The sequence below is a fragment of the Trachypithecus francoisi genome, unplaced genomic scaffold, assembly GCF_009764315.1.
Source record: "Trachypithecus francoisi isolate TF-2019V2 unplaced genomic scaffold, Tfra_2.0 Lachesis_group6, whole genome shotgun sequence".
In the NCBI taxonomy this organism is placed as follows: Eukaryota; Metazoa; Chordata; class Mammalia; order Primates; family Cercopithecidae; genus Trachypithecus; species Trachypithecus francoisi.
Window position 1 is genome coordinate 107,500,284 of NW_022681471.1, and position 72,089 is coordinate 107,572,372.

Consider the following 72,089-nt stretch of genomic DNA (forward strand, 5'->3'; position numbering starts at 1 on the left):
AGTTACTCGGGAGGCTGAGGCAGGAGAATCACTTGGGCCCAGGAGGCGGAGATTGCAGTGAGCCAAGATCACACCATTGCACTCCAGCCTGGGTGACAAGAGTGAGACTTTGTCTCAAATAAATAAATAAATAAAAATACATACATAAATAAATAAAATAAAAACTAAACAAACCTTATCAGCTTTATAGCAATAAATGTTTGGTTAACCACCCCCAAGTAACAATCACATTTAAATGGAAAGTTGATGGATTTTGAAGTGTTTTTACAGGGCACAGGGAATATCTATTAAGGTTATAAGAACCAATTATACTGACTATCACAACAAGACACAGTCATACATGTTTCTGTGATTCTTGCTGCCAAATTAATTTTAAATCTGAGATATTTTAACATACACACATTATTCATTAAACATTTTATTGGCACTGAAATGAAAGGCAACCTTATGTTGGAAATGTCACTTGTATGGGGTTCAATACTATTTTTTTCAAAAGGGCACTGAAAGCTAATTAACTAATCAAGCATAGTTCCTTAAGTAGTAATCCAGTACATCTTATCCTACTCAGTATTTCACTTTGATCTAATAGCAGTATTGCCCCGCAATACCTGGAAAGTATGGCACTCAACTGGAACAATTGCTGGACTTCTTGTTCTAGAAAGTGAAATAAGCTTATTATATTATTGAAACATGCTATGACTTTTCACAATTTTAATTACATATGGGGAAAAGATAGGCAATCAGGTTAAATTTAATGGTACTTAAGGCTTCAAAATGTTTCCTGACATTTTGCTTGTTGTCTCTATTATGGCAAATTTTACTGCTCGCTTACCCGACATCCACCCAACTTCCTAATGTTCCTTGATGGCAAAGCACAACTTACATACAGAGGCTGATAGCTTCAGACACTCACTTTCTTGTTGTCTCTTGCAGTGTGAAGTGACCATGTAATTCAACTCTAACCAATAAGGAGTAAAGAGATGTCTCCTGAGGATAATTGCCTACCTCCTAAATGAAAATAGAGACATGAGACACAGTATGCATTCTCTTTGGCTACTCTGGTCATCTCCTTTCACATAAGAATGTGATGTTTGGAGCTGAAGCAGCAATTTTTTGACCCTACGGAACAAACCTGTACACGAAGAGCCATTATATGGAATACGATGGGTCAGAAGAATGAAAACAGCTAGAGTTTTTGATAACACTGCTCAGCCAAATCTCAACCCTGACACCACTTATCCCTAGACTGCTAGTCATATGAGCTAATTAAATGTGTTTTGTGGGTATTTGGGTATTTTGTTAGCTGAAGCTGAAAGCAAATTAAATAACCTACCTACACTGATCATTTTCTAGGCATTCATCTAGCAATTCAGCAAATATTTATTAACAATCTACTATGTGCCAGGCACTATTTTCATAAACAAGATAAGCACAGTTGTCACTTTTATGGAGCTTACAGTCTCACTGAATTACTTAATAAAATAAATTATTTAATATTGCCAACTCACATTTATACTTTAGCCTAACTTTGTCTTCTCATTACCTTTGGGAGTCACCTCAAGCATTTTTAACCCTATCTCCCCCCAGTGTTTCATATGTAGTCGTTTTGTATGTATGTAATAGTATTTTGTATGAGTACCTCAAATTGAAGTACTCACACTTTTTTTTCATTTTAACCCTATCTCCCCAAGTTTGTATGATTTGTTGAGCACAAATATTGATTTGTGCTCCACAGATGTTTTATGAACTAGTGGATTCTTTTGCCTAGGAGATGCAGTTCTGTATCATTTACCTATTGCTCTAATAATTTTGCATAACAAGTTACTCCTGCTTGTTGCAAGTTTCTTTTTGTCTGTATTATGATTAAAGTGATTAATTGATTAAAACAATAATCACTTATTATTGCTCATGTGTCCATGGGTGGGCTGAGGGTTTCTTCTGGTTTTGATTGGGCTCTTTCATGCACCTGTGGTCAGCTGCAGATTGGGTAGGCGGCTCCAATGATCTTAGGTGGGATGCCACATGTGTTTGGGGATCATCTGGCTCTTGGCTGCTATAGAATTGCACAGATGAGATGACTAGACTCTCATATCCTTCCAGCAGGTTAGCTCAGGCGTATTCTCATGGTAGTGGCAGGCGCTAAGAATAAAAAAAGTCAGAAGACACAAGTACTTTTGCAAAACTATGTGTCAAATTTCCTAATGACCCATTGGCTAGAGCAAGTCACATGACCAAACCCAGAGTAACTGTGGGAATAGGATTGCCAGATGAAAACACAGGACACCGGTTAAATGTAAATTTCAGACAAACAACTAGTAATTATTTTAGTGTAAATATGTCTGGCAACCTTACGTGGGAGGGCACTACTGAAGGTCATGGATACAAAGAGAGCGAAAAATTGAGGCAATTAATCTACTGACTACAGGCTCTTTATAATTTGAGTCTCATTCTCTGTTCCTTCTCATTTTGCCTGTATTCTATCCATAACAAAACTCTTGAATTTCTTGAAATATGTCATATTCTTTCATGTTTCGTTGTCTTTTCATGATGCTGTTTTCTCAACATGGAAGATGTTTCTTCCACACTGTAACCCAGCTAAACCCTAACCATTTTCAAGGCCTACCTCAGGATTTTAGTACCTCCAGATGGGATGAGTGGTACTAGTCTGTGCTCCCACACTCCCTAGGGCATAACCCTCCTCTGGCATGCAATTTACTAATAAATGTGCATATAACACATTATATACCAGGCACTGTTCTAGTGCTTCATTATTATTAATTATCTGTTTTGTTTTTGTTTCTGTTTTTGTTTTTTTAGAGTCTTGCTCTGTCATCCAGGCTGGAGTGCAGTGGCTCGATCTTGGTTCACTGCAACCTCTGCCTTTTTTTAAGGCATTCTCATGCCTCAGTGCCTGAGTAAGTGGGACTACAGGCATGTGCCACCATGCCTGGCTAATTTTTGTATTTTTTTTAGTATAGACGAGGTTTTACCATATTGGCCATGCTGGTCTTGAACTCCTGACTCCAAGTGATCTGCCCACCTCAGCCTTCCAAAGTGGTGGCATTACAGGCATGAGCCACCGTGCCTGGCCCATTATTATTAATTATCTTAATCCTCCTAGCAACAGTGTGATATATATTCTATCTTATTATTATCACATTGCTTTATAACCCCTGGCATTTTTGCTGACCTTCTCTATTCTACTGGAGGGCATGGATTCTGTCAGTTATGTCTGTGCCTAGCACAGTGCCAGACACACATAAGTATTCAATAAGTGTTTGCTGAATGAATACATTTGCTTGTCAGCCATGTAAACAATCATTCACAGTTAAAGTAGCTTTAGATGGGATTGGGGTAAAAAACCAAGGGAGGGTTAGCATATGGGTTTCTGAGGGAAAAGGGAGGACAGAGTAGAATCCATGCCAGGAATCCTTTTGTGAAAAAAATGGCAGCTTGAGTCCTCTGGCTGCCCAAAGGGCCACAAAAAGGATGAGGGAGCAGCAAACAAAAACGATACTAGAAACACAAGCTTTGCTTACTTAACAGTTGTGTTCCGCATCATCTCTGGGTACAAGGCTGAGGAATACAAGGCTAGGGAGTTATATTTTCTAGGTTGCCAGGGAATCCAAAGACCTTCAGTCTGTAACAAACAACGAATTATTATGTTGAGGGAACTAGACGCCACTTCCACCCTTTGGTAGAATAGCAGTTAATTTGCCAAAAAGCTGCATGCCTTCCCTCTCATTAAAGACTTCTGGCAAAGACCACCTCCCTTAACCGACTGTTTCAAAGTTTGTTCTTACTAAAGACTAACTTAAATTTCTGATAAATGTTTGAGCTAATTTCTTTAAATACCCTTTGAAGAGGCAAAGCACCTGGTTAAAATGTTCATTAAATCCTCAGTATTCACAGGGAATGTTTTCTTAAACTGTTACAATAGGGAAGACTCCTAACTACTCATCCTGTAAATTAATAGTAGCTAACATTTATTTTTAGTTAAGCACTGCATTTTACATGGAAAAAATCTCATTTAAACCTCACATGGCAATGTGAATTATGCAGTATAATTAACCTTATTTTTAGATTAAAACAACCGAGTCTCAGAAAAGATAAGCAACTTGTCAAGTGAATGCATGAGTACTTCTCTCTCTAATTCTTGCCACCTCCACCCTTGATAAAAACAGAATCATTAATTAGAGCTAAAGCTGGAACTGGCTCTGATATTTGATTATTTAAAATGATGATTTTTGAGTCCTAAATCTAAAGATTCTTTTCTAAAATTTTTAATTAACTTTTATTTTAAGTTCAGGGGTACAAGTGCAGGTTTGTTACATAGGTAAACTTGTGTCATGGGGTTTATTGTATAGATTATTTCATCACACAGGTATTAAGCCTGGTACCCATTATTCGTTTTCCTTGATCTTTTCTCTCCACCCACCCTCTACTCTCCAAAAGGCTCCAGTGTGTATTGTTTACCTCTATGTGTTTATGTAGTCTCAGCATTTAGCTCCCACTTGTAAGTAAGAACATGCAGTATATGCTTTTTGTTAGTTTGCTAAGGATAATGGCCTCCAGCTCCATCCATGTCCCTGCAAAGGATATGATCTCATTCCTTTTTATGGATGCATAGTATTCAAGGATTCCTGGCATGGATCCTACCCTGTCCTCCCTTTCTCATTTAGGTTGATTCCATGTCTTTGCTATTATGAATAGTGATGCAATGAACATATGTGTGCATGTGTCTTTATAATAGAATGATTTATACTCCTTGGGTATATGCCCAGTAATGGGATTGCTGGGTCAAATGGTTTTTCTGTCTTTAGGTCTTTGAGGAATTGCCACACTGTCTTCCACAATGGCTGAACTAATTTACACTCCTACCAACAGTGTATAAGCATTCCTTTTTCTCCACAACCTCACCAGCATCTGTTATTATTTTACTTTTTAATAATAGCCATTCTAACTGGTGTGAGATGGTATCTCATTGTGGTTTTGATTTGCATTTCTCTAATGATCAGCAATGTTGAGCTTTTTTCATATGCTTGTTGGCAACATGCATGTCTTTTAGAAAGTGTCTGTTCATGTCCTTTGCCCACTTTGTAATGAGGTTGTTTGTTTTTCTCTTGCAAATTAAGTTCCTTATAGATGCTGGACATTAGACTTCTGTTGGATGCATAGTTTGCAAAAATGTTCTCCCATTCTGTAGGTTGTCTGTTTACTCTGTCGATAGTTCTTTTGCTGTGCAGAAGCTCTTTAGTTATTAGACCCCATTTGTCAATTTTTGCTTTTGTTGCAATTGCTTTTGGCATTTTTGGCATGAAAGTTTTGCCTGTGCCTATGTGCTGAATGGTATTGCCTAGGTTGTCTTCCAGGGTTTTTATAGTTTTGGGTTTTATACTTTTGGGTTTTAATTTATCTTGAGTCCATTTTTGTATATGGTGTAAGGAAGGAGTCTAGTTTCAATGTTCTGTATATGGCTAGCCAGTTATCCTAGCACCATTTATTGAATTGGGAATCCTCTCCCCATTGTTTATTTTTCTCAGGTTTGTCGAAAATCTGATAGTTGTAGGTGTGTGGTCTTATTTCTGGGTTCTCTATTCTGTTCCATTGGTCTATGTACCTGTTTTTGTACCAGTACCATGCTGTTTTGTTTACTGTAGTCCTGTAGTATAGTTTGAAGTCAGGTAGCATGATGCCTCCAGTTTTGTTCTTTTTGCTTAGAAAGCCAGAGATTCTTTGGTGTAATAACATTTCTTTCCATAAAGACTGGAGATGAATTAGCCTACTATTTTTTTTAACAGCCTCTTTAGATATGGTCTATCCAGGAATTAACTAAACTTAAATATTTGCATTGTCCATGAGTATGATTTAGAGATAAATTAAGAATGCTTATGTTTGGAAATGCAAATTCAAACCATGAGATACCACTTTGCACCCACTTGGATAGTTATAATAAAAAAGATAGATAATAACAAGTGGTGATGAGAATGTGAAAAAATAACCTTAAATACCTTGCTGGAGGAAATGTAAAAGAGTTTGGTGGTTCCTCAAACAGGTAAACCTAGAGTTACCGTATGACGTAGTAATTCCACTCCTAGGTATATACTGATGAGAATTGAAAACACGTATCTACATAAAACCTGGTATACAAAAAGTTCATTACAGCATTGTTCATAATAACCAAAAGGTGAAAAAAACTGAAATGTTCATCAGCTGATGAGTGGACAAACAAAATCTGGCATATTCATACAGTAGAATATTATTCAGCTATAAAAAAGGAATGAAGTAGTGATACATGTTACAATACATGGGTGAACTTTGAAAGCATTATGTTAAGTAAAAGAAGCCTGCCACAAAATACTGCATATACGATTCCATTTATATGAAATATCCAGAATAGATAAATCTACATAGATGGAAAGTAGATTAGTGCTTGCCTAGGGCCAAAGACATGGGGAGAATGGGAGGTGACTACTGCTCAAGGGTATGGAGTTTCTTTTTGGAGTGATGAAAATTTTCAGCAATTGATTGTGGTAATGGATGCACAGCTCTGGGAGTATGCTAAAAAGTATTGAATTGTACACTATGAATGGGTGAATTTATGGTATGTGAATTATGTCTCAAAAAAGAGTGCTTATCCACCTTTGCTCTCAATAAAACTTATTACTGTTAGGCAACCTGACAGGTTACCATGGCAACAATACAAGAGTTTAGTTGTATCTTGTTTTCTTTAGCACATCTCACCTCAGTCAGTTGTTGGATATGAGACAATAATAAAAATAATCCTCATCAGAGAGCGGAAGGTTTCATGTTCCTCCTGTATTACAGAATCATCACCCTTTTCCGTTGTAACACAGAGGGCTCCTCTGGCCATCACACTGGATTGCCATTAAGAATTCATACGAAGAGGAAGAAGTTGGAACATTTTCTCTCTTTTGTCTTCCAGGTCATAAGACAGTCTCACATCTTAGATTTTTAGGCTTAGAAACTTAAAGTGTTTTTCCTTGACCCAATGACAACAAAATGGAAGTAATGCCAAGAACTGATTTTAAGAAGGAAATTTTATCTTTAGGTAATTAGATTACAGAACTGGCCTTGCAACTCCCTCACCCTTTGACATGTAGCCCAGACATTTCCCAAGAATGGGAAACTATTCTTAATTTTCTATCTTATCAGCTCAGTGACATCTTTTTTTAATACCAAGTCCTCTTCTTTTTATTTTTTTAGGATATAAGCATTCTGAATGTAAAAAAGATATGGGAATACGTTTATGCTCACACTTGTATGTAACCCAACTTCATGAAGTCTCTAAAGAGAAAATGCATCAGCCAAAGGGTGATTCTCAATTACACTTTACATTATAGCTGGATAATTGAGTGGCCTATCTCCAGCTCAACAGCTGACATAGTAGGAAGCACAATTTGAAATGAACAGTGGGAATAGTTACCCAGTTCCAGGTGGGCAGAATGGAAAACATAAGAAGAAAGAAAATATTCATTGCATTTTGAATGTGTGTACAATATTTCAGTTTTTTTCCAGAGGACTGAATCAGAAATCAGGGAGGTGGGCAATTGTCTGGTAAGATATGGGTGATAACAGGTACCCTGGGTGGTGGCACTCCATTGAGCATTAGTGCCTTTTGAGGCCAAAATAATAGCTCTTTATTGACAAAACATACCCAGAACTATCATTGTTTTTTCAGAATCTGGATTAAGCCTCACTAAATGACCATAGGGAATATTGATAATTTTTTTGGCCATGATTTTCTGTGTATTGATCATTCCTTCTCTGTCCTGGGATACTTGGATGCTAATTTGAGAAAAGCTTAATTGGAGAAATATTTGGAAGGTAAAATTCATCAGGATTGTTGATCGTTTAGGTACAAATTGAGAGAGAAGGTGAAGAGTCACAAAGATTGCTGAAGTTTTAGCTAAGAGACTGCCATGTGCAAATAAGTCGAACTTAATTACAGCAACATTGGTTCACCAGAAGGTATACTAATACCAGTGGGTGGAGCTTATGTGGGAAAGGGAAGAAATGTACTATTTTTAGAATGTTGTTTCTGTGCAGGTGTCTGAGTTGATACTTTACATGCCAATTCCCAATTAATATAACAAAGACACTTCTTTGGAGCACAATTGTTTGAAAATAAAATATGTTGCCCTGAAAAGGAGAAAATGTCTCACCCATGAAAGGGTTCAAGGAAAGGCTAACTGTTCGATGACCCTTGGGGGTGAGGAAGAACAATGCTTCTTCAAATTTAAAGTGCTGGGAATCCCTTGGGGATCTTGTTGAAATGCACATGTTGATGTAGCAGGTCTAGGGCAGGACCGTGAGTCTGCATTTTTTTTTTTTTTTTTGCACGCCCAGGCTGGAGTGCAGTGGCCGGATCTCCGCTCACTGCAAGCTCTGCCTCCCGAGTTTGCGCCATTCTCCTGCCTCAGCCTCCCGAGTAGCTGGGACTACAGGCGCCCGCCACCTCGCCCGGCTAGTTTTTTGTATTTTTTAGTAGAGACGGGGTTTCACCGTGTTAGCCAGGATAGTCTCGATCTCCTGACCTCGTGATCCGCCCGTCTTGGCCTCCCAAAGTGCTGAGATTACAGGCTTGAGCCACTGTGCCCGGCCGAGTCTGCATTTTTAAGAAACTCGCAGATGGCCGGGCGCGGTGGCTCACGCCTGTAATCCCAGCACTTTGGGAGGCCGAAACGGGCGGATCACGAGGTCCGGAGATCGAGACCACCCTGGCTAACATGGTGAAACCCCGCTCTACTAAAAATACAAAAATTAGCCAGGCACGGTGGCGGGCACCTGTAGTCCCGGCTACTCGGGAGGCTGAGGCAGGAGAATGGCGTGAAGCCGGGAGGCGGAACTTGCAGTGAGTGGAGATCGTGCCACTGCACTCCAGCCTGGGCGACAGAGCGAGACTCTGTCTCAAAAAAAAAACAAAAAAAAAGGAACTCGCAGATACTACTGATGCTGCTGGTTCAGGGGTCACGCTTCGAGTAACAAGGATGTAGAACAAATCTCAATTCATTCGCGGTCATGAAATCAATTTAATGGATTGTGATAAAGATTAAAAACAGAAATAAAATGGAATATAAGAGAAAAATATTTGAATTCATTATGCATAATAAGAGTCAGTACTCTTTTATGGCCATGATTTTCTGTGTATTGATCATTCCTTCTCTGTCCTGGGATACTTGGAAATTTTATGGAAATTCTGTTTCCGTTATGATCCAGTTTGTATAGTAGTGAATTATAATGTATTTTATGTATTTTTAAAATCTTGAACCACAAGCAAAATGTTGGCAATGGAAAACTATAATTATGAAGTAAGTTAGTACTAACAAATTGAATTAAATAATTGCTTAGGTTCCTTCCTACTTTGAAATTTTATGATTCTGTGCAATCTTACATCTCTTGTTCAAATCTTTTACTCTGGCTTTCACAGAATATTCAAAGAGGTGTGGGCATCCAGTCCATTAACTTCATCTTCATATTGAAAACCCAAGATGGTGAGCATGGCTAGGCATTGCAAATGTGTGTTATTTTCCTGTGGTTAATGTTATAATAAAAATAATCCCGAGATAGTCTCTGCTTCCAGGGGGACATTTGGTTCCTATTTTTGTTGTTGTTTGTTTGATGCCAGAGTCATTAATTTAATTACAACATCAATTTGTTAATTGCAGGTAAAGTTATATGGAAGTGAAATAAGAACCCAAAAGAGTTAATGTCATTTCCAAAGTTACCTTATTTACAAGGTCATAACTGAAATTCTAAATAAATCTGACTCATTATTTTTTAACTGAACGAAGATTGCATTTGAATTCAATCAAGACACAGTATCACTTTTTATTATTGCTCTAATTTATAATTTGTTCCAAAAACATATTAATTTGAAAGATTACGGGCTTTCCAAGAGTACCAGTGTGTCTTGGGACACACAGACCCAGACACACACACACACACACACACACACACACGGTGTTTGTAAATTTAGTGTTGGAGTAGAGTAACCAAGGTCAAGGAAAAATAGCTGCAAGTGTAAGGAAGGTTTTAATGAGATATTTCAGTTTGGAGTTTTACTACACCAATAGTTAGAAGGGTAAGTTTGCTGTCTGAGGAGTAGTCACAAATAAATGACTTCTCTTGTCAGCATCTGAATTGAAGGAGTTAGAGCCTACCACTCCAGTTCATCTGTATTCCCCAGTAAACATCTGGCATCATTTAAATTATATTAATTATAAAATCAGTGGATATTATGTTTAAAAACTATATAAAATGTTCACTATTTCTGAATTTTACTATTGGTTTCTTGCATTACCAGATAATTTTTCATTTAAAAGCACAAGCTGCTATTTCAAATGACCCATTGAGTAAAATCAACAAAACATTTCCTTCTTTGGTTAAAAATTAACTAACTCCAAATGCAATCCAAGATAATTACTACCAATGGTAGAAACATTTAATTTGAGAGGATTTCAACAAAACTAGAATGTTTTGATGCAGAAAATGGAAGGTGGAAATAGTAGCCACTGAAGCTCAAAATGAATCAACTTTGGGGAGAAATACAAATAATTAAATGCCCTCAATATCATCTGAGTGGAACTTAGAAACTAACTTCTCTTGATTCCTTCTAATCTTTCAACTATGTACTTATTTTTACCTACTAAGCACATACTCAGTGATGTGCTAAGTATGTTAGGAAATACAGAAAGAACAGAAACTGAGCCCTGTCTTAAAATTTCTTTCGGCTGGCTTTTCTGAATTGCTAGAATTTCAGAGATGAACGTCAAATGAATGTATATTCAATTCAATTGAAAACATTTGCATTTAGTTATTGGTGGATCCTGACTTTTATTCTCAATTACATTACTATTTAGCATGTCCCTGATATAGTTTAAAATCAAATTGTAGCCCGTGTTCTAAGGGGCTAACTATTAGCAAGCTAAAAAACTGTCTTCTGATCTTAACACCAAAGCTAACTGTTTCTATGCCAAGCTGTGCCTTGAGTCAGCAGGAACTCATTAGTCCTTATTAGGGGACTTCTATAGTGTGCCTGAATTTTACAAATTCCATATTTCATATCAGTGAGCTAATCTGAATCAATATTTTTATATTGAAACACTAGATAAAAAAACAAAACAACACACCAGATAACACACTATCTCATTTCAACCTATAGCTCATTGGAATTATTTAAAGTTGGCTTTTGAATGGAAAGATACTTTATGGACATCTTAACTGCCCATCCTACTTCAGACAATCGCTGGTCTTTGGATGTAGCATGTGCGCCTATTTCACAGTTGTGACATTTACCTTTGGATGAGCTTTGTATGATGCAATATTTCACATTTCATTTGTTATTTTGTATTCCAAAAAACAGAGGCACTGAAAAAACTCAGATATGATTACTAATAATACTTCTTCCTTCAGTATATTACTAAGGATGGTTTGGTGGTTGTATATAAACTAGGTCTAATTCCAAGAAGCATACTCATCAGTGAAAACAAGCCTTCACTTGATTTGGTTGTACAAAACTAAGGTTAGAATCAGCTGAGTCTCAGTGACCACGTCCAAAATCTAAGACTTTGTGAAGATCAGTAACCCAAGAAATGCTACACCTGTTTGACTAATTCATGCTGAGATGTTTAATAATAATGGCCTATCCATCTCAAATACTATTTATAGCCTGACAATCTTTCAATGACTTAGTACAAAAGAGTAACTGTGCTAGAAATTTCAGGTACTGGTAGAGAATAGAGGTAGAGAATTTGAGGGAGTGAATCCATTCAAATAATATGATTACAGATTTATAGGTAAGAGATTGCCTGGGACTATATGTAAGGGAATTTTTTTTTTTTTTTTTTTTTTTTTTTTTTTTTGAGATGGAGTCTCGCTCTGTCGCCCAGGCTGGAGTGCAGTGGCGCAATCTCGGCTCACTGCAAGCTCCGCCTCTCGGGTTCACGCCATTCTCCTGCCTCAGCCTCCTGAGTAGCTGGGACTACAGGCGCCCGCCACCGCGCCCGGCTAATTTTTTGTATTTTTAGTAGAGACGGGGTTTCACCATGTTAGCCAGGATGGTCTCGATCTCCTGACCTTGTGATCCGCCCGTCTCAGCCTCCCAAAGTGCTGGGATTACAGGCGTGAGCCACCGTGCCCGGCCAGGGAATATTTTTAAAATTGAGAACATTCAAAGAGAAAACACACATTTAGCACCTCACTGTCAAGATCCAATCATTTTACATAATTGTTAGATAACCCCTGCAATGTGTTACATATCTATATGAATGATTACTAAATATATAGAAAGTATATTTATTTTTGTTCTGCTTTTTCCTTTCTCTTTCTTATTGTCATCTTGGTGAATAGGAACTACACATGCACGATATATGTGAAAATAATGATTTTTCTCTTCTCTATTTTCATTTCTAAGGTTTTTTTTTTCTGTTTCAAGTTATATGTAGAATGGAGAGAAAAAAATGCAGAACCATTTATTATTTTCAAATTCTCCAAGTCATAATTAATTGGAGAAATGCTGCTTTATCATCTTTACAAAGAAAGGGCAATAAAAAGGGAAAATGGTTTATGTTTAGCACTGCAGTTTTCCAGCTGTTATAAAAGAAACATTTTTTGCAGATAAAAGGTGCTCACATACACACACACACACACACACACACACACAAATTGAATTGTTACTTTGATTTCCATTCAGTGCAACAGTAAAATATGGCTGAACAAAATGTTCACAATAAAATCCCCAAACCAGATTCAAAGCACTAAGCAGGTATAGATTTAGCTATGGTTCATTAATCTTTCAGGGAAACACAGGAGCAAAAGATAAATCAGTAGCCATGCCAAACCATAAAGTTTCACGTTTCTAACTTCAAAATGATACAAAACATAAAAATGACATTTTCAAATGCATCCAAATACATACTTGCTCAATTGACTTATTATTTTGTCATTTACTGCAGATAAAGAAACTGAGGCACAGAGAATATTAGCCAGGGCACAGGGCCTGAGCAGTGACGGGTCCTGATGTCAAAATTAGTGTTATTTCCTCCAGGATCATGGAACTGGCAGGAACTAAGGAAGTGAAAGTGGGAGGAGGATGAATGCAATTCTGTGTAAGACACTGCGTTTTAGGCAGTTTTGGAGTATACGTTAATGTCTTTTACAAAAAATAGGGAGAGAGCAGTGTGATTAAAATTATATTTTTAGAGGGTTGAAATGTTGCCTGAAGCATGAGGTAGGTATGAGGGAGGCAATAAGAAGCCACAATCCAGCTTGGCAAAATTTCTGTGTGTTGAAATAGTATCCAGTAATGTGAAGTAAAGAAAACAGAAATTAGAAAGACCTTGATCATCCTTGACCTGTTATTTGAAATGAAATCATCATTTACACAAATTAATTCACATCTCTAACTTCTGGATAGCGAGGGTTATTCCACACTTACCACACTCTTCTAGAGATCTGGCACTGCAATGCAAGTAGTTTTATGCTATTTTCCAGTAGAAGATAATTATCAACTTTGTACATCCCTCTCCATTTGTATTCTTTTAAAAGTTAACCTTAGCCTTGTACATGTTGTTTTGTTTTATGTCCTTGTGCCTGGTTTTTAATCTTAAATAAAGGGACAAGAGATGTTACTTTTTTTTTTTTTCAAAGGGGGAAAAATATGAAAAGCCACTTCAACAAACCCAAATACTGTAATAGTTTTATCCCACTTCACTAACCTCTCCTACTTGTTAGGAGCTTTGATTTGAGCTAACAAGGTTATCAGATTGTATAGCTATTGTCCTGTTATGACTTCCTTGGCTGAGTTCCTGCAGTAAACAGTGCTGATGTGATGTTTTGTTCAGACACAGCATAAGAGGGAGCAGGAGGAGGAGGGTCTGTCGAGAAGGACAGGGTCACAGATCTGTCAAGGCCTTCTCGGTGGTGGAGTTGTAGCAACTGCTACCTACGGTCAATTCGAATCAGTGCCTCAGTGTGCTGACCTTAGGGCCATGTCTTCTTTAGTGGCCCGGAAATGGGGACTTAAACTGTATTCTTGATTCTTTTACAGTGAATGCAGAGAGCAGTCAAAAGAAGAAATAGGATAAAAGAGGGTGAAGAAGAAGCTGTGGGAAAAACACTGAAGAATCTGGTCAAGGTGAATGGAGATCAGGCCTCAATTTAGTACAGACCTATTTTTTTCTTATTAATTCTCAATTCACACTGTCACTTACCAAATTGCTCCAAATAAATCCTCCAAGGGACGGAGGTGATTATATTTAGCAAAGAAGTTTAAATAAAACATCGTATGAAGCCTTATCTAATCAGCTAAGGAAAAATCAAAAGCATCTTTTTTTTCATATCTCTTCAAGGTTTGTTGGTGTCTCCTTGTATCCCTCTTGTTTTTGTCAAAAATGCAGTCATTGCTGTATGAATAAAAGAGTTGGTTGAGTAAAAGTTTCAGATACCTCTTTATGCACTGGTGTTTCATCTTAGCTAAAAATTCTAAATGACATCTGTCACATACATGATATATTAGGTTCCTTTCACTGTTGTTACAAATTACCATAAAGTTAGTGGCTTAGAACAACGCAAATGTATTCTCTTACAGCTTTGGAGTTCAGGAGTCCAAAATGGGTCTCACTGGGTTAAAATCAAGGTGTTGGCCATTCCTTCTGCAAGCCTCAGGGGAAAATTCATTTCTTGCCTTTTCCAGGTTCTAGAGACTGCCCTTATTCCTTGCATGGTGGCCCCTTCAAACTTCAAAGCCAGAAACGGTCAATTCCACATTTAAAGGACCCCTGTGATTACATTGTATCTACCTAGATAATCCAGGCTTTCTTTCTCTTAAAGTCAAATGATTGGGAACCTAAATTTAACTTGCAACCTTAATTATCTCTTGGCATTTAGCATAACATATTTACAGATTCTGGGTATTAGGATGTGGAAGTTTTTGGGAGGGCTAGTATTCTGCCTACCACAAATGATATTTGCAGAAGTAAGAAGTAATGGGCATTATTAGGTAATTTGTATAGATAAATGTTGATTAAATTAATACTATGAAATAACATTTGCTAGAGTAGACATTGATGAGCCAAGTCAGGCAAATTTCAAATGTCCATCTATTAATCCAGATGTTCTTACATTAGTCTCTAGTTTATCCTTTAGGTTACTCATAAGACACAGTTTCTCACACAAATATGGAGCTGTTGTTAAGTCTAACTATGTAAGTTGTTTATCAACCTAAATAGATTTTGATAAGAAAGAATTTACAGAAATCAGTTTCAAAATAGATACGTAGCCCCTACCATGTACCATGGAAGTGCTGGATGTGGGGGATGTACTATGATCATGGCAAACACATGCCCTCGCTAGATTATTTGATGTGTCTATTTTTAACTATAAAGGCAAGACTTTGTTTAAATCCATGCTACTTTAATTTGTCTTTATTCAAATATCTAATAAGGTGGAGATAGCCTTTTTTCCAAGGTAGTCTTCTTTCTAGTACGCATTGTAAAACTAAAGAGTTTGGTTATATAATCAGTAGGTTTGAGAAGCAGTCTTAAGTTATTTTATTCCATCAACTATTTCTTTTTTTTTTTTTTTTTTTGAGACGGAGTCTCGCTCTGTCACCCAGGCTGGAGTTCAGTGGCCGGATCTCAGCTCACTGCAAGCTCCGCCGCCCGGGTTTATGCCATTCTCCTGCCTCAGCCTCCCGAATAGCTGGGACTACAGGCACCCGCCACCTCGCCCGGCTACTTTTTTGTACTTTTTAGTAGAGATGGGGTTTCACCGTATTAGCCAGGATGGTCTCGATCTCCAGACCTCGTGATCCGCCCGTCTCGGCCTCCCAAAGTGCTGGGATTACAGGCTTGAGCCACCGCGCCTGGCCTCCATCAACTATTTCAAAGTATAATGGAATGTATCCATTTATTGATGTTTTTGTGCAAAACTTCACCTCAGGTTAATTAGACTAGACATTGAATCCCAATACAATGTGTTTTTATCTTCATTTTCTGGGTAGCAGATTAACAAGTATCATTGAAATATTCTGAGATCAATTCATGTTGACAATTTTTTAGTAGAAACTCCTACCTTAGCTAGAGCAGTAGATTCTTAAGAAACAACCCTGTTTCTTGTCCTATGTTCTTCAAACTTATTCTCTACAGTGAGAAACTTCGCAAAACACAACTTCTCAGCAGGATATGCATCTGCATCATCTGATTCTTGCTGGAAATTTCTTCATAGACTTATTTCTCACCACTTCTACTTCACACTTAATGCCTCCTGAATTCATGTTATTTTTAAAATTGCTGTTCCCTCTGCTTGGAACACCTTCCCCAGTTTCTGTACTTGGTTCATCCCAAGTCAAATATCAGGATTTTACTTAGATATGGCTTCTGCTAAAAATAAATTCCTCTACCTCCATGCTCAACCCATCTTGGATAGTTATTTCCCTGACCCTTTTAGTGTTTATCCTTTTCTTGACACGAACAATGTCTTAATCTCTAGTTTTTCTGGCAATTGAGAAGGAAGTCTACAAGAAGATATTGAAGATATCACAGATGATTTACCAAGTCAGAGCCTGAACTTGACTGAAACAACATTGAGTGAAATTCTGCAACTAGATCAGAGCCACGGGTGTCCAGTCTGGTCTTCAGACTTGAAGGGACCAAAGGTAGTATGTCGGTCTTTCTGACAGCGGAAAGGTCAGGGAACCAATCTTCAAATTTTCAGCCTATACTTCTTGTTTTTAGATTGTTAAGTGTTATATAGTATTTATTTAATTTAATTAATTAATTCATTTTTGAGATGGAGTCTTACTCTGTTACCGAGGCTGGAGTGTGATGGCACGATCTTGGCTTACTGCAACCTCCGCCTCCCGGGTTCAAGTGTTTCTCCTGCCTCAGTTTCCCAAATAGCTGGAATTACAGGCACGCACTACCAAACCTGGCTAATTTTTGTATTTTTGGTAGAGACGGGGTTTCACCATGTTGGCCAGGCTGGTCTTGAATTCCTGACCTCAGGGGACCCACTCACCTCAGCCTCCCAAAGTGTTGGGATTACAGGCATGAGCCACTGTGCCCGGCCTATTGTTTTTATTATTTTTGAACTACATTGTTCAACTTTCAAGTGGGCTCTACTATATTGAGATTGGGCCAACAAATTTATCCTCACAGTTATTTAAAAATTGGGTCATACTGGCCGGGCACGGTGGCTCACGCCTGTAATCCCAGCACTTTGGGAGGCCGAGGCAGGCGGATCACGAGGTCAGGAGATCGAGACCATCTTGGCTAACATGGTGAAACCCTGTCTCTACTAAAAGTACAAAAAAAAAAAAAATAGCTGGACATGATGGTGAGTGCCTGTAGCCCCAGCTACTCAGGAGGCTGAGGCAGGAGAATGGCATGAACCCGGCAGGCAGAGGTTGCAGTGAGCCGAGATCATGCCCCTGCACTCCAGCCTGGGTGACAGAGTGAGATTCCATCTCAAAAAAAAGAAAAATAAAAATAAAAAATAAAAAATTGGGTCATACTTTCTTCTCTCAGCCTTAATTTTCTTTAAAGTTAACAATACTAGGCATTTTACCCTACCTAAATTTTCCCAATAATTCATAGAATAAAGACTTGCAAATATCAAAATGTCAGTCATATGGTTTGACTGTGTTCCCACCCAAATCTCATCTTGAATTTTAGCTCCCATAATTCCCACGTGTCATGGGAAGGAACTGGTGGAAGGTAACTGAATCATAAGGGTGGCTCTTTCCTGTGCTGTTTTTGTGATAGTGAATACGTCTTATAAGTTCTGGTTTTATAAAGGGAAGTTTCCCTTCACACACTCTCTTGCCTGCTGCCGTGTAAGATGTGACTTTGTTCTTCATTTGCCTCCCGCCATGATTGTGAGGCCTCCCCAGCCATATGGAACTGTGAGTCCATTAAACCTCTTTCCTTTATAAATCACCCAGTCTCAGGTATGTCTTAATGAGCAGCCTGAGAACAGACTAATACAGTCACTGATAAGGTATAAGTAGAAGTGGTTTCCAAATTCTTCTATTGAAACACACCTCTTTCAATACATGGCAGGTTTAACTGGAGAAAATCACTAGAATGCCTCTCTAGTCTTGGACTTTTCCCATGGCCATTCACATGAATTTTGTGAGACTCCTTTTAGATGATCATCAGACTATTTACTAAATTAGATGATAATTTAAGTAATGATTTGAAGGTTGGAACTGAGTAGAAAGTCAACAACTTGAACATGTTGGTGACAATTGTCCTATATTCTTCAAACTTATTTTTTATGGTAAGCAACTTAGCAAAACACAACTTCTTAGCAGGATGTGCATCTGCTAAGAAGCTTTTATCAATTGGTGACAATTGATGAAATTGTTATAATTACTCTTAGCTTCATTAACATTCACCTTTCCAGCCACACAGACACTCCCACTCTTGCTGAAGTCAACTGATGGAATTTTTATCTCATGGCAATACAGACCATCTTAGTCCCAGGGGAATTAAGGTATTCAATAGGGCATTTATTCACCTTCTTTAGCATGCATCACTCTGCTAGCAAGATGGTAGGGAAATATTAGAGCCAGAGTCTTCCTGTCTCCTGCCTTCTCAGCTAATTAGTGGAAGGAGCAGGTATAAGTAAGCGTGTGTGTGTATGTGTGGTAAATCCTTCTATTTTGCAAAGGTACACCTGAAGTAAAACAATCTGAAAGAGATCTATAACCAACCCTATAACCCAAACAGTAGTTTTTCATTACATAAAAATCTGAAATAAAATAATAAAAATTGATTTACATGAAGGGTGATATACAGAAAAAAGGCTTCATGTTTAAAGAAACAAGTAAAAAGTGTGTGCAACTGAAACTATTTTTATGAAATTGAATTTTGTAGAACTTTTTATGAAGCTTAGATGTATGTAAAATGAAGGTTATAAGAAATGTCTTCAATTGTTAAAAAGTATAATTCATTATTTTTCATTCAAACATACGTTGTCTTTGCTGCAACCATATGAAAAATTTTACAGTCTTGCAGCATACTTATGATTGATGGGAACATTTAGCCTAAATCCAAAATAAGAGCTTTTATTTCATGGAAGCATTAAACCCTGCTGGACAGCTGAATGTTACAAAGCTCTTCTTTAGCTCTTGGCAGTGAAATAGCACATCTGTAGAAGGATTGAAATTGTCACTATGGACCTAAAAGATGTTTCTTTTGCTCAAACCTAGGGGTCAACTTCAGTCATCTTGGGAGAATTTGAAGACTTTTCTCCTCTACAAAATGGACCAAGGAGAGCAGGAGGAGGCAAGGAATTTGAAATACCAAGAACTCACTCCTGTAATACGATTAAATTATTTAAAGCATTTGAAATGTAAAGATCAATAGGTCAAACCATAATAAAATACAAGCAAGTCTACATTTTCTGGTATTCTGTCAATTAGAAATTCCTACTAATGGATTCTTCCCACCACAAATCATTAAAAAAATGGTATCGGGGGCGGAGCAAGATGGCCGAATAGGAACAGCTCCAGTCTCCAACTCCCAGCGCGAGCGACACAGAAGACCGGTGATTTCTGCATTTTCAACTGAGGTACTGGGGTCATCTCACTAGGGAGTGCCGGACAATCGGTGCTGGTCAGCTGCTGCAGCCTGACCAGCGAGAGCTGAAGCAGGGCGAGGCATCGCCTCACCTGGGAAGCGCAAGGGGGAAGGGAATCCCTTTTCCTAGCCAGGGGAACTGAGACACACAACACCTGGAAAATCGGGTAACTCCCACCCCAATACTGCGCTTTAAGCAAACGGGCACACCAGGAGAATATATCCCACACCTGGCCGGGAGGGTCCCACGCCCACGGAGCCTCCCTCATTGCTACACAGCAGTCTGCGGCGATCTATCCGCAAGGCAGCAGCGAGGCTGGGGGAGGGGCGCCCGCCATTGCTGAGGCTTAAGTAGGTAAACAAAGCCCTGGGAAGCTCGAACTGGGTGGAGCTCACAGCAGCTCAAGGAAACCTGCCTGTCTCTGTAGACTCCACCTCTGGGGACAGGGCACAGCTAAAAAAACAACAGGGGAAGCAGCAGAGGCCTGTGCAGACGCGACGACTCTGTCTGACAGCTTTGAAGAGAGCAGTGGATCTCCCAACACGGAGGTTGAGATCTGAGAACGGACAGACTGCCTGCTCAAGTGGGTCCTGACCCCTGAGTAGCCTAACTGGGAGACATCCCCCACTAGGGGCAGTCTGACACCCCACACCTCACAGGGTGGAGTACACCCCTGAGAGGAAGCTTCCAAAGTAAGAATCAGACAGGTACACTCGCTGTTCAGCAATATTCTATCTTCTGCAACCTCTGCTGCTGATACCCAGGCAAACAGGGTCTGGAGTGGACCTCAAGCAATCTCCAACAGACCTACAGACAGTCCTTCTGACTGTCAGAAGGAAAACTATCAAACAGGAAGGACACCTATACCAAAACCCCATCAGTACGTCACCATCATCAAAGACCAGAGACAGATAAAACCACAAAGATGGGGAAGAAGCAGGGCAGAAAAGCTGGAAATTCAAAAATAAGAGCGCATCTCCCCCTGCAAAGGAGCGCAGCCCATCGCCAGCAACGGATCAAAGCTGGTCAGAGAATGACTTTGACGAGATGAGAGAAGAAGGCTTCAGTCCATCAAACTTCTCAGAGCTAAAGGAGGAATTACGTACCCAGCGCAAAGAAACTAAAAATCTTGAAAAAAGAGTGGAAGAATTGACAGCTAGACTAATTAATGCAGAGAAGATCATAAACGAAATGACAGAGATGAAAACCATGACACGAGAAATACGTGACAAATGCACAAGCTTCAGTAACCGACTCGATCAACTGGAAGAAAGAGTATCAGCGATTGAGGATCAAATGAATGAAATGAAGCGAGAAGAGAAACCAAAAGAAAAAAGAAGAAAAGAAATGAACAAAGCCTGCAAGAAGTATGGGATTATGTAAAAAGACCAAATCTACGTCTGATTGGGGTGCCTGAAAGTGAGGGGGAAAATGGAACCAAGTTGGAAAACACTCTTCAGGATATCATCCAGGAGAACTTCCCCAACCTAGTAGGGCAGGCCAACATTCAAATTCAGGAAATACAGAGAACGCCACAAAGATACTCCTCCAGAAGAGCAACTCCAAGACACATAATTGCCAGATTCACCAAAGTTGAAATGAAGGAAAAAATCTTAAGGGCAGCCAGAGAGAAAGGTCGGGTTACCCACAAAGGGAAGCCCATCAGACTAACAGCAGATCTCTCGGCAGAAACTCTACAAGCCAGAAGAGAGTGGGGGCCAATATTCAACGTTCTTAAAGAAAAGAATTTTAAACCCAGAATTTCATATCCAGCCAAACTAAGTTTCATCAGTGAAGGAGAAATAAAATCCTTTACAGATAAGCAAATGCTTAGAGATTTTGTCACCACCAGGCCTGCCTTACAAGAGACCCTGAAGGAAGCCCTAAAATGGAAAGGAACAACCGGTACCAGCCATTGCAAAAACATGCCAAAATGTAAAGACCATCGAGGCTAGGAAGAAACTGCATCAACTAACGAGCAAAATAACCAGTTAATATCATAATGACAGGATCAAGTTCACACATAACAATATTAACCTTAAATGTAAATGGACTAAATGCTCCAATTAAAAGACACAGACTGGCAAACTGGATAAAGAGTCAAGACCCATCAGTCTGCTGTATTCAGGAGACCCATCTCACATGCAGAGACATACATAGGCTCAAAATAAAGGGATGGAGGAAGATCTACCAAGCAAATGGAGAACAAAAAAAAGCAGGGGTTGCAATCCTAGTCTCTGATAAAACAGAGTTTAACCATCAAAGATCAAAAGAGACAAAGAAGGCCATTACATAATGGTAAAGGGATCAATTCAACAGGAAGAGCTAACTATCCTAAATATATATGCACCCAATACAAGAGCACCCAGATTCATAAAGCAAGTCCTTAGAGACTTACAAAGAGACTTAGACTCCCATACAATAATAATGGGAGACTTCAACACTCCACTGTCAACATTAGACAGATCAACGAGACAGAAAGTTAACAAGGATATCCAGGAATTGAACTCATCTCTGCACCAAGCGGACCTAATAGACATCTATAGAACTCTCCACCCCAAATCAACAGAATATACATTCTTCTCAGCACCACATCGCACTTATTCCAAAATTGACCACATAATTGGAAGTAAAGCACTCCTCAGCAAATGTAAAGAACAGAAATTATAACAAACTGTCTCTCAGACCACAGTGCAATCAAACTAGAACTCAGGACTAAGAAACTCAATCAAAACCGCTCAACTACATGGAAACTGAACAACCTGCTCCTGAATGACTACTGGGTACATAACGAAATGAAAGCAGAAATAAAGATGTTCTTTGAAACCAATGAGAACAAAGATACAACATACCAGAATCTCTGGGACACATTTAAAGCAGTGTGTAGAGGGAAATTTATAGCACTAAATGCCCACAAGAGAAAGCAGGAAAGATCTAAAATTGACACTCTAACATCACAATTAAAGAACTAGAGAGGCAAGAGCAAACACATTCAAAAGCTAGCAGAAGGCAAGAAAAACTAAGATCAGAGCAGAACTGAAGGAGATAGAGACACAAAAAACCCTCCAAAAAATCAATGAATCCAGGAGTTGGTTTTTTGAAAAGATCAACAAAATTGACAGACCGCTAGCAAGACTAATAAAGAAGAAAAGAGAGAGGAATCAAATAGACGCAATAAAAAATGATAAAGGGGATATCACCACCGACCCCACAGAAATACAAACAACCATCAGAGAATACTATAAACACCTCTACGCAAATCAACTAGAAAATCTAGAAGAAATGGATAATTTCCTGGACACTTACACTCTCCCAAGACTAAACCAGGAAGAAGTTGAATCCCTGAATAGACCAATAGCAGGCTCTGAAATTGAGGCAACAATTAATAGCCTACCCACCAAAAAAAGTCCAGGACCAGATGGATTCACAGCTGAATTCTACCAGAGGTACAAGGAGGAGCTGGTACCATTCCTTCTGAAACTATTCCAATCAATAGAAAAAGAGGGAATCCTCCCTAACTCATTTTATGAGGCCAACATCATCCTGATACCAAAGCCTGGCAGAGACACAACAAAAAAAGAGAATTTTAGACCAATATCCCTGATGAACATCGATGCAAAAATCTCAATAAAATACTGGCAAACCGGATTCAGCAGCACATCAAAAAGCTTATCCACCATGATCAAGTGGGCTTCATCCCTGGGATGCAAGGCTGGTTCAACATTCGCAAATCAATAAACGTAATCCAGCATATAAACAGAACCAAAGACAAGAACCACATGATTATCTCAATAGATGCAGAAAAGGCTTTTGACAAAATTCAACAGCCCTTCATGCTAAAAACGCTCAATAAATTCGGTATTGATGGAACGTACCTCAAAATAATAAGAGCTATTTATGACAACCCACAGCCAATATCATACTGAATGGGCAAAAACTGGAAAAATTCCCTTTGAAAACTGGCACAAGACAGGGATGCCCTCTCTCACCACTCCTATTCAACATAGTGTTGGAAGTTCTGGCTAGGGCAATCAGGCAAGAGAAAGAAATCAAGGGTATCCAGTTAGGAAAAGAAGAAGTCAAATTGTCCCTGTTTGCAGATGACATGATTGTATATTTAGAAAACCCCATTGTCTCAGCCCAAAATCTCCTTAAGCTGATAAGCAACTTCAGCAAAGTCTCAGGATACAAAATAATGTGCAAAAATCACAAGCATTCTTATACACCAGTAACAGACAAGCAGAGAGCCAAATCAGGAATGAACTTCCATTCACAATTGCTTCAAAGAGAATAAAATACCTAGGAATCCAACTTACAAGGGATGTAAAGGACCTCTTCAAGGAGAACTACAAACCACTGCTCAGTGAAATCAAAGAGGACACAAACAAATGGAAGAACATACCATGCTCATGGATAGGAAGAATCAATATCGTGAAAATGGCCATACTGCCCAAGGTTATAGATTCAATGCCATCCCCATCAAGCTACCAATGAGTTTCTTCACAGAATTGGAAAAAACGGCTGCTTTAAAGTTCATATGGAACCAAAAAAGAGCCCGCATTGCCAAGACAATCCTAAGTCAAAAGGACAAAGCTGGAGGCGTCACGCTACCTGACTTCAAACTATACTACAAGGCTACAGTAACCAAAACAGCATGGTACTGGTACCACAACAGAGATATAGACCAATGGAACAGAACAGAGTCCTCAGAAATAATACCACACATCTACAGCCATCTGATCTTTGACAAACTGAGAGAAACAAGAAATGGGGAAAGGATTCCCTATTTAATAAATGGTGCTGGGAAAATTGGCTAGCCATAAGTAGAAAGCTGAAACTGGATCCTTTCCTTACTCCTTATACGAAAATAATTCAAGATGGATTAGAGACTTAAATGTTAGACCTAATACCATAAAAACCTAGAAGAAAATCTAGGTAGTACCATTCAGGACATAGGCATGGGCAAGGACTTCATGTCTAAAACACAAAAGCAACGGCAGCAAAAGCCAAAATTGACAAATGGGATCTAATTAAACTAAAGAGCTTCTGCACAGCAAAAGAAACTACCATCAGAGTGAACAGGCAACCTACAGAATGGGAGAAATTTTTGCAATCTACTCATCTGACAAAGGCTAATATCCAGAATCTACAAAGAACTCAAACAAATATACAAGAAAAAAAAAAAAAACCATCAAAAATTGGGCAAAGGATATGAACAGACATTTCTCAAAAGAAGACATTCATACAGCCAACAGACACATGAAAAAATGCTCATCATCACTCGCCATCAGAGAAATGCAAATCAAAACCACAATGAGATACCATCTCACACCAGTTAGAATGGCAATCATTAAAAAGTCAGGAAACAACAGGTGTTGGAGAGGATGTGGAGAAATAGGAACACTTTTACACTGTTGGTGGGATTGTAAACTAGTTCAACCATTATGGAAAACAGTATGGCAATTCCTCAAGGATCTAGAACTAGATGTACCATATGACCCAGCCATCCCACTACTGGGTATATACCCAAAGGATTATAAATTATTCTACTACAAAGACACATGCACACGTATGTTTATTGCGGCACTATTCACAATAGCAAAGACTTGGAATCAACCCAAATGTCCATCTGTGACAGACTGGATTAAGAAAATGTGGCACATATACACCATGGAATACTATGCAGCCATAAAAAAGGATGAGTTTGCGTCCTTTGTAGGGACATGGATGCAGCTGGAAACCATCATTCTTAGCAAACTATCACAAGAACAGAAAACCAAACACCGCATGTTCTCACTCATAGGTGGGAACTGAACAATGAGATCACTTGGACTCGGGAAGGGAACATCACACACTGGGCCTATCATGGGGAGGGGGGAGGGGGGAGGGATTGCATTGGGAGTTATACATGATAAAATGATGAATTGATGGGTGCTGACGAGTTGATGGGTGCAGCACACCAACATGGCACAAGTATACATATGTAACAAACCTGCACGTTATGCACATGTACCCTAGAACTTAAAGTATAATAAAAATAAATAATAAATAAATAAAAAGTACCTAGATAACTAATAGTGGTTATCCACAAATAAAGCATACTAAGAGTAGAAACTCTAAAGTAGTATTTAAGTTCTATTAGTTAAAATAATTTTAGTAATTACCCTAGGCATTGAGAATGAGGTGATACTTAATATTCTCACTAATATATCAAGTAGGAAAGTATAACCAAGAGAAGAATATGTTCATCACTTAATTTATGCTTTAAAAACAACCTATGAGAAATGGTCAATGAATTATAGATTTATTTTTTATTAATTCTTCTTAATTGACAAATAAAAATTGTATGTGTTCATGAGATACAAAAAAAATAAAATAAAATAAAAACTGGTATTCTCACTAGTGACTCTGAGGCTCTGAAACATTCTGAAAGCGTTTCCAAATTATCAAAGAAAGATGGAATGATTTTATTGTCATTGGAATATTACACATAATTTGTAATATTTAAATGCTTTGAAAATTGAGGATCCAAGTGTAGCAAAAAATACCTGCAATCTAACAGATTAGTTGATTAATGAGAAATATAATTTTTAAGTCATATGCAGATTTGATGTAGAAGTTCCTCTCAGTATTTAATGTAGATTTACTCATCCTTTACAAAGAAAAGAAAGTGTTCTACTTATTTAGAAGCTAAAAACAAGAACAGGACAAGATTTTAAGCCTTTACAATCCGGTGGGGGAGAAGACATGTCCACAGGTAGCTGCAATAAATGGTTTTTAGACAACGTCTTAAGATAACTGCAAACCAATGCTGCAGAATATTAGGAATGACTTATCAAAAATGTTTTTTCAATATCACTTCTTGACTCGTAGGCTGATAACCCTTTAGACTGATAATTAAGCATCTGCTAGGTGATAATTGTTAACCAGTGTTTAACTAGTGGATATCTGTGGCTAATAGCATCTGATTTAATTTCCAGGGTCATTTCTGATTAGTTGTCTGTATAGATGTTCTCTTTCTTTGTGAACCACTAAACTCTGCCAAAGCCATAAACTGTATAAAAAAGGCCAGTATTCCTAGCTGGAAGAATGACCTTCTTCAGTCACTGCCACAGTACTTGTGCTCCCCTTCCAGAATGTTACTACAAGCACTCTAGAAGTATCTCTTAGCTAACTCTATATAACCAGTATCTGACATAGCATGTATTTCACTTAGCTGTATTTCTTTTTCTTTTAAATCAACTTTTATTACAGATTGAAGGGCACATATGCGACTTTTTTACCTGTGTAAATTGTATGATGTGGAAGCTTGGGTTCCCAGTGTGATTCCATCACCCAGGCAGTAAGCATACTACCCAACAGGTGGGTTGTATTTCTTATGAGTTCTTAACTTTGCAGTATGTAAGAAGAATAATTTGACATTTATAAAAGGTTTAAGTAGGTATGGAAAATTTTGACACCTGAGTTGTACATACTTTCTAATTTCAGCTTTTAATTTAAATGTCCTCAATTTGTCAACTGGTTAACTTTGTTTACCCATCAATATTTCTTATTGGCTGTCAGGAATTTCCTGCTACTCTGGTTCATGGAAAGAAACTTCCCATTTTATTACCAGTGGATGTGTTGATGTGCTATAGAGTCTACTATTTTGTTGAGGTCTCCACTGGAAATGGGGATAGGTATTTTGCCTAAGACATTTTGTCTGTGGCTACCATCTACAGGCTGGTTATTTTCTGTTGTCTCTCAGATCCATTTTCTGCCTTTCTCCTTTCTGTTCTGTGTCCCCAGGAGTTTGACCACTGTGAATGAATTTCCTTGGCTCCTTTACTCGATTGTCTTCAGGTTGTATTTGGTCAATGGGAGTTATTGGCAGGAAATCAGAGGTTGGGAGAAGAAAGAGAGAATAGTCTGGGTATTTAGGCCGGGCGCGGTGGCTCATGCCTGTAATCCCAGCACTTTGGGAGGCTGAGGTGGGTGGATCGTCTGAGGTCAGGAGTTCGAGACCAGCCTAGCCAATACGGTGAAACCCTGTCTCTACTAAAAATACAAAAAAATTAGCTGGGTGTGGTGGTGGGCTCCTGTAATCCCAGCTACCAGGGAGGCTGAGGCAGGAGAATTGCTTGAACCCAGGAGGCGGAGGTTGCAGTGAGCTGAGATCGTGCCATTGCACTCCAGCCTGGGCAACAAGAGTGAAACTCTGTTTCAAAAAAAAAGAAAAAGAAAGAGAATAGTCTGGGTATCTCTTCTCTGCTTCAGGCTAGAGCTCTGGCAGTAGGAGCATCCCTTCACATCTGTTGGCAATGTATCTTCCATGATTACAATTCTCACTGGGCTCTGTTTCTTTCTCTTGCCCCTTCAGCTCTAGAGATGATAATAGCTCTCCACAGTTGCTAAACTCTGGGTGTCTCATCACGCCTAATTTTCTCCCAGAACCTTATATTGAAATCTCTTAACTAGGCTTGAACATCTCTTAAAAGGCTTTTAATAACAATCTTGTTTTCTATAAGGCAGAACAAAACTTGAACATGATTTCTTAGTATTCAAATGCAAGTTATTATAAGTAAAGTTAACAATGAACTTCCTAAAGACTCTATGAATCAGAAACAGGCATATTTGCTTTCTTGGAGTTTTGTTATAGACTTCTAGTTTCTTTTCTAGTCTTATTGCATCTAGTCTCATCCGGGCCTTTAAATCCTAGCACACTGATGCCAGAGGGATGTGAATTAAAGATAGAGGTCATCATGTCACTCGTCTGCTCAAAACATTTCAAGGACTGCCCATCATTCCCAATACCTACAAGGTTCTTCAAGACCTGTCTGCTGCCTACATGTCCAGCATTATCTCCAGACACTTTCCTTGTCACTTAGTGGAACCACTTGGAGTTTTCTAAGCATTCTGTCTTCTTCTGTGCCTCTATACCTGGAATGCTCACCTTATTTGTCTGGCTACCTAAGCCTCTGAGGTGGGGCACTGACTCCTCTATACAGATTTAAGGATATCTTTTCTAATGCATCTACAGTTCTTTGTAGACTCTTTCATTGCAGTATTTTTTAGGTTAATGAAATTGTTCATTCATTCACCTGTCTGTCCACAAAAGGTGAAAGGGGTAAGGTCTTTGAAAGACTACATTTTTTGTCATTGCATTTCCATGCCACGAAGTGTCTAGTATATCGTAGGAGCCTGATCAATCAGTGGCTTTCACTCTTAGCTGTACATTAGAATCACTAGAGGGGACCTTTGAAAATCTTGATACCCAGGTCTTACCCCAGCTGATTGAATCAGAATCCAAGGTATCAATATTTTTATATTTCCTCCAATGATTCTAATGGGTAGCTAAGGTTGAGACCTCTGATAAACAGTTGTTGAATTGTTGAGGAAGGGAGTCAATAGATGTTAAAGGAAACAGAACAAAGACAGGAATACACTAAGATGTTAACAGTGGTTTTCTCTACTTAATGGGATAATAAGCTAGCTTTACATTCTTTGTATTTTTCTGTATTTTCAATATTTCTTACAATAAATATGTCATTTTATTATTAGAAAAAATAAACATTACTGTTAAGTGACTTTTACGTACTACCACTGGGAAAGCTAAACGTTTCATAAACCATGGTATTTGAGGATAAGCCAAAGATTTTACTTATAAACCTTACGCACATCACCTGATACATGTGTATCCATGTGTTCAGGGGGTTAAAAGGGTAGATCCATGCAGTCTGTGACCTGTTATTTCTCCATTCGCTATATTTACTGTTCAGGTTCCATTGATCTTTTACAAAAGAAACTTATTCCAGGGATAATGAGGTAGATATTAAATAATGGACAGCATCTTGATGTTTTCATTTTATTTTATCAAGCGGAGACAGTAAACATATAAAACTATCCTTTTCAATGTCCTTTGTTAGGCAGGACTATAGGATTTTGACAAAAGTATTCCCATGCTAAAACAAGAGAGGAAAATACTGTAACGACAATGACAAAATTTTATCAGCGTTTAGACCACAAACCACGGCAAGTATCACTTTTTTTTTTTATTCGAATTTGAGGATGAAGGGAGACCTTGTAAGAAGTGCTGAGGGTTGAAGGTTGCTGTGCCTTTATGAGACAAGCATGGCTGATCTTTGGCAATGAATATATAAAAGCACTTTTCAAACTTTTCAAGTTCTAGAGCCTGGGAACAGTCGCTGACCAACTTTTGGAGAGGTTATGGTTCAGTTCACAGAGGCCATTACTTGGATAAAAAACACAGTTATGGAAGGCAAGGCCACCTTTTGCTTTCCTAAACCTGCCTGTATTAGTCTGTAGTGTTGATCCTTTCTTGATTGGGATCAGCTCAGAGGTTATGGTGGTAGTAGTGATGATTAATTTAGTAAAACAGTTTCTCTGAGTTCATGGATTGTTTAGCTTGAAGAGAAGCCTCGTGTAATCATTTTGTTTTATAAGTGATGCAGTGTGTTAGCATGCCCTCTGTCGCTCTGTGGACTGTGTAAGGAACACATTCATTGAGACTCCATCTGTTTCTTTCCCAGGGCGAGGACTTACATAACAGCAATTCCTTCCAATTCTCAATTTTACAATCTTTCACTGAAGTGTATAATTTTCTTTATGTTTTACGGAGTCTCCCTCTGTCTCCCAGGCTGGAGTGTAGTGGCGTGATTTTGGCTCACTGCAACATCTGCCTCCCAGGTTCAAGTGACTCTCCTGCCTCAGCCTCTTGAGTAGCTGGGACTACAGGCATGGGCCACCACACCTGGCTACTTTTTGTATTTTTAGTAGAGATGGGGTTTCACCGTGTTAGCCAAGATGGTCTCGATCTCCTGACCTCGTGATCCGCCCACCTCGGCCTCCCAAAGTGCTGGGATTACAGGCGTGAGCCGCCGCGCCTGGCCTGAAGTGTATACTTTTCTATAAGGCACCATCTCAAAGCTAGGGTAAGGAGAAAAACTGAGGCCTAAAGCCACTGGTGAGAGCACATGAGAAGCTTTCTTTCCCTTTCTTCTATACTTGTGGAATATGTGTGCTCTAGTCCATCTTTGGAGAAGCAAACAAAATGAGTTACAGAGGAATTTAATGCTTAAATATCTCAAGTGCTTAAGGATTCTCACAAGCTTGGCCAGATAACCTATTGTGGAAACAATATCTACATACTTATTTTGAAAAAGACAAATTTTTATGTCAATAAGTAACATGTATGAAATGCCTAATACTGTACCTATCACAGAGTAGACATGTAATTATGGTAGCTATTCCTGATATTTTATAATTATCATTGTCTTTTGAACAGTGGCAACAGTAGAAGTAAACTGACTTCTTTTATTCATACAAACTGTATATTGGCAGTACTATTAAAATGATGACTTGTAGGCATTTCTAGTAAAAGTTAGAAAACGTGGGGGAAATTTTCAGAGCTGGATACCAGTAGAGGAAAATTGTGGTGAAGGATTTTTCCAGGGTGTAAATACAAATTACTCAAATCAGCTCACAGGCTGCGAGATAAAGGGTCAGTCAATTAGATTCCTTTAGGGATCAGAAATTCAAGGATGGAACTGGGCTGTAGTTCAAGGGCAGTAATTTTTCTGGAACTCTGAGTTGAGCAAGTGGGTAGAACAGTTTTGTTTTGTTCTCAGAGCCTTAAGTAATCATAGTTGTTTTTTTCATGTAATTTTTATTATTAATCAGAACTAGATAAATAAACAATTTTTTCTCCCCATCTGAGTATCTTTCTCAAAGGTTTGAAATGCTAAAGGATACGTCATCCCAAATAAAAGTCTTTAGCAGTCAGAAACTGAAATAATTAACTATATTATAAAACTGGCCAGGCTGGGCGCGGTGGCTCAAGCCTGTAATCCCAGCACTTTGGGAGGCCGAGACGGGCGGATCACGAGGTCAGGAGATCGAGGCCATCCTGGCTAACACGGTGAAACCCCGTCTCTACTAAAAAATACAAAAAACTAGCCGGGCGAGGTGGCGGGCGCCTGTAGTCCCAGCTACTCGGGAGGCTGAGGCAGGAGAATGGCGTAAACTCGGGAGGCGGAGCTTGCGGTGAGCCGAGAGCTGGCCACTGCACTCCAGCCTGGGTGACAGAGCGAGACTCCGTCTCAAAACAAAACAAAACAAAACAAAAAATGGCCAACTAAAAAGAGTGTGAATTTTTCATGATTTGAACAAGAATCTTGATTACTGTAACTAATAATAAAATTGGCTAGACTCTGAGGATGGAAACAAACTGGAAAGTGCTTTATTTTTGTATTTTTTTTTTTAAATTGATGAGTAAAATTGTGCATATTTATCATGCACAGCATTGAAGTTTTGAAATACATATACATTAAGCAATGGCTAAATTGAGATAATTAACATATGCATTATCTCACATAGCTATCATTTTGTCCTGAGAACACTGTACATCCTCCCTCAACATTTTTCAAGAATACAATCTATTGTTATTAACTGTAATCACCATATTGTACAAAAACATCTCTTAATGTATTCCTCCTAACTGAAATTTTGAATCTTTTGACCAACACATCCCAAATTACCTTCTCCTACTTCCCATACACATACTACCCAGCCCCTGGCAACCACCATTCTACTCACTATTTCTATGAGTTCGACTTTATTAGATTCCACCTAAAAGTGAGATGAGGTGTATCTGTCTTTCTGTGCCTGGCTTATTTCAGTTACCACAGTGTCTTTCAGATTCATCTATATTGCCCCATACAGCAGAATTTCCTTCTTTTTAAAGGCTGAGTAGTATTGCTTTGTGTACACATACCACATTTTCTTTATGCATACATTCATTGATGGACACTTAGGTTGATCCCATATATTGGCTATTGTGAATAATGCTGCAATGAACGTAGGGATACAGATAGCTCTTTGACATACTGATTTCATTTCATTTGGCTATAGATCCAGCAGTTGGATTCCTGGATCATACAGTAGTTCTATTTTTCATTTTTTCAGGAACCTCCATATTGTTTTTTCATAACGGCTGTACTAATTTACATTCCCACCAACAGGGTGCAAGTGTCTCCTTTTCTCCATACCCTTCCCAATACTTAGCTCTTGTCTTCTTGAAAATAGCCATCCTAACAGGTATGAGGTGATAGCTCATTGTGATTTTAATTTGCATTTTCCTGACGATTAGTGATATTGAGCATTTTCACATACCTGTTGTCCTGACTTACATTCTCTGTCCTTTTTTCTTTGGAGAAGGAGTCTCGCTCTGTCACCCAGGCTGGAGTACAGTGGTGCGATGTCAGCTCACTGCAACCTCCACCTCCCGGGTTCAAGCGATTTTCCTGCCTCAGCCTCCCAAGTAGCTACAACTATAAGCGTAAGCCGCCACGCCCGGCTAATTTTTTTGTATTTTAGTAGAGATGGGGTTTCACCGTGTTGCCCAGGCTGGTCTCGAATTCCTGAGCTCAGGCAATCCACCCGCCTTGGCCTCCCAAAGTGCTGGGATTACAGGTGTAAGCCACCGTGCCCCGCCCCTTTTTCCATTTTAAATTGGGTTATTTGTTTTCTTGCTATTGAGTTGTTCGAGTTTCTTATATTTTGGATATTAATCCCTTATCAGATGGTTTGAAAAGTGATTTTATATATTCAGAATATATTCATGAATGGTTATACAGGAAATATTGTGTATGTATGTATCTTCATCAAAGCATACAAAAGCTACAGAGGGCTGGAAAATCATGAGAGGTTACCGTATGAGTAAAACATGTTTTTTAAATACAGATAAACCAGCTGAGCGAGGGCTAGTCTGTTCTTTTGTTTGTTATATGTATCGCAACTTAGCTGATCAGGTGGGCCTGTAGGGGCAAGTTGGATAGTTCGATAAATCATAATCATCAATGCCTTTCAAACCAGGAGTTAGACTAAATTGTCAAGAATAAAAAAAAATTGTTTTGGGTTGGTTCCTATATGTGCTCACATTCTGAATCCTGAATTCAGTGATAGGAAACATGAAGGACAAAAACGTGAATAAGAACCACTTTCTGATCCGAAGTTGTTTACAGTTTAGAAGGAAAGATAAGACATGATTATATCACCAATTATCCTCCTCCACTAGCTAAGTTACAAAATAAGGTGACATTTCTTTTAAATGTCTAACTGCCTTGTGCTCACTAACTTTTAGGACAGTGCTAGGCATTTAGTAAATGATAAAATAAGTTTATGATTCAGTTATCATCTGTTTGTCTAATATTACAACTGATTATATACTACTGGATTTTCTCACACAGGATGAGTTGAGTTGAAAGTCTTATTGTGTAACTTTTAATATATTTGTCCAGTGTTTATTCATCTCGAATAAAGCAATAACAAATAATTTAGGAACATTTTCTTAATTTTAAAGAGTCAGTGCTGGGCGCTGTGGCTCATGCTTCTAATCCTATCACATTGGGGGGTTGAGATGAGAGGATTGCTTAAGGCCAGATGAGAGGATTGTTCAAGACCAGCCTAGGCAACAAAGCAACACCCCATCTGTACAGAAGATGAACAACTTGGCTGGGCACCATGGCAAATGCCTGTACTTGTAACTACTCTGGAGGCTGAGGCAGAAGGATTGCTTGAGCCCAGGAGTTTGAGGTTCCAGTAAGCCAGGATCGTAGTAATACACTCCAGCCTGGGTAACAGAGCAAGATCTTGTCTTAGGAAAAAAAAAAAAAAAAAAAGAGTCAGTTCTACCCTCTGCTTCTATGAGACAGACTTTTAAAAATTCCACACATAATTAAGTTCATGCAGTATCTGTCTTTCTGTACCTGGCTTATTTAACTTAGCATAATGTCTTCCAGGTTCATCTCTGTTGTCACAAATGGCAGTATTTTATTCTTTTCATGGCCAAATAATATTCTGTTGTGTATATACTATCTTTTCTTTATCCTTTTTTCATCCATGGACACTTCGGTTGCTTCCACATCTTGGCTATGGTGAATAATTACCACACTGTTTGCTTGAAATTTGATAAAACAGTAGATTTAGTATCCTCACCACATACACACACACTTACACACACAAATGGTAACTATGGGTGGCAATGGACGTGTCAATTAAGCCATTGTGTACTTGGCTATGGTAATCAGTACACAATGTATACATATATCACATGATCATGTTGTATACCTTGAATATATACAATTTTAATCTGTCAATTGAATATTTTAAAATAGTCAGAAATGTTACTCACATATAGCTCAGAGACAAACAAAAGTTTGAGTATGTTATCTCTTCCACAAAACCCAACAAGAAAAAAGCAGTCCTTTTTAGTGTCTGAAAATGTGATCGCAATTTTGTTATAAGATTTTATCTTTTCCCGTTCAATTTTAGAATTCTTTCGAGCTCAAGCCTGTAATCCCAGCACTTTGGGAGGCCGAGACGGGCGGATCACGAGGTGCGGATCACGAGGTCAGGATATCGAGACCATCCTGGCTAATACGGTGAAACCCCGTCTCTACTAAAAAGTACAAAAAACTAGCCGGGCGACGAGGCGGGCGCCTGTAGTCCCAGCTACTCGGGAGGCCGGCCACTGCACTCCAGCCTGGGCGGCAGAGCAAGACTCCGTCTCAAAAAAAAAAAAAAAAAAAAAAAAATTCTTTCGAGCAACTTCTTTCTGAATGTTTTTCACATCTTTCTGGATTATGGTCAATTTTTTTTTTTCTATTTAAGGCAACTTATTTGTGAGCAGTCTAAGTGATTTTAATTGAATTTTGAACCTAGTTTACAAAGCAAAAGGTTAGTTGATGAAATAAAGCTCCATGTCACACTTGATTGTGCCTTTTCAGAATTTCATTAACATAGTAAGACAAAAAAAAAAAAAAGCCTATAAATAAGCAGAGAAAACAATTAAAATGGGGGAAAGACCAAGGAAGTTATTTTTAGTCAGAAAAACCAGAATGGGCAACTATGCAAAATGCACCCAATTCTTTATCTTAAAGCTTTTTCTTCTGTTTTCAAACTGTATCTTCTTCACAATAAATTTTAATACATAAAATTTTTCCCAAGAAGTATTATGACATAAAGCAATCCCCAAATACTTTCAAATTAGCTAGAAGATAATTGGATGTTAATAATTGAGTACAAAATATGCACATGGTGGATAATTTTCCTACTCTTCAGACAAGGGTTAGATTGCCACAGGGAAGTAATAAAAATTATCCTTAATAAAGCAAACTTTAAATGGGAAGTTATACAAGTAAATAAAATTACTGAATTAATTGCAGTGCTTAGTTTTGCATTTTGACTAATGCGGGGATGTAGTCAATATTTGCTACACTGAATAGAGTGCTGTCGCTTTAGAGAAAATATCTTATTTTGAGCAATTTTATTAACTTTTTTGATTAATGCAATATGACCTTGACATAATTAACAATGTCCAGAAATAATAATTACATTTTATAGAATGTACACGAATAAGGTCACATTTAAGGATGCCTGAAGATGCACTAAACTGAAAGTGAATAGATACATTTAAGAGCTCATTAGAACTGTTAAATATTTAAGAGCTTTAGTAGAGTGAAGAATTTACTACCTACAAATGTTGGTGCTTGATTGTGGGAAAGGGTTTGCAAATAGTTGAGGGCTACCATGATTTTAGACTTAGGCATTTTTTTTGGATCAGATTTATTATATGTAAGTTATCTCAAATTTTTCTTAAGTGTGTAAGAAAAGACTTTTCAGTGTATTTGATTTTGTTAATGTTTATTTATTCAAATTTACATTTATTTAAATTTACCATTACTTTTGGTTACATATAGAAATTACTATGTTTAAAAGAGACTAATGAACCCTCAGCATTGTGTTTGACTTGTCCCTGTTACATTTTGTTTGACTTGATTTTCATTAGGTATATCTTTATGGGGCTGTTAAGAACAGAGCAAAATTCAGGAGCAGGTTGTTCAGTTTCCATGTAGTTGAGCGGTTTGGATTGAGTTTCTTAGTCCTGAGTTCTAGTTTGATTGCACTGTGGTCTGAGAGACAGTTTGTTATAATTTCTGTTCTTGTACATTTGCTGAGGAGTGCTTTACTTCCAATTATGTGGTCAATTTTGGAATAAGTGCGATGTGGTGCTGAGAAGAATGTAAATTCTGTTGATTTGGGGTGGAGAGTTCTATAGATGTCTATTAGGTCCGCTTGGTGCAGAGATGAGTTCAATTCCTGGATATCCTTGTTAACTTTCTGTCTCGTTGATCTGTCTAATGTTGACAGTGGAGTGTTGAAGTCTCCCATTATTATTGTATGGGAGTCTAAGTCTCTTTGTAGGTCTCTAAGGACTTGCTTTATGAATCTGGGTGCTCCTGTATTGGGTGCATAGATATTTAGGAGAGTTAGCTCTTCCTGTTGAATTGATCCCTTTACCATTATGTAATGGCCTTCTTTGTCTCTTTTGATCTTTGATGGTTTAAAGTCTGTTTTATCAGAGACTAGGATTGCAACCCCTGCTTTTTTTTGTTCTCCATTTGCTTGGTAGATCTTCCTCCATCCCTTTATTTTGAGCCTATGTATGTCTCTGCATGTGAGATGGGTCTCCTGAATACAGCAGACTGATGGGTCTTGACTCTTGATCCAGTTTGCCAGTCTGTGTCTTTTAATTGGAGCATTTAGTCCATTGACATTTAAGGTTAATATTGTTATGTGTGAACTTGATCCTGTCATAAAAGAGCCCGCATTGCCAAGACAATCCTAAGTCAAAAGGACAAAGCTGGAGGCGTCACGCTACCTGACTTCAAACTATACTACAAGGCTACAGTAACCAAAACAGCATGGTACTGGTACCACAACAGAGATATAGACCAATGGAACAGAACAGAGTCCTCAGAAATAATACCACACATCTACAGCCATCTGATCTTTGACAAACCTGAGAGAAACAAGAAATGGGGAAAGGATTCCCTATTTAATAAATGGTGCTGGGAAAATTGGCTAGCCATAAGTAGAAAGCTGAAACTGGATCCTTTCCTTACCCCTTATACGAAGATTAATTCAAGATGGATTAGAGACTTAAATGTTAGACCTAATACCATAAAAACCCTAGAAGAAAATCTAGGTAGTACCATTCAGGACATAGGCATGGGCAAGGACTTCATGTCTAAAACACCAAAAGCAACGGCAGCAAAAGCAAAAATTGACACATGGGATCTAATTAAACTAAAGAGCTTTTGCACAGCTAAAGAAACTACCATCAGAGTGAACAGGCAACCTACAGAATGGGAAAAATTTTTGCAACCTACTCATCTGACAAAGGGCTAATATCCAGAATCTACCAAGAACTCAAACAAATATACAAGAAAAAAACAACAACCCCATCAAAAAGTGGGGAAAGGATATGAACAGACATTTCTCAAAAGAAGACATCCATACAGCCAACAGACACATGAAAAAATGCTCATCATCACTGGCCATCAGAGAAATGCAAATCAAAACCACAATGAGATACCATCTCACACCAGTTAGAATGGCAATCATTAAGAAGTCAGGAAACAACAGGTGTTGGAGAGGATGTGGAGAAATAGGAACACTTTTACACTGTTGGTGGGACTGTAAACTAGTTCAACCATTATGGAAAACAGTATGGCGATTCCTCAAGGATCTAGAACTAGATGTACCATATGACCCAGCCATCCCACTACTGGGTATATACCCAAGGATTATAAATTACTCTACTACAAAGACACATGCACACGTATGTTATTGCGGCACTATTCACAATAGCAAAGACTTGGAATCAACCCAAATGTCCATCTGTGACAGACTGGATTAAGAAAATGTGGCACATATACACCATGGAATACTATGCAGCCATAAAAAAGGATGAGTTTGCGTCCTTTGTAGGGACATGGATGCAGCTGGAAAACATCATTCTTAGCAAACTATCACAAGAAGAGAAAACCAAACACCGCATGTTCTCACTCATAGGTGGGAACTGAACAATGAGATCACTTGGACTCGGGAAGGGGAACATCACACACTGGGGCCTATCATGGGGAGGGGGGAGGAGGGAGGGATTGCACTGGGGAGTTATACATGATATAAACGTCATGCACATGTACCCTAGAACTTAAAGTATAAAAAAAAAAAAAAAAAAAGAAAAAAGAAGGAAAGAAAAAGTTTACAGAAAAAAAAAAAAAAAAAAAAAAAAAAAAAGAACAGAGCAAAAGAGTTCCTCTCTTCTGAGGGCCTTTGGAGGACAACACGGATTCTGGCCCAGGCTGTGAGTAAATGGCACAAAAACCAAATGAATGGCTTAATGTAGGAATCAACAAAGACATCTGACTTCTACTACTATGTTATTTTAAAAACAGAATAAATGGTAGCTGACCTGAAGGAAAGTGCAGCAAAAAATTCTTTTTTTTAACAAAAACCCAAAGAATAAAATTAGATTCATCCAAACAATTACTATTCTTTTGTGGAAAGGACAAGTTTGAGGTTAATGTGACATTATCTATGAAATACTGCAAAACCTCTTGGCCTCGAAAGGTATGTCAACATGCTGCCAGCTTTGGGTTACCTTAGTAACTAATAGAATAAGGTCCTGTGAGTATTGAGTGACCAAGGAAAGTAGAAAGCCATTTAGATGTTTTTAATGGAACCAAAATAATTTTTTTCCTTGCACTTAAACCAGTTTGTTTTATTTCTTTTCCTCATTCCCAAGCATTTGCAAGAGTTAAAAAGGTTTTGAAAATAATTTCGTTAAAAACGAGAGCACAATTCATGTTAGGAAACCTAGGGCAAATAACTGTGTTTCAGACATAAATGGTAGCTATTTATTACTATGAAGTTTGTACAAAATCCTGACCTTAAGTCAGCATTAAAGTAGAGAATGAATAGCACAGGAGAGGTGATATAAAATGCTTGAGGTCATTTTCAGTTCCACTTTCTAACTTAGGTAAAACCTTTGGTTTAAAGCAGTCAAGATAACACTTTCCAGTGATATCTTCATCCAATCGGAGACTTTGAGCATTATTTTAGTAATCATCTTTGCACAAATCATCATGCTAAACAGAATGTTTAGAATTGTTAGCGACTGGGAATTCATCCAGTTCAATCACTCCTTTTTCCAGGCAATATTAAGGCTCACAGAAGTCACCAAGCTAAGTAGGGATTGAGCAATGATAAGAGAACTCACTACTTGGCTAGTGCTGCTTCTCCTCGACTACGCTGCTTCTCAAACATCATTGTGAAATGTATTGGATCTGGTCACTGAGTTATGGCAATTAGCAGACTGACTTTTTTTTTTTTTTTTGTCTTGTTGCCACAGTACAGTAGCTTTCTTAGCATGGCCCAAGCAAAACAAAAAGAAAGCAGTGTTTTTTTTTGTTTGTTTGTTTGGTTTTTTTTGGTAACACAAATTAAGTGAAATATAATTTACATACCATAAAATTCACTCATTTTAAGTGTGTGATTCAACAGTTTTCCGCCTATTTACAGAGTTGTGCAATCATCACTACAACTTAATTTTATAATATTTTTGTCCCCCATCCCCACCCAAATAATCCCTATGCTATTAATACCAGCAGTAACTCCTCATTCCCAGCTCCCACCCCAGGCAAACACTAATCTACTTTCTGTCTATTGTCTATTCTGGACTTTTCATAGAAATAGGTAATACAATATGTGGTCTTTTGTGACAGGTTTCTTTCACTTAGCATGTTGTAGCATGTCCTTCATTTCTTTTAATTGCTGAAAAGTATGTGTATGTACAACAATTTATTTATCAGTGCATAATTGATGCCTCAGTCTTCACTCTTTGCTATTATTACTAATAATGTTGCTATGAACATTCGTGTACAAGTTTTTCTGTGGATATATGTTTCAACTCCCCTTGGGAAGCTAGGCAGGAGTGTTTATGCTGGGTCATGTGCTACCTCTATGTTTAATTGTTTGAGGATCTGCCAGACTGTTTTCTAAAGTGGCTGCACCATTTTACGTTCCCATCAGTAATGTGTGAGGATTCAGATTTCTCCACATTCTCACAAACACTTGTTACCATCACCTTTTTCATTATAGCTATCTTAGTAGATGTAAAGTGAACTGTGGTTTTGCAAATCCCTGAGAGTTAATGAAGTTGACCATTTTTCCATGTGCTTATTGGCTTCTGTATATCTTCTTCGGAGAAATATCTATTCAGATCATCTGCACATTTTTATTGGGTTATTTGTGTTTTTATTATTAAGTCGTAAGAGTTCTTTAAATATTCTAGATACAAATTCTTTATTAGATATATAATTTACAAATATTTTCTCCCAGTTTGTAGAAGCTTTTAACTTTCCTGATGGTATATCTAACTGAACATGCTGTTTCGTTTTCAGAGAAGTTATGTTATATTATGTGTATTAGTTATATATTGCGGTTTAACAAATGACCACAAACTTAGCCAACTTAACACAAATTTATTATGTCATGTTTCTGTGGGGCAGGAATTTGGGACAGTTTAGCTGGAGTCCTCTGCTCAGGGTCTTAAAAGGCTGAAACCAAGATGTTGGCCATCTATGTCCTCATATGCGGGCATCAAAACTTAGAAAGCTATTTCACTAAACTTAATTAACATGTGAACTGAAAGTAATCCTGCTTCAGAACCCAACTTGATAGACAGAAATTGTCTTCTTTCTCTTCTCTGCTCAGAATATGGTGTTCCTGATAGAGCAGGTGATAGCCTGGGAATAAACTTGCTCCTCAGTACATCAGACACTCTCTTGGGGTTTCCTAAATATCCTGCAAAAGTAGGTCAGGACTAGAAAATCTGTTACTATTGTCAAGGTAAAAATACGTCCACAAATTGGTAAGGCCCGGGAAGATGACCCACGTAATGAAACATTGACAGCAGCCTCACGATCTGCCTTATTTTTCCTCATTGCCTATTGTGCTGTGTTCATAATATTTCGTATCCTGTAGATTGGATTGGAAATAATATAACAAGAATCAACTCTCAGGACATGTTATGAGATCTGTGATCAGAAAGCATCAAAAAAAAAAAAAAAAGAAAGAAAGAAACCATCTGCCTGCACACTCATAGACTCATCTAGTAATTCTTTGAAGAACATGAAGTTCTCTGTTTAATCATTATATCTTTAAATTTCTTTTGAACTTTTGGTATCGTGTGGCTCAATTAGAGAGATCATGCAACTCAGTCTCGCTGTTCATTTATCTGCAATAGTACATTAGGTTGTACTCAATGCTCATACAAATACATAATCTCCTGTAATTCTTCCTGCTGCCCTTGAAAGGCTCTTTTAAAAGTGATTCTTTGTCCTCCGTTCCCGCAGGTTACATTCTGAGAGGCTCTCAATCGTAGCGTCCAGTCTTTCTCTTGCAGGGTTCCTCCCAGAAGGCTCTGCTGCTTAAGGCTCTTGCTGAAGCTGATGGCCTTGGCTTTTACTGTTTAGCCTCCACAGATTTCAACAACCACCCTCCATTTGGGCCACTATGGAGATCAACCCAGAGGGCTAGTATTTTGAAAACCAATGCCTATTGCTCTTGTCTGGGTAAGGTGATCCTAAACCTTCAGAAGATCAGATCTAGTTACTCTCTTTAGGGTGGGGAGTAGACTAGAAAAGGAAATATTGTATTTGTTTATCTGTGACGACTCCTTTGTGAAAATTAGATTCAGGTTATTCCTCAGAATATTAACCTGCTTTGCTTGTTCATTTCGTTGAATTCTCACAGAGGCAAGTTTTAACCTTTCTGTTTTACAGATTAGGAAAGTGAGACGGAGATAGGTAAAGTAATTCAACCCAGTTTGCCCATCCAGGGAGCAGCTGAGCTAAGATGAGAAACAGAAAATGAGAACAAAGTGCATATTCATTGTATTATTCTACCCAACCTTTTCCAAATGAAGAGCTGGCCATAGCTTTTTAAAGTTTGTTTATTTCTTGATACAAATGTACTATGTATTTTGAAACATTTAACGCTTGTGAGTTGAATAGACTATGACCTCAAGTAAAGAAAAAATAATGTCAGAACTATTAATAACTCATTCTTAGAGAGAAACATGTACAAATAGACTATACAAGAGGTAGGGCAAAAATAGTTGTCTATTTTTACCACTAGGAGTAGGAGACAGATTAATAAGGAGCCACATTCATGACTCTTTGGAGCTGAGACATTGCTGGTCAATTGCTATTGAAAGTCACATCATTTGTTGACAATATCCTTCAGTCTACAAGAAGGATTACATTGACAATGGCTGCTTTGGGGACAGAGTAAAATTAACTTCTAGGTTATCCCCGTCAAGGACCATTAAGTTCTGAACTATGAGGGACACTGTGAACAAGTCATATTTTAACCTCCCATGAGCATACGGCCGGCAGGTTTCGCCCCCTCTCCTCCCTTCAACAAATCTGACCTTCACTAAAATTTATGTGAAAATGAAAAGGGAAAAGAAAGCTGCGGCTCTGCCAAATTCTGACGATGTTACTCATTTTAATTACTGGTATTTGGAAATTAAATGGCCTAGGGCTTGTTCGGCAATTTGTTTCAGGAAAAAATGATTTAAGCAAGCCTCAGAGTCCCAGCATCTTTTTACAGCAGGTGTTGGACAAGGCGTTCATTTTTCTTTTTACAGAGTGTCCTTGTAAGCATAATAACAATTAGGAAGTGAGGCCTTCACATCAAAACCTCAGGCTCATCTGACATTCTTCCTTTGGCTACTTCATTGCTTATAGTTTTCTTAGCAAGCTTTGCAAGTGCCTGCACTTGAAAATTTTCTTCAAATAACATATAACACATTGAAGACTTTTTTTTTTTTTGGAAAGGTACAGATTTTAACGAATAATATGAAGAGTTCTTTAAAGTTAATTCAACTGCTTTCCTGTCCGCACATTCTATTCTCTACCTCTGGATTTATTTACAATGCCACCAGTACAATAAATTAAGGCAGTTTAAAAGGAAAGAAGGGACTATGAATGAAATTTGATTTGAATACGTGTTTCTATCCATCAAAATTGGCCATTGGCTCATAGTTTCATAGGTAATACCTCACATCTGAAATACACTTCCAAAACAGCTTTAAATTTTTTTATTATTTGATTGCGGTAAGAAATTTATCTGCTTAAATTTTTAAGTACAATACAGTATTGTTGACTAGGTATAATGTGCAGCAGGTCTTTAGGGCTTATTCATCTTGCTTGACTGAAACTTTGCTTTATGTCTGTTAATTAGTAACTCCCCAATGCCTCCTCCTTCAATCCCCTTGGCAACCACCACTCCACTCTGATATTATGAATCTGACTACATTAGATACTTCATGTAAGTGGAATCATACAGCATCTGTCTTTCTGTGAGTGGTTCATTTCACTTAACATAATGTCCTCAAGGTTCATCCGTGTTGTCACATGTTGCAGAATATCATTCTGTTTAAAGGCTGAGTAGTGTCCTATTGTGTGTATATACCACATTTTCTTTATTCATTCATCTGCCTAATGATATTTAGTGTGTTTCCACATCTTGACTATTGTGAATAGTGCTTGGAAAGTTGTACGTGAAATCACTCCAAACACAAATTGGTATCAGGTTCTTTTTAGAATTTTAATAAACTTTTCTCGTTCACTATAAAAGAGTGCTCAATCAAACTTAAAATATTGGGCTTTGATATTTTCTTTGGTTTAAGGTTTGCTAATAAACAATTGGGTATTTCTGATATTAAACATGTAAATGAGCTAAAACAGCCTAATCTTTTAATACTACAATGTTATTTATTCATATACATTTTCAAGGTAAGATGACAATAGTTTCCTTTTGTGCAGGCAGTTTATCAGGAATAGTGTAACTATTAGATATTAGGCTTATAAGTCTTACATACTCTACAGTTTTACATAAAATTATGATAGTGTGGTGGTGGCTGATGAAAACCAACCAGGAAAAATTATTAAAACAATATGGTATTCAATTATGTGGTAAAGAGATTAGCTGAATTAAATCAGGTAGGAAAGAGATTCAGTGATATAAAAGAGAGCTTGTGTGTCTTGACTTTGGCTTTTCTGACCACCAGCTGAAGTTACAATGCCAAGTCTTAGATACTTCAGTTGGCTATTTGCAGCTATAAAAACTGAAAAAATAATTAAGTCAAAACTATAGTAATATTACTTTATATTAAATTTAGGATTACTTTTTGCCAGTTCAGTGATTTTCTCTGCATATTTTCTTAAGATGCTAATGCATTCGAAAGAATCTGATGTATTGCATCAATTCAAAAATTGAATTGCAGGTAAATCAATTTTAATTTGAAATGGTTAATTAATGTTAGAATTGCAACTTTGGCTTGAAAGGTATAAGATAATCCAACTGAGTTTATAACAGTACTATATTTGAATGTGTAGGTGGTTCTGATTTACCACATTAATGTTTCTGCTCTATTAGATCCATAGGAGTTGCTTACGTGAACAGGAAGATTTTGTTTGTTGGGTTTGTAGTACTGTCTTGGGAGGTTTTTGAAGAACTTGTGAGAACCAAATATATTAAATTTGTAAATTTAGATTAAAATTCTTAAGAAGATTTAATTAAGTATTTTTGAGATTAATTGTTTAGGGAAGTTTAATCTGTTAAATGTGAGTTAATGAACATCAATCAAAGAATAAGTATAAATGATTATTTTAAATTTTAGATTAAAAGCTCTATTTCTCTTAGCAATACAAGGAGATTTATAATTGAACCTAAATGCTTGAGAAAATCTATGTTTTTAACTGTGTAACTTTACCAAATGTAGCAGCTAACATTTTTTTGTGGGACCAAAAAGCCCCCTCAGATGTTTAAAAAACTCAATAAAGTAAGATTCCCTGTTTGGTAAATATTGCTTTTTATATTAGTAATTATATTGGAAGTTTCATAAGGACATGCACAATGTCTAATTTTTTTTTTTTTTTTTGCAATCTCCTTTTTCACTGCCTGGTACCTACAATCTCTGATGAGAACATAAGGTTCATTGTATATGTTTGCTGAGACTGAAATTAGTCAAATGCGCAAATAAGAATGTTCACTTTTGTAGCATATAATGGAGAAAATCAGTTCAGTTTAAGAGCTGTGTTTATTAAAAATACGATTTGAGATGGAATTAAGGCCACGGAAATATGTCATGTAGGAGTCTTATAAGGGACATATACAATATGGCTAAGAACTCTGAAGGTGGCTCTCTCTCTTCACCATTCTGAAATTGTAGGGAACAAAAAATAAGATAAAATTAGAAAGAAGATGGGACACAGGGCAGAAAGAGAGAACGATGGAAAATTGAACTAAATACTCTCTGAAGTTCTTTCTAACTGTGATGTATCTTAGTGCTAAGGAAGGAAATGGGACAACAACCTTGTGAAGTAGATGATGAGAAATTTGAGGCACTGAAAGGTTAAACAACCTGCCCAAAGTCACCCAGATAGTAAGGTATAGAGCTGACATTCAAACCCAAGAAGTCTATCCTCATCCATCTTGATATGTTATTGATAAGGGATTTATTGAGTAATTACTATGGAACATATGGCAGGTGGCAGCAAGTTCTCTGAAGAAAACCTAAAGCAGGATAATGTATAGAGGGTAATGAGGTGGGGGGCAAATTTAGATATGGTGGTCATGGAAGACCTCTCAGAAGAGATGACTGGAGACCTGAAAGAAGAAAAGGAGATTGCCATGTGCAGATCAGATGGAACACATCCAGGTAGATGGATCTGCCAGTGCAAGTTTCCTAAAGTGGGAGCGGGCAGAGGGTATTTCAGGAATTGCAAGAAGGCTAGTGTAGCTGAAAGTGAATAGTAAAAGATTTGGTCCCCGGCCACCTCTGAAATGAAGACTCAGAGATGGTCAGGTTCCAAATCATACTGAATCCATGGGCCGTGAAAAAGATTGTATTTCAAAATAGTGATGGCATTTGTTGCAGTTACAATCATGCATTGCTTAACAACAATGGACATATGTTCTGAGAAATGCATCATTAGTTGATTTTAACATTGTGCAAACATCATAAACAAACATCATTACACAAACCTAGATGGTACAGTCTGCCACACACCTAGGCTATATGGTATGGCCTACTGCTCCTAGGCTACACACCTGTATAACATGTCACTGCATTGAATACTGTAAGCAATTTTAACACAGTGCATGTGTGTATCTAAACATCTAAACACAGAAAAGATAGAGCAAAATTAAGGTATTATAATTTTATGGGACCACTGCTGTATATGCAGTCCGTTGCTAAAGGAAACATTACATGGCACATGATTTTAGTTTGTGACAGTATAGTTTAAGGAAAGTGTGTGACATTTAGCAGTCAGTCTATAAATGTCTGGAAAAGAATGCAACAGGAAACTTCTTGGAGTCAATACCATGTGAGGACAGGGTGATGTGTGTTAGGAATTGTGACAACAGAGCCGGAGTTTTCAGGGGAATTTGAACAAACTATATTTATTGAGAAAATTAAAATCAAAGATAGGAAATGGCCAATTTGTAAATATAATTAATGATTTATTTGTAAAGTAAACTGCATTGTATCATAAATAACTGAAAATGATAAAATGATTAAGAATTATTCAGTAGCTGACTTCAACAGAAGCTACTTGTCTGTATATACGATAATAAAGCGCTGTCAAAATTGCTTTCTTCAGCATTGTTAATAAAAATGATCTTCAAAAACCCATATGTCTGCATTAAAAATGTTCTTAATGTGTGTTTCTAAGCTCTCCTGTCTGACAAAGTTCAGATTTTCTTCCAACCTTAATATGTAGATTTTTTCTTTTAGAGGTTCTCAATAGTAGGCTGTTTCTACTCCTAAAGGCCATTTGTCACAATGGCTATAGGTCTAGATGGCAGGACCTGGCTGTTAAATGTCCTGCCCTCTGAGGGATAGTCCCTTACAATGAATTGTCCTTCCCCAAATGGCAAACGACTGCACACATTTGAGATAGAAACTACTGCACACATTTGAGATTTGTTTTGATGTATTAAGAAATATGGATTTTTGCACCTAATGAATTTCTAGAAATGAAGATTTCCTGCCCAACATTTAAATAATTTTCTCGCAGTCCATTTTAAGCTGTCTCACCTTAGTAGCTTCAGTTGTCTATCTTATCAGTTAGAATTTGGAGTGGCTTTTCTAGACCACATTATAGGGATAATATTATTGGAAGCATTTGTTTGATCTGATTGAACTGAATGGCCATTTTTATGTGTGGATATATTATATAGTTCCATATAGAAAGGCAAATTCATTCCATTTGAGAAGGTCAAGCAAATATTGACAGTGTGATTCTATCATAGGCAATGTGTTTTCATAAAAAATGAAGGATTCCATCACACTCACAGTTAAATATGGGTGGACATTTGTTTTCCAATGGCTGGAGTTCTGCACTTTCTGCCTGACTGATTAGGAGTAAGAACAGATTGGCAGGTAAGAAATGGATGATTAGGTAAATTCTGTATAGGGTTTAATCTTCAACATCCTTCAGCATCTAGCTATTAACATAATTAGCCAACATGGCTCTTTCAGGTTTTACAACTCATAGGGCCATAATGGGTACCATTTTCACTTATTAACATGCAGAAGAATGAACACATTTTCTTGACCTTGATTTTCTTTTCTTTCACAAGTTGCCAATGGCAGACAAAGTAATTTATAGGAAGCCATTTTATGCCAAGCGAAGTAGAAAGGCTGGAATGCAGCTGAATACACTCCCGTTTGGTAGATGATCTCATATCTTTTATTTGTTTAAGGCTTTAGAGTTTAGAAAGCACTTTCATCTACATTGACTCCTGTGCTTCTCACAGCAGCCCTGTAAGTGAGGCAGGACAAGTATCATTGCCACTAAATATTGCTGTGAAGAAGTGGTGTATAACTGATGTAAAAGCAAGTTAAGTGGTTTCCCATAGGTCACCTGGCTAGTGACAGTGGATTCAAAATACTTTTTTCTGATTGTCAACCCACTCCCTTCTGTGTTATTTTTATTTATTTTATTTATTTTTTATTTTTTGATGAAGTCTTGCTCTGTCGCCAGGCTGGAGTGCAGTGGCGCGATTTTGGCTCACTGCAGCCTCTGCCTCCTGGGTTCAAAGGATTCTCCTGCCTCAGCCTCCTGAGTAGCTGTGACTACAGACACACGGCACCACGCCCAGCTAATTTTTGTATTTTTAGTGCAGACGGGGTTTCACCATGTTGGCCAGGATGGTCTCGATCTCTTGACCTCGTGATCTGCCTGCCTCGGCCTCCCAAAGTGCTGGGATTACAGGCGTGAGCCACCGTTCCTGGCCCCTCTGTGTTTTTTATTCCATCATTAAGCAAAAGAAAGCTGGGAATGGAAGCCCTATATTGTACTTTGCATTTGCAACCTGGATGAGATTTTATACACCCAAGACTATAGAATAATAGTAGTTTACTTGTGTGAGTAAAAAATATTTAAGTAAACTTCTTTCTCACTGTTATTTGACCATTTAATACCATTAACTCTGTCTTAAATAAAATTGAAAGCCCATTGGGACGTATTTCAGCAAATACAAAGGACCCTCTAAAGTTTTGTGATCCAAAGAGATATAAAAATTAAAATCCATAAAAGAATTAACGATTTCATATCAGTTGACAAATTGAACTAAAAGGCTGGTTATAGTTTGCAGAAGGTTTCTCTGGATGAAAAAGGGACTGTAGTAAAGATGGCCTTATATTCAGTGCGAGTCAGTGAATTCATTAAACAACACATCATCGAAACAAAGTTACGTTATTTTTCCCAACTGAAGATGAGTGAGTTTTTTCTTTTTTTAACTTTTTCAGCTCATGAGTTGGCATTCTTGTAGACCCATCATGTATAAATACATGATTTGACTAAAGCTATTAGTTATAGATGCTTTGTTTCAAAATACCATGCTTAATTGGTTAGTTAAGGGAATCGTATAAACGTATCCATTGGAAATGAACATTAGTTTCTAAGGGTCAGACTCTTAATATGTAAAAAGCAAACAAAATTTAAGTTTTAAAGAAACATATGAAAAGAGTATACTAATGTATTTGAAGAATGAAGACACAGCAAAAAGGCAAGGACAGGTATAATTTTAAGAATGGGCAACTTACAATGATGTTTAATTTTTCTGAACATTAAAACATGGATTTTATTAGCCATAAAATCTCAGAAGAGGGCATTACCCAGGGAAATTATTGACCATGTGAAGTTAATGGACCTCTTCCTTGCCTTGGGCTATGAAACCTTTTAGCTAGTCATCCATCAATCTTGGAAATGCCTATGCCAGAGCCATTAATGTGTAAGAAAGTTGAGAAAAGAGTGATATAGGAATAAGAGAAGATACAAAAAGGATATAAACTTACATCTAAGGAGTCATCACTAGAAATTTTTATAGAAATGGTCTCTCAAGCCACTATGGAGTATATCTAAAAGAAGACTCTCCTGTATCTACGTATGTATAATCTACTCTTTCTCTTTTTTCTCTCTCTCTCTCTATATATATATATGTACACACATACACACACACACACACACACACATATATATATATATATATACACACACACACACTACATCTCTCTCATAACTTTCTTCTTTTGTATCTTTGGGACCTATACAAATTCAGAAGAAAAATTACTGAAAGAGAAATACTTCTTAAAATCATGGTATCAAAGTGCCATTAAATTACTGAGATTAAAATAGTCCTAAAAAATAGTCAGACATCTGGGTGGGAAGGGGTGCAGGGGAAAGGAAGAGAACTTGGGAGAGAAATTTGGCTCTTGGTAGAGAAGGAAGCAACAAGCTAGGGTGTCCACTCTAGCCAGTGCCATATTAGAGCATATTAGAGCAGTTTCCCCATCACTATGTTGTTTAAACAGTATGACTTCACATTAGGATCTAAAGGGCCAAATTCTGCTTTGCTACTAAATTTTTCTAGCTTAAAATGATCTGCGATATTTTTCCAGTTTTATTAATGTAAAATTGAAAAATAAAAATTGTATGTATTCAAGGTATACAATGTGATGATTTGATAAACATATTGGGAAATGATTACCACAATGAAATTGATCAACACATACATCAGTACACTTGGTTATCTGTTTCTTTCTGTCTCTGTGTGTGTGCCTGTGTGTGTGTGTAGTGAGAACACTTGAGATCTGTTCTTTTTGTTAGTTTCAAGTAAATAATAAAGCATTGTCAACTACAATCACCATGCTGTACATTCAATCCACAGAATTTATTGATTTTCTGGTTGAATATTTGATTCGTGCTTGTTTTTAATAAATGATTAAGCATGTCACTTTAAAGACTGTTTTGGGGTCTTAAAATGCACATCAGCATTTTCCAATTCTTTATTCAAATCAGGCAGAATATTCCAAGTGACATTCAAAATACTTCTTACTTGGTTATTTCCCATGATTTGCATTGAATGAAAAAATTAACCTAATACTAATTATTGTTTATATATTGCAAAACTAAAATGATTGATGACTAAAGTTCAACGATAGCCTTTGAAGAAATCCTTTTTATTTTCATTGAGAAAAGGCCAAAAAGGAAAGGGTTTATGTAAAGCAAAAATAACAATTAAGCAGGTAGCATTTGTCACAGTGGGCTTATGACTGTGTCAAGGCATACTGAAGGCATATAAGGCATGATTCTTACCCTTGGGGAGCTCACAGTATGATATGGAAAGACTGTTTAACACTCACAAAATAATGATGACAGTCTGTTAATATTGGAAATTGAATGATATGCTACAGAAATAGAAAGAAGAGGGAGATTAATGAAGACAGATGAGATGAGGCTTGTGTTGCCCTAGAAAATGGGTGGAATTTGAGTCCTCTAAGGGAAGGAGAAAGGGCATTCCATTAAAGGGCTAGGATGAGCAATAACATAAGCATGTTTTATTTATGGAGATATTATGGGCAGCAGAATGACCAGTGCCAATTTTATGTATAGAAAAGTAACGGGAAATAACGTTAGAAAGGTAACTATGGGCAATATGATTCAACTGAGGGAGGACAAGACAGTGCTTAGACTTAACAGTCTGGAGTTATACCCAGGCTCTGCCAGATATAGGTTGTGATCTTTTGCACGTCATCATCCACCCTAAGGCTCAGTTCTCCCATCTATAAAATTACATGATGGTTGAGGAGGATTAAATACAAACACGTGAACCCGTGACTGTTAGTATAATTGTTATGATTATGGAAAACTGGCATTGGAGCAGAAGTATTAGATTCTATGTGGTAAGACATTTGTCAAGCAGGAAAGTGGCATAATTTCAGTAGTTTTTAAGAAAAATTACTCCCATTAATGACGGTTAAGACAAACTGGCTGGATGGAGGCCAGAATCAGGAAAGTTAGCCACGAAATTACTCTAGAAGGCTCAAGTTGACATGTGAAATTACAAATTATGGTGATAGCAAAGGAATGGTGAGGAAGGGATGGATTATAATTCCGGAATATTCGCCATCATTTTGGATCTCCTCATTATGGATATTTTAATAGCACATGAAATATACCTTGTGCAAAAACAACACTTAAAAATGAATGAATAGGTTCCCTCTCTGGTGCTATAGCTTGATGATAGTATTCTATTGATTAATTGTCAGTAATGATTCAAATGAAATAAATCTGTTTCATTGAACTTGTATGTGTAAGATATGATGCTAGGTACTAATTTTCACAATACACAAGGAAGATCTAATTTCTAATATCAGGGTAAGCAGTCAGCACTTAGTTCATGTCAAAACACACACACACACACACACACACCCCATAATATTGACACCTCCAAAGTCTAGGGGTAAATAGGAAAGACAAAATTCTCAAACAGAAAATATTTACTAGTACAATATTATATATGTTGGTATCAACCATGAATAATTTTCATTTGTTTTATTGAGTAACAGGCAGCTGAAATCATTTTACTAATCATTCATGGTCAACCAGTACATTAATTACTGTCTAATGAAATCACAGAATGCAGTGATCACCTACCTTTATGGAAATACAAAACTGTGAAGATTCAGCTAAACCATCATCACCTCTCCACCATTTCCTCATCTATATCTCACTCTTCCCAGAACATCCTTCTCTTGTAACTCTCATACTTTAATGACCCATATTTTTACGTGTCCCTTCCCCTCTCTTAAAATACAGATTCTTTAAAAATGGGAGAGAATGCAGATTCTTTAAAAACAGGAGCCTGTTTTTAAATCTTATTTGACTTTGAGTCCCCAATATCTAGCACAGTGTCTGAACCATAGCAGTCTGAATGTTTGTGAATGAATATTTCTAGTCATTCCGAAGTATGAATCAGTAAAATCCTGCATGCATTGGCGTACTCTCACTCGAAAGCATTAGAAAGCGGTCTATGCCATACGTGAAAAAGGAGAATCCTTATTCTATCCTCCTCTCCCTCCACAGAAAATTCATATGTTGAAGCCCTAAACCCCTATATTTAGAGATAGGGCCTTTAAAGAGATAATTAAATTAAAATTAAGGTGGGCCATAAACCAATGTAACTGGCATCATTATAAAAAGAAGAGATTAGGACACAGATACATGCACAGAAGAAATATCAGATGAAGATACAGGAAGAAGATGGCCATCTACAAGCTAAGGAAACAGGCTGCAGAAGAAACCAACCCTTGATCTTGGACTTCCATCCTCCAGAACTGTAAGAAAAGAATTTTCTGTCGTTTAAGCCACCAAGCCTGTGGATCTCTGTAGTGGCAGGTCCCAGTCAACTAATACAATCCTAAAAGAGTAAATTGGGATAAATTCTCTGATACTTAGAGTAAAAGAAAATAAAGAATAATTCATGGGTATGAGTAGTCTTCATTAAGCAGACCCAGAACCCTTGAATATATTATTTGCTTTGTGGGAAACAAAATTCTCAAACACACAAAGTCACAGAGCCAGTAAGGGGTGGAACCAGAACTTGAACACAAATCTTCTGATTTCAGATCTGATGAAACTTTAAGACTCAAAACAAAAAAAATGTACTATAATTATCCATTACGCTTTACTGCTAGTGACCTAAGTTGGGAGTGCTAAATAGAAACTAGAACATAAATATCATCTAATGTGGCTAAATGTTCTTAAAGATCTGAAGGGGATTTCATTACTCCGTATAAAATGAGGTGTTCCTTTAAGCATTCTTCACAATTTTGTATTTCCGTAAAAGCAGATATATATACTCTATATACTTCTCTTTTATAATTTTTTTACTAATTCTCAGAGGAATTGAAGGTTTCCTTGCTTAGCAAGGGGGAAGTGGAGAAAGAATCAGATTTTAAAGGACCTTGTAAGACATTTTATACTTGAGGAAGTAAGTTTTAAGATAATGTGTGGTCTTTCCAGGTTTGCCTTTATCCCTCAACAATTCCCCACTGTTGTAAGTCCTACTTTGTGTCCTAGGAGGTGGGATGGGAAAGCTGACTTCTGTGGAAATCATCACACTGGCTCTCTGACTCTTTAGTTTCTCTTTGGGTTTGGCCAATGGATGGGAAGCTCCACCAAGAGATTACTGGGCATGAAAGAAGAGAGAGAGAGAGAAGTTGCATCATGTTTCTGAGAGCAGTTAGATATATATGACAACCTGCCTATTAGACTTCCTCTCTTCTGTAGCTCCAGCTCTCATCTGGGTCTAACAGGTTTAGGGATGGTTACAGTTTCCTGGTGTTGTTGGTTCCTGAGTGCCCCAGTATCCCTTGCTGGACCCTTCAGCCCTTCCCACATTCTGTAAAAAGTCATTTCATTTCATTCTCTTGACCACTCCAACTTAACGTGCCTCCTGTTTCCTATTGGAAGCTTCACTAATAGTAATATGACATATCATGTCTGTATTACAGAAAGAGAATTATGGATGAAGGGTGGAGAGAAAATTCAAGTGGGAAAAAGTGGATAGACAGAGACAAGTTAGGGCACTCTGGCAAGAGTCAAGTAAGTTGACAGTGGGAATGAAAAGAAGGATTGGAAAGGAAGATAAGGTCAGTGAATCAGGTGTTAGGAAAAAAGCAAAGCATAGAGTCAAGGATGACGCTCAGTTGTTTGCTATTCACAAATTTGAGTGACGTTATCCGGTTCAGTAAAAAGTATAGGAAGCATGTAGGGTAGCAGAAATAATGAGTTCAGTGAAAATATACGGACTCACCAGTGCCTATATTATATCCTGGTAGGAAGTAGGATATATGTATGAAAGTGAATGTAAAAATTATAATTGCATATATTAGAGTTATAGAAAGAGGTATAGGCCAAACAGAAAGATTAGTGAGCGAAGTAGCATATAGGTAGTAGTTGAAGCCAGGCCAAAAAGCAAATAACCTAGAAACAACACGTACAATTAAAAAAAGAAATGGCCAAGAGTCCTTGGGTCAATATTCACAGTTCAACGAGAGAAAGAAAAACCAGCAAAAGAACATTAAGAATTATTTGGTAGTGAAAGATGCTACAGGTAAGTTTACCAATGAAGGATTGTGGGTCACTGGTTACCTTAGCCAAAGCAGACTGTCTAAGTAAATGGGGCAAAACTTTGAACAAAATTACTTCAAAAAAACTAGAAATTTCTTAAGAAATCTAGTTATGGAGAGGGGACAGATATGAGGCTTATTGATATTTTAAAGGATGAATCTGAGCAATGCTACATAGGCAGAATCTTCCTTTCCTATCCAATTGAAAGAAAAATAGATAAAAGGAAACCTTCATTTCCTCTGAGAATTAGTAATTAAATTATTATAGTAAAAAATTATAAGAGAGAAGGGTCTAGAGTATAAACAGCTCATAATTTATTTTAAGTAAAGTTGTGTGTTTTTTTAATAACAAGAATTCCTAACTTGATACTGTTTTATTTTTAGTTGCAATTCTTATTTTACCAGTTCTTACTTTTTCCAGACTAATTTAATCACATCCCACTTACATAATTATAATTCCTACCATTGTCTTTAAGTTGCATTTTAAAAATGAATTTCCTACTTTATCCAACCTGAAAGCAGTTTAGACACAAACGCAGACGCAGAACAACAGTAACAAAAGAGCAACATTTCTATCATATCAGTTTTTCCATTTGCCACAAATGAATGTAAATGTAGGAGTGCGGATAAAACTGTCACTTTTCTGATAAGAGTTATCCTACTTGTGAGAGAACACCAAAGAAGCCACATTAAAATAGGTGTGAGTTCAAAATTTATCACATAAAAGGGAAAACACTGTAGGCTGATGCCTTGAGTGGATCATTTATAAAGAGTGTGACTGAGTGGGAGAGAGAGAAATCCTGTCATACTTGCCTCCTGTATTACCCACTGCCATTCTGTCAAGTCAAATCTAATATAAATGAATCACATTAATCAGAAAATGTGAATTTTTACATGACAAGCTAAAGGGGCATGCCATTTCCAATTAGATTAGTGATCTAAAATTAGCTACTGACACAAGCAAGTATACATGGTCAATTTGCCTGCCTGAAACTGAAAATTAAATAAGACATGTTGGATAATAGATAGCCCTAGAGGGGACATGCAGCTGTAATTCACTCAAGTTGTTCAGTTGATGTCACAAGCCACTAAAGAATATTCAATCTTGTGCTCATTTTGAGTTGGTTGGATTTAACTCAAGACAAAACTTGAATCAATTGTTCATTGATTTGGTCTGTGACTACTGGGGGTGAGTTACAGAGAGGACATTCACTGTTGTTTCAATAGAGAAGTAAATTGAGATAGCAAAGGAGAATGGTTCATTGCAAGGCCAATATCTCATTATTAATATGTATCAGAACTCTTTAAATGAAGGAATATGTCTTTATACAAAGCCACTTAAGCTTTTGGTACCTTACTTTCTTCAACTTTACATTGTGAATACTATGCCCACCTCACCCTTGTCACAGGTCATTGCCAGTTTTGGTCAAAATAATGTACATAAACTGGCTTTGAAGAATTAAAAGTGTTTTTCATGTCGTTAGTATTGTTATTGTTACTTCAAAACATGACTCTGAGTCGCTGTGAAATTTACTTTGTAAATTGTGTATGTTTGCATCTTGTGTACATCTAGTGGAGTCAAGCATGTACCATCAAAAGAGTCACATATCGGCCGGGCACGGTGGCTCATGCTTGTAATCCTAACACTTTGGGAGGCCAAGGCAAGTGGATCACCTGAGGTCAGGAGTTCGAGACCAGCCTAGCCAACATGATGAAACCCCGTTTCTACTAAAAATACAAAAATTAGCCAGGCAAGGTGGCAGGTGCCTGTAATCCCAGCTACTCGGGAGGCTGAGGCAGGAGAATTGCTTGAGCCCTGGAGGTGGAGGTTGCAGTGAGCCGAGATCACACCATTACACTCCAGTCTGGGTGACAAGAGTGAAACTCCTTCTAAAAAAAAAAAAAAAAAAAAAGTCACACACCAGAGTGCACTTGCTTTAATGCCAATAATGATGAATTACCAAATTAAAGTTCTATGTCATGATCTCAGGCACTAGAAGTAAAAAGAAAAAGGCAGGAAGTTCTGGTTCATTTTCATAGTGGCAGAATAAACTTTTAATTAAGAGGAATGACTAATTATAGAAGACAACGCAAGTTTTTTTTGACAAATTATTTTTAGGTGGTAAAGTTACTCTCATGTTCTCTCTGACATGTATACATACAAATAGCAAATTTGTTATAAAGTGAATGTATTTCAAGTTGATTTTTTTCCCAATTAACTCCATGCTTTTGAGGGAAATGTACTGGATCATAAATGTAATAAAACACATTAAGAATGCTGAAAATTAGAAAATGGCAACAAATTTGAATTATTACTTCACAAAAGGAGCTACCCAAGTGGTCAAAAAGCATATCCCAAAATTAACAATACTATTACTCCTCAAAGAAGTACATCTTAAAATCTTGATGAGATACTGTTAAATACCTACCTAAAATTGAAGACACTGAGAATACTCAGTATTGGCAAGGACGAGGGACTACTGGAACCCTCATCCACTGCTGCCAGAAGTCTAAATTGATACAACCACTTTGGAAAAACATCTAGCAATATCTATTAAGGCTCAGCATAATGCTGATTCTATGGCCTAGCAATTGCACTCTTATATTTATACTCAAGAAAATGAGTGTGAGGGTCAGATATGAGGATATTCTTAGCAGTTTAATTCATAGTGGCCTTAAGTTAGAAACAACTCAAATGTCTATCAACAGTAAAATGAATAAATACATTGTATATTCATTCAGTAGAATACTACTCTGCAATAAGAATAATGAACTACTACTATGCTCAACAATGTGGATTACTGTCACAGACATAATGGAGAGCCAAGAAAGCAAGACACAAAAGAGTAGGTGTTTTATGATTCTATTTTTATGAGGTTCAATAATGGGCGAAAATAGTGGTTACCTCTGGAAGTATGATACGAATGGCAAGAGCAAAGAGGGAGCCCTCTGTTTTGTTGGAAATATACTACATTTACTATGTCTTGAACTGAGTGGTGGTTATTTTGATGTGTGTGTGTGTGTGTGTGTGTGTGTGTGTGTTGATAGAGTTGTAATTTTAATATTTATGCACTGTGCACTTTACTGTATATATCTTATACCAGGAGATAAATGTTTAAAAGAATGAACAAATCTTTAAAATCACGTATTTAAAGAAAAAAGAAAACTGAATTTCTGAAAAGTGTAAAAATATTAACAAATCAATTTCCAGCAATATCATTGGTCCACACTTTAAAATGTCAAAGCAATAGTCAAAATGATAAGGTAGTATAGTTTTTAAAACTCTGCCACTATGACGGTTCAATCTTGATACATATTCTTCCACAAAGAGCTTCATCAATTCAATAGGGTTTCCAACTACTTTTGATGTCCTTGAAACATTTCGGTTCCCATTCAGTATCATTTAAAAAATGGTTTCATACACATTTTGTTAATGAGTATACTGGTCTCTGTCAAACATATTTTTATCTGTGCATGCATTCAGTCATGTAAACCTGTGAAACTATTTGCAGGATTGTTGAATGAAAAAAAAGAGAGCTGTAAAGAGATCTAGGAGGTGAAGAAGATCCTTGTATGTTGGAGGTTTGAGGCAATTAGGACATAGAATTATCTGAAAACGAATTAAAGCCATATGCTGAATAAGGATGATTAATTTCTAGTGGTGCTAATTGTTTGCCTCCACATACACTGTTTCATTAACTGATGACTTGAAAAAACAAAATAATGCATACTGAGTTTTCCAAAGTATAGGCCATTTCTTGAGTTCTCTAATAAAATATGTTGTCAGGAGATTAACCCTCTGGCGGTGATAGCTCTGGGGACCAAATGTTAGGACAAAATAAAGGCAAGAGTCTTTCTAAATACTAAATGTTTACGGGCAGAATTTCTTATTATACTTAGGCCGTTAATTAATTATGTTTAGAATTATGTTGATGGACTTCTCCTAAGGGCAGATTTCCTGTACTTCACGTAACTCTTATTCTTTTTCATGATGGACACATTAAGGCCCCCTTGCCCAGGCTCTAAACCTTTCAAAGTTTGGCTGCACACATAAAATTTGAAGTCTAAGGATGTATACTTTGAAAGTGTCATAGGCTCTTCACATTGTGGATAACTTGTGTTTGAGATGCCTGGAATAAGGAGGGATTAGATATAAAAAATCCGTGGTTGAATTGAATTAGGAAGGGAGAGAAAGGAAACAAAGAAGATAATGATGTTTCTTCTAGTGATATGCCATTTGTATAATTTTAAGGAGTACAAATTCAGTTTTGTTATGTGGATATAATTGTGCAGTGGTGAAGTATGGGCTATTAGCATATCCGTCACCCAGATAATGTATATTGTACCTGTTAAGTAATTTCTCATTTCTCACCCCGCTCCCACCCTGCTGAATCTCCAATGTCTATTATTCCAGATTCTTTGTCCATATGTTCACATTTTTATACTCACCTATTATGCCAATGACTTTCCAAAATGCCAAGAAGTGGCTAAGACATACCTTATTATCAGATTAAGAACCTGAAACACAATGAACATAAATGTTCAACCAAAGTTAACACATAAACTGAGTCCTTGAAAGTCCCGAGTGCTTACCTGTAAGTACTGATTATCCATTCCTCTGGGAATCTCTGCATGTGGTTGGAGGTAGAATTAAGATTTTAAAATGTATTTTAAATATACAATGCATTCCCATCTTTCAAAATTTAAATGATTTAAATGGTCTACCGTGAAATTATCTCTTCTATCTTTGTCCCTCAGCTACCTTGATCACCTCCCCAGAGGCAATCAGTGTTACCAGTTTCTTGGGAATCCTTCTGAAGATATTCAGTGCTTATGAGAGACAATACACAAGCACATACACACATACATACAGAAAACTTTTCAACTTTTACATAAATGGTAGCTCACCATACATATTACTCTGTAACCTGCTTGTTTGACTGTGTGAGTATATCATGGACATCATCCCATATCAGCAGTAGATAAAGGTTGTATATGTTCTATTTCTGTGTCACCATTGTCATCTATTTTTCCACTTTCAGGAAAACTGCATGGCTAACTGAAGGCATATAGAATCTGGGTATACACAAATTATGACTCATCAACTACTGACTGACTTTGAGATGCAGGCAAGATGTCTAATTCTCTGAACCTCAGACTCTTCACTCAACGATACTGGTAATGTCTTCCTCACAAGACTTTTGTGGCAATCATGAGAGCTAGGGATTCAGAGTCAGGCAGCCTGGCTAACTGCTTGCCATTTACATGATATTGGGGGCAGTTATTTGAGCTTTCTGAGCCTTAGTTTATATTATTCAATCAGTGTTTTCATTGATAACTACAATCAGAAAAGTTCACCAATAATAAGAATACTGTTTGAATTATCAAAAAGGAAATACACACACATAATCACCATAAAGATTAAGGAATCGAACATTGCCAGCAACCCAGAAGCCCCCATTCTGTGCCCCTTCCTAGTCACTATTCCCTCTCCAAAGGTAATATGACCCTAGCTTCTAGTATCATAATATAATTCTGCATGTTTTTGAATTTTATGTAAATGGAATTAATAGGTATATATTTTTTGTTATCTGGCTTCTTTTGCTCAATATTTGGTTTGTGAGATTCATCCATATTGTTGAAATAGCAGTAGTTCCTCATTGTCATTGCTGTGGCTTATTCTGTTGTAAGAGTTTGTCACACTTTATATATTCATTTCATATAATAAACAAATGTTGATGTACATATAGCTTGGTTATAGTTTTTGTCATTTAATAATGATGCTCTAAATGTTCTAGAACATGTATGTATTTCTCTTGGGTTTATACCTAGGAGTGAAGTAGCTGGGCCACTGGGTAAGCTTATGTTCGGAATATTCCGTAATTGGCAGTAGCTATTATAGTTTTTTCAAAAGCTTCATTTCAGTCAAATTTATATTTGCAAGCGCCAGAAAGCAACCCTGGCTGATTTAAGAAAAAATGAATGTATTGAAAAATCATTAAGGAAGCCTTAGGATCACTGGCAGGATTTGAAAATAGGCTCAGAAAGAGGTGAAAAGAAAGGAAGTCTGCATAGGCTGAAACTGAAGCATCACTACCCCGCATCACTAGTATCAGGACAACACTATAGTCATGCTCTGTACTACACCCAAGAGTCTGCATAGCCAACATTGAGTTCTTGCCTATGGGACTCATAACATTGCATCCCACTGGCTATTACTGCCAGAAAGAAATGCCTCTGTATCAGCATGGCTTCTTTGTCCCCTTGGCTTCTGATTCAAAGTCAGGTGTGTGCACAGCTGATAGGCCAGGCCTAGGTCACATGCACAGGGCAGAGCTGCAAAGAAGCATTTTCCAAACAGAGGAATAAGGTTCAGATATTGGGCATATAAAATAACAAATGACCACCACAGTGCTCAAACAATGTTTCTTCTTTCTGTTCTAAGGTTGATTCCTTTTTTTGGTTTTTTTTTTTTTTTTTTTTTTTTTTTTGCCTAAGAGACAGGTTTGTGCTCCGTCACTCAGGCTGGAGTGTAATGGTACCATCACAGCTCACTGCAACCTCGAACTCCTGGGCTCAAGCGATCCTCCTGCCTGAACCTCCTTAGTAGCTGGGACTACAGGCATGTGGCACCATGCCTGGCCTAAGTTAAATATCTGGAAAAAGACAGATATCGATCTTTTTCCATTAAGAAATAAAGCAAGTTAAATTCAAACAATAACCTAAATTCTTCTCTTCAAAAACTACTTTTTTTCTTGATTATATGTTAAACAAATATGACATAAAATATTAATTCTGAACACAAATTTGAGGTTTCTAAAACAATTTTGGAAGATTTTGATAACTATGAATAAGTAGAAATGCAATATTAGAATACACCAGAGTTTTTTTTTTTTTTAATGAAGAAAAGAGCTGTGATCCTTCATGTTTTATTATAGTTTTGAGTATGTGTGTACTTGACTTTCCTCACCACCTTGCTGGGGTAGATACTGCCTGATAGTAACCCAGTTCCCACTGTGTACCCACTTGGTGGAAATGAGGGCATCCAAAGCCAGTTATTTGCAACTATGTCATCTTTGGTTAACTTCTGAACAATAAACCTGTTCCATTTTCTCTTACATCTTTACCCTCTTATCATTTTATGTTTTCTTCTCCTGATTCCTGTAGCTACTGACCTTGTTCAACTGCAGATCCTACTGGAAACTTCATTTCATAGTTAAAGAACTCCTGTCCATCTTAAGATTATGGAGAAAAGCTCCCTTTCTTCTTGCCTTAACTATAACTAGCTCCTTTCCCCATCCCCAACTTCCTCCCCTCACTTTAGAGGAGCCTGCCAAGTTTCCCACACAGTAACCCCCTGAATCCAAAAGGTGAGCTAGCATTTTAATTCATTATCGATGCTGCTTCCAGACATTATTTTCCCATCTTCTTGTAAAATCTCATTCTTAGAGATTCGTTACAATTGGTATTACACCCCCAATCCCTTCTAATCACGGCCAATCCGCCTGCCACCTGGTTCTCTGTTCCCCCATCAAAATGCTCAACTCTCAATCTTCCTCTCCTGCCACAATTCCAGGAGATTTTAATATTCCTAGAGAGATCTTATTCAACTTAACGGCCTTGCAATTCTTTTAACTCCCTACACACAAGCCCATACCCTGAATCTTGTCATTGCTTAAAAAAGGACTCCACATCAGCTTCCCACTTTCTGACCATAGCTTCTTAGCCTTTATCTTTTTCACCACTTATTCTTCCCCAGAAGTTTTACACTGATAGAGATGTTTCAAAATATTTATATGCAATGGTTGTATATTTGGTTGGGCTTTCAGTATACTCTTCCGGTCATTTTACCTGGTTAGGTAAAATTACCTCAAGTCCCTTCTTCTCCAAACAACTGCTGATTTCATTCTCAAGAGATGCCCCTGTCTTTACATAAGTGGAAATCTTGAGGTTATCAGAAAGGTCTCTCTGAATTTCTCTGTAACCATATCTATACTCACTGATTTTCAGTTATTTTTGTTTGTTTTGGAAGTTTGTAATGTTTCTTACCAGTTCAAGGCCAACCCACACCTGTGGCCCAACTCAAACTCCCTCTGTAACTGCCCTGTTCTTGCTGTCAGTCACCTCTTTCTCATCCTCTTTATTGGACCTTCCCCTCTCTCCACAGACACTTAAGAAACTTTTCAGTTTAAAAGGACTTAGACTTGTAGCCCATTCAACTCCTATCCAGTTTCTCTCTGTTCATTCCCTTTCAGATCTTTTGAAAGCACAACAAAACTGGCTCTCTTGGGTTTTCCATCTCAATTTTACTCCATGAGTTCTGAAACCCGCCTTTCTCGTTCCACTCCTGAAACTACTTCCCCTAAGATACATAATGACCTCGTTGCCAAATCTAATATACGTTTTCCGGTATTATGCCACCAAACTTCTCTCTGTTTTTGACATCTTTAATTGCTTTTTCCCTTTAAAATGTAATGTCTTTTTTTATGAGTATGAAAACAGGCCAGGTGCACTGACTCATGTCTGTAATCCCAGCACTTTGGGAAGCCAAGGCAGGAGGATCTCTTGAGACCAGGAGTTTGAGACAGCCTGGGCAACATAGCAAGAACCCCCATCTCTAAAAATATTAGAAAAATTAGCTGGGCTTGGTGGTGCATGCCTGTAGTCCCAGCTACTAGGGATGCTGAGGTGGGAGGATCACTTGAGCCCAGGAGGTCAAGGCTGCAGTGAGCCATGATTGTACCTCTCTGCATAAGACCCTGTCTCAAAAAAAAAAAAAAAAAAAAAAAAAAGCAGTATTTCGTCATTGCACAATATTTGGAAAATGTAGGGAAGTACAAAGAAGAAAAACCATATTTGCAATAGCACTAATTGGTGATAAACACTGTTAACATTTTGAAGTATATACATGATATCGACCTAAAATAATGGCAGAGAGGCAGGCTCTCCAAGAAAATAAAAGAGTTTATTTGGAAATATGCAGGTAATGGCAATCTGGGATACGCATGCGATGATGGATCATAAGCATATCCAGAGAGGCAAAAGAATACAAGGAGTTTTTACAGGTAAAACGAAGAGGGTTATGTAAGTTGTTTTGAAATGACTATCGTAGTTACAAGTTTCAATAACAAGGGTGGCATCAATCCAAGGTTGAACAGATAGTTGCTGGTAGGTGTAATTTTAGAAGTATTTTTTTGTGTAAGGTTTGGTGGCCTTTGTGCAATGTTGTGGTTTTGGTAGTCTTTTGTGATAATTCATGTTATTAGGCAAACATCTGTGAGGACGCCCCCCGCAACCCCACAGAAATTCATGGCCTCCTGAATCCATTTTGTGAGGATTTGGAAATACGTAACTCTAATTTCATTCTGATGACTTTCACAATATTTGTCAATACATAGAAAGATAGATATAGATATATGTAGACACCGTTCTGTACAGTAGGTTTGACCTACTTTTTAACATAATTTTGTAAATATCATCCCATATCCTTAAGTATTTTTAAGATGCTGATTTCTGCTTCACGATATTCTGTAAAAGAAATGAATTATTGTTAAGTTAGCTATTTCCCCACTGTTGGATATTTGACTCATTTAAAAATCTTCCCTATTATAAATAAAGGTGCTATACACATCCTTGTACATAAATCCTTGACAATTTTCTTGAGATTATTTCTTTAGAATAAATTATTGCATGAGAATTATTGGGTCCAAGGGTGTAAATCTTTTCTAGGTGTTTTCACACAATGCCAAATCGACTCCCAGGAAGGTTGTGGTGATTCATCATCTCACTTGCCATGAATATGAGTGCCTGTTTTCCCGTTTTGTCTTGAAACTTTCTACTCTATTCCTATTATAATGTCATCTAATGCATTTCCATGATAATACTCCTCTCTAGTTTTCCTTGTATTTCTCCTTGCTTTTTGTCTCTTTTGGGGAGTTTATATTTCTATAACTGTCCCTTAAGTTTGAAACTCCCTATAGTTATATCCTTAGTCCACTGCCTTTCTCACTATGTTATTCCCTACTTCAATAGTTTCAACTATCTCCACTATACCAAAAAATTCCTGAGTAAACAACACCAGACTTGGTCTCTCTCCTGAATTTTAGACTCATATATAGAACCATCTGTAGGGCATCTCTTTTCTGTTATCCTGCAGATAACTGACAACTAAACCTGTCAAAAAGATGAGTTGCTAGTACAGCCAGCCAAGGAGTTACCCAAACTGAAAACCTGGGAGGCATATTTGCCTTTTCTCTCTTGGTCAATTCCACCACTACAGCCCCGCCTCCCTTCACAGTTGCCACCTACCTGAGTAGAGAATATATTAAGAAGTAATATCCTCAAATTTCTCATTCTTTTTTTGTTTGAGAGAGAAACACTTGGTGGATTTTGTTGTTGGTCGAAGTTCACAGGGCTTCATTTTAACTTTGGTGAGCTCTAGGCACATTTGCCTTTGTGGACCACTTCCTTCATAAAAAAATGAAAAGTTATATTTTATGACTACATTGGTATAAAGATTAATACAATCCAGGCTAGATTCATTAGTATAGATTTAGTATTATTATTATTTCCTTTTTTCCTTCTCATTTTAAAAGAAATTAAAACAGTGTTTTGGGTTCTTAGGAAATAGCCTGGGCCCTAGGTACTGTGCCTACTGTGACTAGTGGATAAATCATGCTTATTCATAACACGTGGTAAAGACTCTCAGCAGTCTTGCGAAGAGAACATCTGTTTACTTTTGTTTTCCTTAGCATTTTCGAAGTTTTTCTTATAGGGCCCTATTATCACCTTAAAGCACACTGGTATTCTATAGAACAGTTTAGAATTCACGTTCTCCACTCTCAAACTGCACTGATAATCACTTTGCAGAAAGGTAGATAGTAATACAAAATCAAGTTATTTAGAACTGGCTGTGGTTGAGATCTCTGAATTAGCTGTAAAATACTCATCAAAGTCTCTTGAAGATGTTTTATAGAGTATGCAAACACACCACATTCTCACATACAGTTCATATTAACATAGGGAATATATGATTATATTTTATTAACACATCTTTCTAGAACGTGGGAATGGCAATATATCATTAACTCACTCTTTTGCTTAAGCTAATCAAATAAAATTAGGTGTCTATACAACTAGATTCCCAACTCATTTTCAGAAGATGGCTAATAGCAATTTCATGAATTAGAAATGATAGTATTCATTGCATATAATGACTACTTTAAAAAGTGACCCCATTCTCTATGTTTTTATGATTCTTTGCACATATTGATATGAAACTATCAACAAGTATCTGAAATGCCTTTAGTAACTAACTGTCAATCTGCCTTTTAAGAAGAAGGATTTGTTCTGAGTACCAGAAGAAAAACTTGGGGCATTATCTGAGGTCTGGAATAAGAGCCATGCATGCAGATTCAGAGAAACATCTCTTTTTCTAAGGGTATAAGTTAATTGATAAAGAAACAGATGCCACCTCAGAGCTACATACATCCTCTATATATTTGACTGAAGAAGCAGTTAGGTCCAAAACATTGATTGGGTGCTTTCTTTGTGCTAGGTGCTAGGCATAAATGAGATATGGCCCCTATGGGTTAAGAGCTTAATTCTAATATGTAAAACAGCACATTTGTAGATCCGCTATGGGAGGTATGTACAGGGTGTATGGAAGCATATGGAGGCAGAAAAGGGAGCTATTGGGTAGGTACCTAATCCCGCCTGTGTGAAAAGGAAAGTGACAAAAAAGGTGGGGTCATGGATGTGCTTATTAAATGAGGGCGAGGAGAGGAGCAAAGGACAAAAAACAATTCCTAAAGGAAGGGGTGCTTGAAAAATGGATATACCCTGTTTTGTCTTCCTGTATAAATATAAAGTAAGTAGAATAATTTGGAACATGCAGACAGCAAGGATTCATGTTCTATTGAACAAATAATTTGAAATTGTGGAATGAGAGAAATGAAGAGCTGTTATGTGTGAGTTGATTTGCTTGTCTGTACAGCAAGAAAAGCTTTTCAATATTTGGTGTGAAGTTCAAAGATCAGTTATAAACTTACAATAATCAAATCTCTTTCAGGTCTATACTTTTGCAGAGCTCCTGTGGTATATTGCCAGATGATGATTCAGGATATGATAGGCTTATGCCACAGTGACAAACAGGCAAACAAAAATCTCAGTGGCTCAATACAAGTTTTACGTTTCACTCACAAAGTCTAATATGAAGATAGAAACTTCCCAATATAAATGCTCTCCATGAGATGACAGAGATGCAGGTTATTTTGATCTTCCATCTCCATAAACTCAACGTGAGGCTTCATCTAAAATTGCTGTGGTAAAGGAAGAGAACCTTGGAAGGTCAAACATTGGTTATCAAACTTTGGTCTAGAAGTGACACCTATTATTTTTCCCACAATCCATTGACCAGAACTAATTATGTGGTCTTCTTAAGGTATAACACTTCCCTGTATCTGGATGGAGAGCAAAACTGGATACAGGGGAACACAGACATCTTTACCACACCAATATTTAGAAAGTAATGCTTTTTTTTTTTTTGGAGACAGAGTCTCGCTGTGCCTGGAATGTAGTGGCGGGATCTCGGCTCACTGCAACCTCCGTCTGCCGGGTTCAAGTGATTCTCCTGCCTCAGCCTCCCAAGCAGCTGAGATTACAGGCGCCTGCCACCACACCCGGCTAATTTTGTGTATTTTTAGTAGAGACGGGGTTTTGCCATGCTGGCCAGGCTGGTCTCAAACTCCCGACCTCAAGTGATCCACCTACCTCGGCCTTCTACAGTGTTGGGATTATAGGCATGAGCCACTGTGCCAGGCTGAAAGTAGTATCTTTTTGCCTACTCAAAGGCTCAACTCTCTGAATCATAAAAGTTGATTGGTACTCTTTTCAAAAAATTAAAATAAAACAATAGAGTCAGATTGTTAACATTTTCTATTTGAATTTTGAAGTAGTTAGTTACTGCTTATGTATAGTTTTAAGCTTAAAATTAATGTCAGTATTTAGAAATTAACCACATTATTATCGGAAAGTTAAGGTCAATAGCCACTATGAGTATCTAAACTTTCTAGCATGATATATATTCACTATTTTTTATAGTGATCTATATTTCTAGATTCAGACTTCTGAAAGTGGAGTACCTTATCAAGATCAATAGGGATACTTGCTAAAAATGAAGATTCGTAACCCCACTTACAGAACGTGGCTCTCTGAAGGTGGAGATAACTATGCTCGCTGATACTTGAGAACCTTTGACTCAGAGGAAACAGATGATCAGTGCTGGGGAAAGGAAATAGGCTTTTTTGAAACCCAACCGTGGAGTAGAGCTTGCCTTGAGGCTTTCCTGGTTGGAAGCAAGAAAATATGTTTTGACTCATCTTAGTTCTAATCAGGAGAAATCTCAAAGAGCTGGACTCTCATGGAAATACCCCAGCTATCTATTCAAAAGACAGACCCTTTTATGATTGGAGCCCTTGGATCTAGTTTGAACTCAGAGCTGATTCAAAAATCTTGCATTTTTACTCTGAGTTTTTCATTTTCACCTCTTGTCTTTTCTAAGTAGCCTCGTTCTCTAGGTGATCTCACTTACTCTCATTGCTTTACATATCTTATATATGCTAACTCTTTACAGATGTCTACCTCTAGACTAAGCCTCTTTACTAACTCTGGACTAGTCTCTCCTCTACATCTCCACTCGGCTGGCTAGTAGGCTTTTCAACATTAACACGTCTAAAACTGATCTCCTGATATTTTTTCCCCAAACATGTTCTTCCCATGGATTGACTTTGCATCTCAGTTTATGGAAACTTCATTCTTTGTTAGTTCAGGCTAAAGTTTTTGGAGTCATAATTGACTTTCTTTCATCTCACACATACCATCCAATCTACCAACAAATCCTCTCCACTTTACTTTCAAAGTACATCCAGGGTTTGACCACTTCTCACCTAATTCTACTGTCTCTCTTCCAGTCTGAACAACCAGTATCTCTTACATGGCTTGATTCAATAACCACCAAGATGGTCTGTCTGTTTCTTTTTGCTCAAGCCCCCTTTAGTCTGTTCTCAACATGGCAGCCAAGATGATGCTGTTAAAACATTATGACAGATCGTATCTACTCCTATGCTCAAAATTCTCCAAAAGGCTCCACACATCACTCAGAAGAAAAGCCGAAGTTCTTACAGTAGCCTACAAGTCCTTGCATGATCTTTTCTCCTTTCCAACTTTATCTCCTTCTATACTATACCTTACTAACTCATTTAAGACACACTAGGGGCCAGGTGTGGTGGCTCATCCCTGTAATCCCAACACTTTGGGAGGCAGAGGTGGGTGGATCACGAGGTCAGGAGTTCAAGATCAGCCTGGCCAACATGGTGAGACCCCACCTCTACTAAAAATACAAAAATTAGCCAGGTGTGGTGGTGCGTGCCTGTAGTCCCAGCTACTCGGGAGGCTGAGGCAGGAGAATTGCTTGAATCTGGGAGGCAGAGGTTGCAGTGAGCCAAGACTGTGCCATTGCACTCCAGCCTGGGCAACAGAGTGAGACTCCTTCTCAAAAAACAAAAAACAAAAAACAACAACAACAACAAAAAAGACACACTGAGCTTTTTTTACTTCCTTGAACACACCAGTCAATGTCTCCCCTCAGGACCTTTGTATCTGCTATTCCAACTGCTTGGATAATTTCCTATAGATATGACCTAGCCATCCTTCAGGTATTTGTTCAAAGGGCATTTTCTCAATGAGGTCTTCCCAGTCCACTGTACCTAAAATGTTACCCTCCTCCAAGTCCAGCATGTTATATTACCTTTTCTTTCTCATTAGCACATGTCACTACCTACAGCACTGTATTTTATTGCTATCTTGTTTGTTATCTGCCTCTAGATCAAATTTTAAAATTCATGAAAGTGAGCATTTTTTCATTTTGTAACTGATGTATCTCAGCATCTAGAACAGTGTTAGCACATACAGTCATTCAATAAATGCTTCTTGAAATAATGAATGAAAATTTATCTTTTAATGATATCCACTTCTTGATTCATACAGTTCTGTATGAATTAGGTCTGTATTTAGGTCTGTATTTTATAGATGTCTTCGTGAGCTGCTGTTTATCATGGCTTCTTATATGTCTTAAACTGAAACTTTTCACTCAAAATTGCTAAGTTGTCAAGAATAACTCAGAGCCAAGTGACAGAAAGTGGACATGATTACCAGAGTTTTGGCTCCCACGGGGAGAAAACTCCAGGAAGATAGGCTAGAGCGAGAGGAATGGGATAAACAGTTTATGCAAATATGAAGATATGTGGCTCTGGTGGGCAGCCTCTAAAATGGCTCCCTGTCATCTCTACTTCTAGATATTCAAGAGAAATCTCTCCCATCAATGTTGGCTGAACCTAGTGACTCACTTCTAACAAATAGAAAATAGTAAAAGTGATGGCATGAGATTAGGCTACAAAATGATTTTGGCTTTTCTGTTGCATGCCCCCCTTGCTCTCTCTTTTCACTCTGATTAAGCAAGATGCCATATTATGAGCTGCCCTCTGGAAAGGCCCATATAGCATGGAACTGAGGAAAGCCTCTGACAACAACCGGTGAGGGACTGAGTCCTTCAGGACAGCTACCTGGAAGAAGTGAGTCCTTCCAACAACCAGGGTGAGATTGGGAGCATAACCTTCCCCTGTGGCGTCTTGAGATGGCTGCATACCTTGATTGCAGTCAGAGAGACCTTGAGCTAGAGGACCCCGCTATACCACTCCAAGTTTCCTGGCCCCCAGAAACTATGAGATGGTAAGTATTTGCTGTCTTAAACCACCAAATGTTGGGGTAATTTTTATGCAACCACAGATAACTAAATACAGTGGCTGCACAGCAAAATGTATTTCACATGAGAATATTTTTAAGGAAACATGAAAGTGTGGTGATAGATGAGTGATAATTTTGAGTGGGGACCTATGGTAATAGTCATGTTTATTAAGCTGGTTATATTTATTCATTCATTCCACAAGTATTTTATTGAGAACCAACTTAGTGACAGGCAGAATTCAAGATGAAGGAATAAGTAATGAATAAGTGTCTATTTTAATGAGGTTTATGATTTAGTGTTGGCGGGGGTGACAAGGACAAACATCAAGTCCAGAAATAAATGATTAATAATTTCAGTCAAAAAATAAAATTGATGCTGTAGAGACAGACCGACCATGGAAGTGGGACATCTTTGATGAAGATCTCTTGAGTTTGTAACACTGAGTTGAATTCTCACTGATGAGGAAGATGACACAATGGGAAATTCTGTGAACAAAACATTATAGGCAAAAGGAATGGCAAATACCGAGTTGGGAATTAGTGTGGAGACAGGGGATAGATCATGTAACTTGTTTGTATTTTATTCTAAATGCCATGGAAAACCCTTAGAGAGTAGAAACAAGGGAGTAGAACATTCCATTTTAAGATTTTGGATGGTCATTCTGACTTCTGTATGAAGAATGGATTGTGGTGGATTAGGGTTAAGGAAAAAGAAATAGTTACAGGGTAATGAGGTGAGAATGGTATTACATGGATACAATATGTGGTTGGTTGGTCTACTCACCAGGGCTTAACACATCCTAGTTACTTTTATAGACAATGGAGCACTGAGCCACCATGCTCTTACACTAGGGAAGACAGACTGCTGCAGACTCACAATGGGTCCCATTTCCATCCTTGTCGGTATAACCCAACTGATGGGCAAATTGGTTGCGCATGGGGTGATTTTAGGTGAATAAAAAGAAGCCAAATTTGCAGTCAACTCATTTGTTCCTGGGACAGGGTCAGGTTTACTTCTGTTAATCAAAAGAACATTTAAAGATATATTAGACAGTGCTTGTGTAAAGAACAACTCCTCATTGCTCAAGAAGAAAATGCAACTTTGATGATTTTATAACAGCTGTTAACAATTTCTTTTTGTGTTTATAAGATTTTTATGACCTTGAAAACTAGCTTCACAGCACTATAAACCAATTAAATGTTAAGCATAGTCTCTCTTAACCTTGGTAATAAGTATTCCACATAGAAGTGGCTTTTCAACTCCCTTTATGCTAAT